The 72,089-nt window shown below is 34.2% G+C and overlaps 3 protein-coding genes across 4 annotated transcripts; 2 read left to right on the top strand and 1 right to left on the bottom strand.

Moving 5' to 3' along the window:
- Positions 1 to 43,516: 43,516 nt before the first annotated feature.
- On the top strand, positions 43,517 to 48,674 carry LOC139886515 (cellulose synthase-like protein D4). Its single transcript, XM_071870350.1, is given in 7 exon segments — positions 43,517 to 43,540; positions 43,702 to 43,748; positions 43,750 to 43,880; positions 44,200 to 44,650; positions 44,798 to 46,735; positions 47,253 to 47,805; positions 48,198 to 48,674. Coding segments are annotated over 7 exon segments (3,540 nt in total). The 5' UTR covers positions 43,517 to 43,531; the 3' UTR covers positions 48,609 to 48,674.
- Positions 48,675 to 50,279: 1,605 nt separating this feature from the next.
- Positions 50,280 to 51,120, top strand: LOC139866303 (NADPH-dependent aldehyde reductase-like protein, chloroplastic). Its single transcript, XM_071854503.1, has one exon. The coding sequence runs from the start codon at positions 50,291 to 50,293 to the stop codon at positions 51,089 to 51,091; it is 801 nt and encodes a 266-aa protein (XP_071710604.1). The 5' UTR covers positions 50,280 to 50,290; the 3' UTR covers positions 51,092 to 51,120.
- Positions 51,121 to 51,410: 290 nt separating this feature from the next.
- On the bottom strand, positions 51,411 to 54,138 carry LOC139866293 (protein SRG1-like). Of its 2 annotated transcripts, XM_071854489.1 has the most exons (5): positions 54,120 to 54,138; positions 53,571 to 53,857; positions 52,391 to 52,638; positions 51,889 to 52,213; positions 51,411 to 51,723 (listed from the first exon to the last, which is right to left on the bottom strand). In XM_071854489.1, exons 2-5 carry the CDS (start codon positions 53,844 to 53,846, stop codon positions 51,451 to 51,453), a joined length of 1,122 nt encoding a protein of 373 aa, XP_071710590.1. In that variant the 5' UTR covers positions 53,847 to 53,857; positions 54,120 to 54,138; the 3' UTR covers positions 51,411 to 51,450. The 2 variants fall into 2 exon arrangements, with proteins under 2 accessions (XP_071710590.1, XP_071710586.1); XM_071854485.1 differs by lacking the exon at positions 54,120 to 54,138 and having other exon boundaries at positions 53,571 to 53,926.
- Between the last annotated feature and the right edge of the window lie 17,951 nt (positions 54,139 to 72,089).

Raw genomic sequence — 72,089 nt, 5'->3', positions numbered from 1 at the left:
GGGTGATATACCCAACTTCAAAAATATGTATATATATGTTTGTTGTTTATCTCATGTACAAAACAGGGTAAAACAGCGCACTTTCAAAGACTGGCATTAAGTTCAGCAAAAGCTATTAATTTTGACGACAAGACGAAAAACAATTGTGATATAACAACTGCAGGAATGAACAAATGATGTGCACCATTTATCATTCAAACAAACAACAATATGTTTGAAAACTTTGGTAAAATTTAATCATTTTTCTACGCTAATCACCCTCAATAATTTAAATTGTTACTGATTTCTTGTAAATGAGGGCATTGCAAGATCTTAAGTGTGGGAAGGGATTAAATTCTTTCGGTTTTAAACATTTAACTTATACACTTGGTTTAATAGCCACCGTTAAAATACAAGTAACGCAGTAGTTGTATTAGAATCTAGTGCTCTCTGATAATAAAGAACAACCCTAGTCTTATATACTGACTACCCACTTCTAGTAAAAATTTTAAATTTTTTTTCAACTAAATGAACTCGAAATCATGTTTATACATATTTATGAACGATAAAACTAGGTGTTAACATCGAAATTATTGTTACCTCAGAAAGGACATAAATTGAGAAACAACCCAAAACGCTTGAATTCATTTAAAATGGAATAGAAGAGAATAAAAAGGCAAAGAAAGAAAAATAAAAGCCAAGTGTGGGAAAAATTTACCAAGTTATTTAGAACATATATCACATATTTTTGTACAAATAATTGAAGATACTTTTGTTTTGGACGATATTAATCAGTTTTACCCAGTTTATTGTAATATAAATAGAATTTAAAAGGAAGTAAAGTCTTTCGAGAAAAAGACACGCGCTTATTGATTTAGGTCAGGAAGTTGTCGTCCAGACCAGTTGTAGAGTCTACGAAAAACCTTGAAAAGTTTTCTCGAAAATCAGCTGAAAATCCACGGACCTCAACATCAAACAGGGTCGCCAAGTGGTCAGACTTATCCTAACCATGAGAGGATCTGTCTCGTACAACGGAGGGGCACCGTGCAAATTAGCTTATAAGACTAATGAATCAGATCCTGAGAAAGGATAATCTCCTTAAAAGATCAAAAATCAGCTTTTAAGCCTGATATTACTCAATCCTTGAGATTGACCTTAAAGATTGAGAATTCAAACTCGTGGAATTCAATGATATCTAAACTCGAGCTTGAACGAGAAAATATTTTGATTAAATTACAAACCAATTTGTTTTCTGAAAACTCATTTTCAATGCGTTCATTACTATTGAACGTAAAATCTTAGGAATTCATCTGGAATTCATTAGGTCACCTGAACCAAATTGGGTGTCAACCGTAAGAATGGTGGTTGCATAGCATGGTCGAAGACAGGACCTTGTGCAAGACCGAAAAAATATAGGGTGATCTTTACTATTGCTCCTATAAAGGATAGTAATTGCATCCGACACGATATGGACCATAATCAAAAGCATGCCATTAGACATTGCCTTAACAGTTGCTTGTTCAACGCTTTCCTTTACAACCGGACAGTAGTTTACCGAAAGGTAATATACAGAGCAAGTATACTGGACGTGTTGCTTTCCTAATACAAGGTTAGCAAGTGGGTGACACAAAACCATAAGTTTTGAGCTAAAATTTTAAAAAAAGGAAACCCACAAAAACATTTTGCAAACACCGGTGAAGCGTTATTCCGGAAAACTTATCTAGGGTAAAAGCTAGAATGAATTTTTAAAAGATCAAATGTTTTCATAAAGATCCAATTTCCTAAAGGATCTAAATTTTTATAGTCATGTGGGACTGTAAACCACATCGTTACTACCATTGTTCATACCGCCGTATTAAAATTACTGATGTACAAAGTATGAAGAATAAAGAAGTGATTCTAGTAAAGTTTTATTCAAGTTCTATATTGCTTGAGGACAAGCAACGCTCAAGTGTGGGAATATTTGATAATGCTAAAAACGAACATATATTTCATAGCATTATCCTTCCAGAAAGACAAGCTTTTAGTTACAATTGTTCTATTTCCAAGTAATATTCGTTTAAATAATAAAAGGTGAAGATAAAAGACAGATGAAATGACTCGTCCATATTACTATAAACGCGGTACGTTATTCATTGGTCCCATAGCGAGGTATTTGACCTCTATATGATACATTTTAGAAAATATTGCATTCGTTTCATAAAAAGACACACCCTTATTATACATAATGCATGTTTTAAACAAGTGGGCGATTATTTAAGAAATAATTCCCATAATACATCGGTTTCCAAATACTACACACGTGACATAACAGTCGAATATAATACATAACAAAGGTTTTATTGAATGCAACACTTCATTTAAACAAAGGCATGAGACTCCATGCACAGCTTGCTCAGATAATGCAACAGCGGAAGACTTTCTTAAGGACCTGAGAATAAACATGCTTAAACAGTCAACACAAAGGTTGGTGAGATATATAGGTTTAAAGCTAGCATCGATATAAATATAGACCACAAGATTTCATAGTTATAAATATTTCAATAAAGATATTCTATAAGTTGTTGAGCGCTTCGGTAACCATACTTAACCATAAATACTAGAGCGACTAGCCCAGTTGGGGTTGTCAAACCCGATAGATCTATCAATAAGATTCGCGCTTGCATGTTCTTACAACATGTAAATATTAGTTACCAAGCTATTAGGGAAGATATGCAATGTGGTACAACTCAACGTAGAATATATTTTAAGTACTTGCGTCCATGGCGTAAAACATAAAATGCATGTATTCTCATCCCAAAATATTTTTAGAGTTTAAAAATGGAACTATATACTCACAGTAGTAAAAGTATATTAATAATAAGTTTTCAGCTTATTAAAAATATGGCCGTCGTCCTTGGATTCACGAACCTATAACAATAATAATGATTCAGATAATAATACGACATGTGAATAAAATAAAACAAGTTCATAGAATACTTATATATTAATTTTTAACAGTTTTATGTTAGTAGTCCTTTGTTTGTAGTCCGAAATAGTCCGAAATGTCCAACAGTCCAATAATCGGTATATATATAATCTTAGAATTACCCCACAACGTATTGTATACGTATTGTCTTTGCATCAACCCAGAGACGTATTGTATATGTATTGTCTTAGAATTTATCAAAACGTATTGTATACTTATTGTCTTAAGATTTATCAAAATGTATTGTATACTTATTGTCATGGAATGTACCAAGATTATTATATTTATATATATATATATATATATATACAATCTCGGAATTAAATAAGATTATAATATTTTGTTATACTAATGATAACATGTCCAAATATATATAGGAAAAGTTAGCAAGGATATGGTTAATATAGTTTTTACAATATAAATTTCGTCCATAAAACGTTAATTTTAACATATTTTGTTTTGCTCGCCAAATATTCATTACAACTCCGTTTAAAGTAAATCAAATTGCTATGGTTTCATAATGAACTTTAGTATTTAGAACTAAACTTAAAAAGCAGTGGTTTATAGTCGAATTTACAGGTTACAAGTCATATTTGAAAGAGGTAGTCATTTCCGTCGAAAAACGACATCTTGATGACCATTTTGAAAAACATACTTCCACTTTGAGTTTAACCATGATTTTTGAATATAGTTTCATGTTCATAAGAAATATTATTTTCTCAGAATAACAACTTTTAAATCAAAGTTTATCATAGTTTTTAATTATCCAACCCAAAACAGCCCCCGGTTTTACTACGACGGCGTATGTCCGGTTTTACGGTGTTCTTCGTGTTTACAGGTTTTAAATCATTAAGTTAGCATATCATATAGATACAAAACATGTGTTTAGTGGATTTTAAAAGTTATGTTAGAAGGATTAACTTTGTTTGCAAACAAGTTTAGAATTAACTAAACTATGTTCTAATGATTACAAGTTTAAATCTTCAAATAAGATAGTTATATATATATGAATCGAATGATGTTATGAACATCATTACTACCTCAAGTATAGTAGGTAAACCTACTAGAAATTATGAGAAAATAACTTGAGCTTCAAAGGATCTTTGATGGCTTGAAAGTTCTTGAAGCAGAATCATGACACGAAAACAAGTTCAAGTAAGATTACTACTTGATTTAAGGTAGTTATGTTTATAGGAATTAAACTAAAGCTTAGATATGATTATTACCTTGATTAAGAATGAAAAGTTACTGAGATTAGATGGAAGTTCTTGATCTTTGATGAGTTGTTGGATTGGATTAAAAAGATTGGAAGTAATCTTGCAACTTCTTGATTTTAGGTTGTTTTTATGATGATTAAAGCTTGTCATTGAAGCTAAATGATGGGGAAAATACTTGGAGATGATCAAGTATAAAGTTAGGAGTATTTTGAGAGAGAATTAGGAGTGTAAGTATGAGAAAATGGAATGAAGAAATGGTGTGTATGCATAAAAATGTTTTTAGTTTATAAAGAAAGAAAAGATTCCTAATTTTGTTTTCTTGCTAAATAATTCATACTACTTAACGGTTCCACATGTTCCTTAATCATTTAAGGCTGCTAAGGAGCATATTTTTATTGGTATATACCAATAGTAAATACATCTAGAAGCTGGGTATAATACGAGTGCAAATACCGAGCGAATACGAGTTGAACTCTTGATGAAAACAAATAGGAATACAATTGTGATTATTATTGTTAAGTAAGAGTGTTTTGATATATGTATTGAAGTCCTTCAAATGTGTATTAATACATCTTAATACAATATATATATATATATATATATATATATATATATATATATATATATATATATATATATATATATACATTTTAACTGAGTCGTTAAATCATCGTTAGTCGTTACATGTAAGTGTTGTTTCGAAACCTTTAAGTTAACGACCTTGTTAAATGTAATTAATCCCATCGTTATTATATCTAATGGGATGTTAAATTGTTATATTATCATGATAACATAGTGTGTTAATATATCTTAATACGATATATAAATATTAAGACGTTATTACAACGATAATCGTTACGTATATATATCGTTTCGAAATCCTTAAGTTAGTAGTCTCATTTTATGTATATAGTTCATTGTTAATATACTTAATGAGATACTTAATTATCATTTCATCATGTTAAATATCTATATAAGTTCATATATATATTATCATGTTATTTACAAGTTATAACGTTCGTGAATCATCGGACAAGTTGGGTGGTCACACGTTTACATAAAATTCGTTTCAATTAATCAAGTCTTAAAAAGTTTGATTGCTTAATATGTTGGAAACATTTAATCATGTAAATATTAATATTGTTCAATATATAATCATGGAAAAATCTGGGTCATGACAACAGATTCGACGATTTAAAGACGCAAACGACCAAAAAGCTAAAAAGTACAAAGTACAATCCAAGTGGTTCAATTTATTAATGAGAAATATAACAACCCTCATATTTCCATACTTGAATTGACTAATTTGCCTATAGGGTTGTTATCCATACGTAATATATAATTAAATTCGATGTTGATCAAATATTTATTTTTAGTCGACACTTTTTGTTAACTAAAGTTTACAATAATTATATAAAATAACTTTAGTTAATATTAATATTAATGCGTATTATATTTAAAACTATATGTAACATAATTATTAATTAAATGATAAGTTATTTTAATCATTATATATATATTTTTATCTTATAAAAAAAAGATTTTTTATAAATTAAATAATGAACCCATGAATTTTGACTAAATATTTTCAAAAACAAAAAAAACTTATTAAAAATATTTTTAACATGTTTTTATTTCTTATCAAAATTGGCACCTTTATTTTATTTATATTTTTTTCTTTTCACCAACTATTTTTTTTTCTCTATAAATACCCACTTCCATTTCATAAAAACTTGTATCGAATCTTTGAAAAAACTCTCTTACAAACTTGGGAAAGTACTTGAGGTATTTTCTATATTTTTTTATCGAATTGCTTTTATTTTTTGTATATTCTTTATAAATTCGAAATTAATACATATAAATTATATTTATATGTTATAATTAGTATTATAAGTATTATAATGTATAAAAATTATTTTTAGAATTTTTGGAATATTATTTATATTTAATTACGAATTACTTATTAATTAAACACAAAAATTATGAAAAATTCGTAATAAAATATTAAACAGTAATAAAAATAATTATAAATTTTTTTTGAGATTATTATACTTTTATAAACAAGAAAAAATTATAAAAATTAAATAAATGGGTAGATTAGTATTTAAATAGAATTTACTTTTGCATTATTCTAAACCGAGAGAAATAATAAAGAAAATACAAAATAAATACAAACGTGTATTAAATATTTTTATAAAATTTTTATATGATTAGTAGCATCACTAGATACTTTAAAAAAATATAAAAATTAATTTTAAATTGCTTTTCCTATTTATTTAATTATAGGCCGATTACAATGGTTAAATAATTAGAAAACATTAAATAAATAATATTTTGATATAAAATTTGATTTAATAATTTTATAACATTTTTACATAATATAGAACCTGTAAAAAAATATAAAACTATTTATTTAGGTCGATTTAATATTTATTACCTAATTAAATTTGATTAATATAAACTGAGTATATATATAAAGAAAAGTGGGAAATAAATACAAAAACTTGATAAAATTATTTTTATAAAATATTCTACTGAATTGTATAATTAAATAAATTTATAAAAATTATAAATATAATATTTAATGAATTAATATTCGAATTAACATATATTAGTATGATTTTCGATTAACATAAGTATATTACATATACTAAATTAATATTATTATTATAACTTACGGTTAATAACTAAGTATACTATATAATAAAGTATAATGCTTATAATGTAAGTTAATAACAATACGTTATTAATAAACACTTATTTTATAACTATACTAATTTAATAATAATAACTTGTAGTATATAATATAAGATAATCAAATTGTTAATACATTAATAAATATAATATAACATATATAATAACATATAAACCTAAAGTGAAGGTTAATCAAAGATAATGTACAATTTATGTGAACTTCATCGCTACTCACGGTCGTAAGTGAATGATGTCTAGGTTGCCATTTATGGGTGAGCTTGTGGATCTCGAATGCCATGACTTAGATTCTGGTCAAGAGTCCTGGGCCCCCGGTTACATCTGGTCATTCCTGACTTATTTGATAGCAACGAAGTTTGAGTAAAGTTATACAACGTTTTGCTAAAGATTAACCCGAACTTTTTAAAATTGGAAAATTACTATAAGTGAAAACTTTCCATAAATAGTAACCTTCCGAAAATGGAAATTCTTTAGTGAACCATTACTATCAATATAGTACTACATACTATTGTCTATTAGGCAATGTCTGATCATACGTTCTATCTCTAGGTTGAGATCTCGGTCACGTCCTTCCGTTCAATTCTTTCATGGAATACTCTTTTGTGCTACTAAGGTGATTTTCATAGCCCCACTTTTTACTGTTTCATAACTGTTTTACAACTTTTGGGGTGAGACACATGTTTGCTTTATAACTGTTTTACGCTTAGACACAAGTACTAAATTGTTAACTATGCTGTCATGCTTTGATTCATGCTAAATCCCTACCGTAATATCGTTAATTGCTACGTTTAAATGCAAACTTAATTATTGTGAGTAGGCCTATTGAGAGTAACGTCTCTAACCATTTGACCGCTGGTCTTTGGTTACATAATAATGATTCCACGACACTGACAGTACAAGGTGTCATAGGGTAAACTTGTTTAGTAGTGATATTACAAACTACAGCAACACTTTTAGATTGATAGTTCTATATCAATCAACTTTAAACTAAATCTTGTGGTCTAAAACTTTGGATATTATTTATAAACCTGTGAATTTCACTCAACCTTTTTGGTTGACACTTTAAGCATGTTTTGTCTCAGGTGATGATTGAGCTAGCTGTTTGCAACTTTGTGATGATAGATTTGATGCTTGCATGGAGTCCACATTGCATATTATATTTTAGTTCATAAACATTTATTTTACGTTTTAATAATAATGTAAACATTTATTACTGCTTCTGTTGTTTTATTAACAAAGGTTTTATTTAAAAAGTCTCATATAGAGTCGTTCTCGTTTATACAACTGTGTTATGATATGATTGGTCACAATTACCCCTGGTCCATTTTGGGGGTGTGACAGATTGGTATCAGAGCAGGTTGTTGTAGAGAACCAGAATTGTCATATGTTTTCTTCATATGCTGCTTGTTGGATTCTGGGAAGTCAAAATCCAAATATGAAATTGAATGAAAATGGTTATTCTGCGGTGAACGGATACGTATATCGGTGGTTGTAAGTATGATAGTAAATGACTATTGAATCAGCTTCGACGAATGTACAATGTAACTTATTAAGATGAAATCTAATTATTCCTCGGGTATTACCTACCCATTAAAAAAAAATTTCACCATTAATATTTTGTACAAAAGAACTTTTAATTACAATCTTTATGAAAACATATATACATATATATTTTCTTCAGATGAAATCATGAATTTAATGAGTTAATATGATATTAATCTCATTTTCTTTTCGGTTTGAGCTAGAATAAGAAATCTCTAAAACTTTTTGAAACCACATATTCTTCGCAGAATATCAATGATGTTATGGATCAATACTTCATCGTTCATTATTGTTGGTACTCCTTGGTATCTATGGTGCGTATGATGTTGATGTTTGTGGGACAGATTATGATGTCGAGAGGTGTGATGCGGATGTTGTTTGTTAGTGGTGATGATGGTATTGCTGATGTTAATGATGGTGGTGCTGATTATGCTGCTGGTGCTGCTGCTGGTGTTTGCAACCTTCGCACCATGTTCTCCAAAGCCGTCACGCGAGCGCGAAGTTCGTTAACTTCTGCTAGTACACCGGGATGATTGGCGGTTGGAGCGAGCGAATGAACAAGATTTGTAATATGGGATAGTATATAATCGTGACGAGATACTCTAGAAATGAGAGAGAAAATAGTGTTTCGAATAGGTTCGCCGGTAAGTGCTTCAGGTTCATCGCCAAGAGGGCAATTTGGTGGATGAAATGGATCACCTTCTTCTTGTCTCCAGTGATTTAGTATATTACGAACCCATCCCCAATTCATCCAGAATAGATGATGGGAAATTGGTTGATCCATTCCGGTGACGCTGCTTTCGGAGCCCGAATGGAAATCCATATCGGCATAACTGTCGGAATCTGAAGATTTCGAACTAGATGCGGAATCCATCTTGTATAATGGGGAAAATGTATTTTTGGTATGGAATAGATTATAGGAGTTAGATTTGGTACTCTTCAATACATAATTAACATATGTATATATAATACCAAAATCCCGTAAATTACGGAGAATCTTTGAAAAGATATCAGTCAAAGTTCGCAATAACAGATATGCTAAGATAAGAATTCGTCTATACACTATCAATGCAGTAAATGCAGTAAAACGTGTCTAGACTTATGAATGATAAGCAGGTAATTTCCTAAGGATGATAAGCAGATGATTTCCGACTTGAAATGATAAGCAAAACTTTTGACATGTAGACACGGTCGAAGTCCAGACTCATTAACGCATCTAACAACTACTAGTTAGACACACTAATGCAAGACCTGGTTCGCTACGACCACCGCTCTGATACCAACTGAAAGGACCCGTCCTAATCCACCTGGACGAAGTCATCAACATTTGGTCCCATTGCGATGATCGGCTCCAAGTAATGTCCTTAAATTGAGCAAATGCAAAGCGGAAGACTTAATTCGTACCTGAGAATAAACATGCTTTAAAGTGTCAACCAAAAGGTTGGTGAGTTCATAGGTTTATCATAACAATCATTTCAATATGTTAATAGACCACAAGATTTCATAATCATAAACATAATACACTCGCAAGTGTATGTAAAGCATTCTAAGTGGTTGAGTACTTGGTAACCATACTTAACATTTAATCAACGTCGCATATTCCCTTTATTATGAAATCTCACTACACCGTACCAAGTGTAGTCACCAAAACGAAGTACTTTGCAACCGTTGAATACTGGTCGTCCAGTCCGGTTGGGGTTATCAGGCCCGATAGATCTATCAACAGAATTCGCGTTTACAATACCCATGTAAATAGTAGTTACCAAGCTACAGGGAAATATGCCAGTGGTACAACTCAACGTAGAATATATTTTTAAGTACTTGTGTCTATTTTGTAAACATTTATAAAAGCAGCGCATGTATTCTCAGCCCAAAAATATATATTGCAAAAGCAATTAAAAAGGGAGCAAATGAAACTCACCTTTGCCTTGAAGGTATTTAATTTGACTTGGTCTCCGATAGATATCACGAACCTAACCATATATACAATATATCAACATATTTTCTTTTTAAGTAATCTTTACATATATATATACTTTTAATATTTTCTTAGTCCGTAGTTAGCAGTCCGATGTTAGTGGTCCACAATTAGTTGCTTAAATAAAATAAATAAAGACCCCATCGTATTCGTATTGATCAGAATTAATCTCGACCCATGGTACCATGTTGTCAAATGACGTGTTGCGTACATAAAGTACCGTGTTGTCAAATGACGTGTTGCGTACAATCATGAGGTCTTATGATTAATCTTCTCGTGTTGTTTACGGGTGGTCCTGAAATATATAAAATCAAATCATAAGTAATTATATATAAAATATCATATTAATTAGAAAAGATATGATTAATTTACTTTTTCTCCAAATATTTTCGTAGCTAAACTAGCTTCGGATACCCAATCTTGTTTTAGTCGTAGTTTCTTCATTACAACTCCGTTTTTGTTGGTTCAACTTGCCACTTCCTTGGATCGAGTCAAATTTTAAGAATATGAATTGAAAATACCTTAGTTTGTATTCGAAATCATAGGTTATAGGTCAAACTTTGGTAAAACTTATGAAAGTGATCATTTTCCATCATAAAAACAACATTTAATGATCATTTTTCTAAAAATACTTACACTTTGAGTTAAACCATGAAATTTTTATGTGTTAACATATTCATAAGAAATATCATTTTTCCAGAACATGAACTTCCAATTCAAAGTTCAAGATGGTTTTTAATTATCCAACCCAAAACAGCCCTCGGTTGCACTCCGACGACGTAGATTCAGTTTTTAAGATGTTCTTTGTAAAACCAAGTTATATCTTGTTAGGTTAGCATATCATTATGATATATTACAGGTCTTGAAGTGTTTTAAAAGTCAAGTTATGTAACATCCCAACCCGTTAACCAACCAATTACGCGGAATAAAAAAAATTTCTTTGTGCATCACATGGCGCGGCGCGCCATGACCCCGCGTGGCGCGCCAAAGGGCCTGGACAGGCTGCTGTCCCAAAAAGTCCCAAATGCGAAAATGTTTGACCACTTCCCAACACATTTAGACTAAACGGTTTTCACAACATATTATAATAGATAAAACTAACACATTCCATTAATAAAATTAGTTTTACGAAGTCCGGGCCCACATCGGCCGTTTTACGACTTTCGTACGAAAATACAAGTTTTCAACCACATGATTTGTAATACAAAATAAAGGCCAAGCATGGCGATTGGGGATACGCTACCCAATCTTAATCAATCCAAGAGCAAGCCTTCTAAAGCAACTATGCAAGTCCACTAGTCCCCGCTTACCCGAGCCACCGCATCCAAGCAATCTATAAAAAAATGTCAACAACGAGAGGGTAAGCTAACGCTTAGTGAGTGAGAATATACTACATACATATATATGCATAAAATGGACACACCACACAATATCAAATAACACATACCGGATCATCCGAGCATATAGCAAGCAAAACTAAGCTTACTGTACAATTGCGATACCACTAGCTACAACATCAATGTAAGTTCACTCACAACGTTATGAACAACACTACCAAGCTACACCCGAAGGACTAGCTACAACACATCAATATCAAAACATAAGATAAAATAATATCCCCGAACCTACAACCCAAGGCTAAACACTTAACCTTAACAATAAGGTGACCGTATAACCGAGTCACCATGAATCCGCTCTAACCGAAATTCACAACTTATGAGAAGATGACCGTATAAGCTGAGTCATCATGAATCCACACTAACCGAGGTTCATTTTCCTAAACAGTAAGATGACCGCCAAAACGAGCCATCAAGAACCTATATGTGAAGTGATCTCTATAACCGAGAACCGCTTCACCTAACCCGCACCCATCCTACACATACATATGCACATAGGATATTAACACTCACCTTGTCGTCTTGAATAATGCCACCGAAATAAACCGCAATCGCCGATGGAATGTACCTATTCCATTTATCACATAACAAGTAACACAATTAGGGTGGATATACAAATCAACCCAAATTGACTACTAGTGCAATTTTGACCCAAAAGCACTTCCAAGCACAAAACGCGCCCAAACTAACCAATAATCACTAACACAAGTGAGAATGGTCCTAATATGCCAAACAAACCCAATCATAGGTGTTAAACACCTATCTTGCCCAAAATGACACTTAAACCCTACTTTTGACCCAAAGGAGTCAACATCGCGTCATTAGCAAGTTTTGACACCAAAACATATTTAACTCGGTTTTATACTTCAACTTAATCCATTTTAAGTTTATAAACCTTACTAAATCAACAATTGGGTCATAACCGTCACCAAACCCTAATTTTGACCCATAGTCAAAATTAGTCAACCAAATAACTCTAAATGGGTTCCAATACTTCCATAATCACTAAACCTAGTGATTAAACCCAAATTCAAGTTCTAAACATAACCAATTTGTTCACCAACCCAAAATCCACCAACACTAACAATAAACCCGATTACTAGCATCACTAAACTCACTTCATGAGTTTAAATGGGTTTCTTAACAATTTAAGTTCAAACCCTAACTTTGAATATCAAATCAAACAATGAAATTCGGAGTTAGAACTTACCACAACAACCAAAACGTAGCTAGGAATGAGGTGAACAACTTTAAAACCCGAGACTTCGATCATTTCAAGCTCCTTCTTCTCCAATTCAAGCTCTCTCACTCTAGAACTCTTCCTCTCTCTCTAAATGTGGATGAGAGTGTTTGTGTGGGTGAGAAATGAGCTCCAATGGAGTTCTAGATCAGCTTTGATGACCCCAAACCGACCCTAAGTGAAAAGACCAAAGTACCCTTCATTTAAGCCTTTAAAAAAAGCTGAAAATTGCATCAGACGGGTTCGGAGCGCCGCGCCGAAAGTTGGAGCGCCGCTCCAACCTACAGGTCAGTTTTCAGAAACTTGTTTTGGCCATAACTTTTTGACCGTAGCTCCGTTTTCGATGAATCAAATATCGTTGGAAACGTAATAAGATTTCCTTTCCAATGGTAAGGCTTTGAAACATCAACACAAACTTTATTTGGGGTTGAAAAGATACGTACACACCTTGTCACTTTAGACAACGTCCAGTTTCCTTCGGCGTTCGAGCAAGCAACACGTACACTTCATACACGCATCGTACACCATAAATACGTTATGTACAATAAATATTTGGGTCTTAAAACTCTCCCCTACTTAAACTCGATCACGTCCTCATGATCTTTTCCACTTAACCAATCCGGAACTGCTCAACGGCCCTCAATCCTAAGTTCCAATCCGAACTTTCTTAGACAATTCTTCCCAATGAATCACCTTTAACAACTAAAATCGTCAACCGTGATTTATCAAAACCACTATCCGAGCACTAAAACCTGCTCTTTTCCCCATATCGGGAAAAACTCAACCAATCTCGTACCGAGATATCAATTCCTTAGCGTACCTTTACCAAGGACAACGCTAAATCTGACCAAGTCTCAACCTAAAGTCAACGATCCGAACGTTGAAGATCGAACCACATGAATCCTTACGGATTACACTTACAACTAAACATCCTTTGTAGTGCACAATACAACCAATACGCCACTATCCTAACATCATAAGCAACGGCTAAAACCAAAAGCGCCCAAAACAACTATGGCAACGCTAAACCTAAGGTGCACAAAATCGACTATTGTCACATCCATAACAACATGTGAGCGAAACACGGCTATCGCCCTACTAATCCCACGACATGGTCCTCACGACCCCACTCTCGGCGTATAATACTACCAATAGACCACACATCCAACAATCATGAAGGCTGGCCGAAAACTACACATGAGCCACTTCCCAAATCTTAACACCGGATGAAGTCAGCGGACCCCGTCAACGGTCATGCTTCACCCATATAACACTACACCTATGATGAAGTCAGCGGACCTCGAAGGTCATGCTTCACCAATCAACGATCTCATGATGAAGTCAGCGGACCCCGAAGGTCATGCTCCACCAATCCACGATCCCATGATGAAGTCAGCGGACCCTAAAGGTCATGCTTCACCAATCAATGATCTCATGATGAAGTCAGTAGACCCCGAAGGTCATGCTCCACCAATCCACGATCCCATGATGAAGTCAGCGGACCCCAAAGGTCATGCTTCACCAATCAACGAACTCATGATGAAGTCAGCGGACCCCAAAGGTCATGCTCCACCAATCCACGATCCCATGATGAAGTCAGCGGACCCCAAAGGTCATGCTTCACCAATCAACGATCTCATGATGAAGTCAGCGGACCCCGAAGGTCATGCTCCACCAGTCAACGATCCCATGATGAAGTCAGCAGACCCCAAAGGTCATGCTTCACCAATCAACGATCTCATGATGAAGTCAGCGGACCCCAAAGGTCATGCTCCACCAATCCACGATCCCATGATGAAGTCAGCGGACCCCAAAGGTCATGCTTCACCAATCAACGATCTCATGATGAAGTCAGCGGACCCCGAAGGTCATGCTCCACCAATCCACGATCCCATGATGAAGTCAGCGGACCCCAAAGGTCATGCTTCACCAATCAACGATCTCATGATGAAGTCAGCGGACCCCGAAGGTCATGCTCCACCAGTCCACGATCCCATGATGAAGTCAGCGGACCCCAAAGGTCATGCTTCACCAATCAACGATCTCATGATGAAGTCAGTGGACCCCGAAGGTCATGCTTCATCAATCAATAACCATGATGAAGTCAGCGGACTCCGAAAGTCATGCTTCATCAATCGCATACGCACTTTTAGCCTCGAACAACGAGTAATGCAACATCGCGCTCTGCTACACTATAGTGAACCCTAACGGATACCACTAACCATCCACACAATCGAGCAAGAACAACCTATATCGAACATAGGCACAAAACAATAATTTTCTAGAAGAGAACCCAACACACCCACATCCCTTAACCGAGGGACTTCACCTTGCTCGCCAACCACGTCCATTATCTCTCAACGAGATTTACCACATTACCACCTCGGTGGTAATGCAAATCCAAAATCATAAGTACAATTTATCCGAAATTGTACTCTACCACAAATCAACCAAAACTAGGTCTCGACAACATTTTCCGGATCTACCAAAAGCATCATCTGAAATCTTACACTAAAACTTCCTCGTGCGGGAGTGTAACTCCCCCACTTAGAACCACGTTCCAATATCACAACTCGTACAATCGTACAATGCTACCAAAGGTAGACTTTACCAACAATTGGGCTCACACGACCCATCACCACATCTTGCTCCAACCTTGAGCACAAGAAGGATTTCAAGCAATCCTTAAACACTTCGAACGAAAAGTGTACCACAAATTACACAAACTATACCCTCGCAATTATCCAATTGCTTTAGTTTGTCAGATTTCAACCTAGTCACTCATGCACCTAAAAATTTCACTTCGGTACCCTAAGTACAATGTAACCGCAACACAATCGGAGTCAAACACCACGCTAGTAAGTATAAAAAGGCACCTAATGTCGCGTCACGTAGACTCCTTTACCAAAATACATCGAGATCAACACTCGATTTCAAGAATTTCAATCCACCCGACGAACCTCATGGTTCATCCACTCCAACGCGAAAGCGAACACGCGCTTAACGACCGAACACCAAAACCCATTTCCATGGTTTGGTAGAAACATTTCCCAAATACTAAGGGATGCTCGGTTGCACCAAGTCTTACGCCCTTCGCCCGACAATCCAACGTCACTATAGGGTACTTCCATTAGGAACGTCGCCCATATCAATAACATGCACAACACAATTGAGACCTTAAGGGTCTCACTCGAACGAGCTTAACGACCCGATACCAACCAAAATGCTTAAGCACCCAAGGATTCGCACCATAGGATCAAGGCACAACACACCACTTATACACTCTGCTGAGAGCAAACCGGAACCATAAACGTAAACCACCCGCTTGCTACGAATTATCTCCAACGGAGAATAAAGTTTAGCTAAGACTTACGCGCATACCTCATGTTATTACGAACGAACAACATATAATTTCGTACTAAAGGTACCTGATGTAGCGCTGTTGGGCTTCCGTGCTCCACTAACCATCATGTATTCGCGCTCTAACCTCCTAACCCGATCGTCATGCGATTCGGAACACTCTGACTTCCGGTGTCCCTCCATCCGGCAAATGAAACACCTGATTAAGCCTAAAGGTACCACCGTACAATCTTGTGCCAAATGACCCCATTCCCCACACTTAAAGCACGTAAGCTTGTAACCCTTCTTACTCTTCTTCTTCACATTCTCGACGCCTTCAGGCGTACTTCGTGCCCTCTTACCATGAGCACCATGTAATCCTAACCTTGCAAGTATATCTTCATCATCACTACCTCGAGGTTTGGGAAACCTCTTTTCAAACTCTTCCTTTACAACTTTAGTCACTTGGTCTCGAACCATTTCCGTCATTTGTCCTTCGACCAACTCCTTGGTTACTTCCCTAACCTTGCCGGTGAAAACCGAGGCATATTGTTCAAACACGACCTCAATCTTTAACGTTACTCATCCTTCCCTTCGTGAATAGGCTAACTCGTTCCGCATCCATCTTCCGTTTTCATTCTAAGGAATGCACACGATTAGATCACGAACGTATAAACCACACGCACAACACTGCCCCATCTTGCTAAACACTCATCGTACATCACTTGTTAGATACGATTTGCACCCGTAATAAGGTTTGCAAGTCCTTATTACGCATGCACGCCGTATCGATTCGTTAGTACAACGACCGCTTCGCTCGATGATATAAACAAACACAAACAAAATTCTACGCGATATAAACACACGCGAGAATTATTATTACATCACAATAGCATATTAATAATATCCGCATTACTAATACAACGTTAGTCAACCTATAAACAAGGCACTAGCTAGAACCCATTCTGACCCGTAATCCTACAAGTCCCGCAACAAATTAAGCACACACAAAAGTCTAAGTCTAGGTACCTATCTCAAGTCACCTAAATCCCTTAGACCATGCTCTGAAACCACTTGTAACATCCCAACCCGTTAACCAACCAATTACGCGGAATAAAAAAAAATTTCTTTGTGCATCACATGGCGCGGCGCGCCATGACCCCGCGTGGCGCGCCAAAGGGCCTGGACAGGCTGTTGTCCCAAAAAGTCCCAAATGCGAAAATGTTTGACCACTTCCCAACACATTTACACTAAACGGTTTTCACAACATATTATAATAGATAAAACTAACACATTCCATTAATAAAATTAGTTTTACGAAGACCGGGCCCACATCGGCCGTTTTACGACTTTCGTACGAAAATACAAGTTTTCAACCACATGATTTGTAATACAAAATAAAGGCCGAGCATGGCGATTGGGGATACGCTACCCAATCTTAATCAATCCAAGAGCAAGCCTTCTAAAGCAACTATGCAAGTCCACTAGTCCCCGCTTACCCGAGCCACCGCATTCAAGCAATCTATAAAAAAATGTCAACAACGAGAGGGTAAGCTAACGCTTAGTGAGTGAGAATATACTACATACATATATATGCATAAAATGGACACACCACACAATATCAAATAACACATACCGGATCATCCGAGCATATAGCAAGCAAAACTAAGCTTACCGTACAATTGCGATACCACTAGCTACAACATCAATGTAAGTTCACTCACAACGTTATGAACAACACTACCAAGCTACACCCGAAGGACTAGCTACAACACATCAATATCAAAACATAAGATAAAATAATATCCCTGAACCTACAACCCAAGGCTAAACACTTAACCTTAACAATAAGGTGACCGTATAACCGAGTCACCATGAATCCGCTCTAACCGAAATTCACAACTTATGAGAAGATGACCGTATAAGCTGAGTCATCATGAATCCACACTAACCGAGGTTCATTTTCCTAAACAATAAGATGACCGCCAAAACGAGCCATCAAGAACCTATATGTGAAGTGATCTCTATAACCGAGAACCGCTTCACCCAACCCGCACCCATCCTACACATACATATGCACATAGGATATTAACACTCACCTTGTCGTCTTGAATAATGCCACCGAAATAAATCGCAATCGCCGATGGAATGTACCTATTCCATTTATCACATAACAAGTAACACAATTAGGGTGGATATACAAATCAACCCAAATTGACTACTAGTGCAATTTTGACCCAAAAGCACTTCCAAGCACAAAACGCGCCCAAACTAACCAATAATCACTAACACTAGTGAGAATGGTCCTAATATGCCAAACAAACCCAATCATAGGTTTTAAACACCTATCTTGCCCAAAATGACACTTAAACCTTACTTTTGACCCAAAGGAGTCAACATCGCGCCATTAGCAAGTTTTGACACCAAAACATATTTAACTCGGTTTTATACTTCAACTTAATCCATTTTAAGTTTATAAACCTTACTAAATCAACAATTGGGTCATAACCGTCACCAAACCCTAATTTTGACCCATAGTCAAAATTAGTCAACCAAATAACTCTAAATGGGTTCCAATACTTCCATAATCACTAAACCTAGTGATTAAACCCAAATTCAAGTTCTAAACATAACCAATTTGTTCACCAACCCAAAATCCACCAACTCTAACAATAAACCCGATTACTAGCATCACTAAACTCACTTCATGAGTTTAAATGGGTTTCTTAACAATTTAAGTTCAAACCCTAACTTTGAATATCAAATCAAACAATGAAATTCGGAGTTAGAACTTACCACAACAACCAAAACGTAGCTAGGAATGAGGTGAACAACTTTAAAACCCGAGACTTTGATCATTTCAAGCTCCTTCTTCTCCAATTCAAGCTCTCTCACTCTAGAACTCTTCCTCTCTCTCTAAATGTGGATGAGAGTGTTTGTGTGGGTGAGAAATGAGCTCCAATGGAGTTCTAGATCAGCTTTGATGACCCCAAACCGACCCTAAGTGAAAAGACCAAAGTACCCTTCATTTAAGCCTTTAAAAAAAGCTGAAAATTGCATCAGACGGGTTCGGAGCGCCGCGCCGAAAGTTGGAGCGCCGCTCCAACCTACAGGTCAGTTTTCAGAAACTTGTTTTGGCCATAACTTTTTGACCGTAGATCCGTTTTCGATGAATCAAATATCGTTGGAAACGTAATAAGATTTCCTTTCCAATGGTAAGGCTTTGAAACATCAACACAAACTTTATTTGGGGTTGAAAAGATACGTACACACCTTGTCACTACAGACAACGTCCAGTTTCCTTCGGCGTTCGAGCAAGCAACACGTACACTTCATACACGCATCGTACACCATAAATACATTATGTACAATAAATATTTGGGTCTTACAAGTTAGAAGGATCTATTTAGTTTGCGAACAAGTTTGAAATCATTCAAACTATGTTCTTGTTGTTAAAATTTTATACCACAAAATAAGATAGCTATATGAATATGAATTGAATAAGATTATGAACATGGTTACTACCTCAAGTTACTTGGACAAAGTTACTTCAAAGGATAAGAAATAATCTTGGAATCAAAGAGTGGTGGAGTTAGATCAAAAGGTTGGAAGTAAACTTCTTCAAATGGGTGGTTATTTTGATATGTTCTTGAAAGAGTTTTCTTATGGTGTTTAAGGCTTGTAATTGAAGCTAAATGATGGGGAAAATGCTTGAAGATGATCAAGTATGAAGTTAGGAGTATTTTGAGAGAGAAATGAGGGTGTAGGTATGAGAAAATGGAGTGAAGAAATGGTGTTCATTTATAAAAACGTTTTTAGTTTATAAAGAAAAAAAAGGATTCCTAATTTTGTTTTCTTACTAATAATTCATACTACTTGACAAATCCTAGTTACCTAATATCTAGGGCAGTAATAATTTTGATTAGGATGTTGATTTTATGTGTATATACCAATAATAAATACGTATAGAAGCTGGGTATGATAGGGGTACATATACCCTAGATATACGTATAGAAATCTTGAGGAAACGGAACGAGAATTCAAATATAGCTATCTTTTGTGAATATACTTATATTGTTTTATGTATTTAAGTCCTTAAAAAGTGATTAAATACATTATATATACGATACATGTATAAGCATTATAGATTATAAGTATATATATCAAAGAATGTTACGTATAGTTATCGTTTTGAAAACTTAAGTTAGTAGTTTCAAAATATACTTATAACTCATTGTCATTAGTACACAATGAGATGTTAAACCATCCTTAGATCATGTTAAATATATATAAATACATATATATACACAAACGTATAATTATCGTATATTATATAGTTCGTGATATCATCGGTCATATTGGACGGTCAAACGTTGTGTAAAACTCTTTTCAAAAACACAAGTCTCAACAATTTGGATTGCTTATCATGTTGGTATGGTTTAATTTATGTAAATATTAATCTCATAAGTATAATTTGGTCGGAAAATTCCGGGTCATTACAGTACCTACCCGTTAAAGAAATTTCGTCTCCGAAATTTGATAGAGGTTGTTATGGATAACAATAAGAAGGTTTTCATGAAAAATATAAGGTGATAATGGAGTTTTATCATCATTGAGTAATGTAGATAAAACGATTCGATTATGCGAAGAATATAAATGAGACTATCGTAAAAGAGTGAGATGAGTAAAATATATTCGTCTTAACCGATGACGTAGTTATGATTGATTTCCGGGATTTAAGGGATTTAAAGAGAATCTTACGTAATAAGATTTGGTTCTTTGGTGATTAAGGAAATCAGGATCTTCTTTGATTATATGCAATAATCTGTTTTGATTGCTTTGTCGGATATTTCACTATAAATTCACCCCTTCGTTTCCTTATTTTCCACGACTCACACCTTCTATTCTTTCTCCCTTGATTCTTACTTTAAAGCATTCATCAATATGCTCCATCCAGTCCTGATTCTTGATATACTCCTAACTTTTATATCTGTCATTCTTCTTTTTCATCTACCACCAGAAGAATCTATTTACTTCTACTATACTCTTGTGTTTATAGTGTTTCTAATTCTCCCGTGTCTCTATATTGCTATCTGCATCGATATACACAGTTTGTAATTTCGGGGTTATTATCGGAGTTTATATTCTTCATTATTTTTCGGAGCTTCATGCTTTCGTTTTCTCTTCCCGACTTCGAGTCAAGCGAGTAATGGTCCGGAATTCGTAGATATGAAATTCAGAATGAACATAGCTAATGCTCTAAGAAGAAAATGGTAATAGAACGATTTTGATTTGTTAAATTACCAGAATACCCTGGAGAAGACCGAGTCATCCAGAAAAATATTCTCTTGATATGTTTAGAGATTAGATAGAATGTAAGAGTCGTGTAAATGGCACATGATGACGGTACTGTGAATCATCATGCTTCATTAGAAACTCAGCATGAATTACTATAACATAATCACGTTGATCAAGTGTCATTATATTATACTAACTCATGCATCAATTCCCAACATTACTTCAATAACATTCATATTTTAAGCTCGAAAGTTTACAGAATATAGAATCTAACAGTTTCTATATGATGTAACACCGATAGCATGAAGAGATTAATGAGTTCAGATTAGAATAGTTATGAAAATATTTTCAGAAATATGGAGGATATTTATAATGAAAGATACGATGATATCTTGGAATTTCTAATATCGAAGGATGGTGAAGAAAATTTGTCCTCAAGAGTTTGGAGTCAGAAGCAAGGTATTCGCTAAAGATTTTATCAGGCTTTGAATTATTTGGATTCTTTGAAGTCAAACTTATTCTTTGTGATTTGTCCACGGCTTCCTTCATAGTTTCGCATAATCCGCTTTTCGGTACTAAATTTTCTATTAAGTGTTTCTAACTTTCCATTCTTTATCATCAAACTCTTGGCCATTAAGATCATCTACAACATGCTGCTTCGTCAGCATTTTTAAAGTTAACTGATCTGGGTCATCGGTTATCAAACCGAGGTAGTTTAGGAGAATTGTATTTTTTTAGAATGATTAATCGCTGATGGTAATATTGTGGAATATAAAAGGTTCCCCAGTAACAATAAAGAGTACGCATATATATCGCGGTTATAATAAAGTTGTTTCGGATGAAAAGTCAGAGTTGACTTGCTGGAGCTGTGACAAAATTAGCTACTTTGGAAAGGGATTGCAAAACGATCTTCGGTAATAACAATGTCAAAGGAACTAGAACAGATACGTGTCAAACGTTTACTCAGTTTTCGAGGGTTTTTCAGGTGCATAACTATATGCATCAATCTTTTCTTCCGTAGATGAAGTGCGGTTGGTTTATCCTCTCGATTGAGGTGTTTTTAAGAATCATGATAGATTTGAACGCTGATTGTAATCGTCGAGATACAATGAGGTTTAAGATGAAATCAAGTGGCAATCTTGAAGAAATGTTTAGTTTCATATGTTATAATCAATATTTTAATTCATTTTAATTGTCCAATGTCATTAGTCCACAGTCGATAGTCCACAGTAACAGTCCAATAATTCATATATAGTTTAATATATAATATACGAATTTATACGTGTCGTGACCCGTATACGTCTCAGACTCGATCACAACTCAAACTATATATATTATTGTAGAATCAACCTCAACCCTGTATAGAGAACTCGATCATTACTGCATATAGAGTGTCTATGGTGATTCCAAATAATATATATAGATGCGTCGATATGATATGTCAAAACATTGTATACGTGTCCCGATATTTAAAGTGCGTAAAATAATTACAGAAATTAAATGACGATAAATAAAAGTGCGATAATTAAATTGCGATAAATAAACTGCGATAAATAAAATGTAATCAGTTAGCTAGGAACAGTTAGCTGGAACAGTTAGCGTGGATTCTAAACAAAATTTTTCATAGTTAATTTGTTTGTTTCTAACAGATTTTATTTTGTCATATGTTTTCTTCATATGCCGCTTGTTGGATTCTGGAAAGTCAAAATCCAAATATGAAATTGAATGAAAATGGTTATTCTGCGGTGAACGGATACGTATATCGGTGGTTGTAAGTAGGATAGTAAATGACTGTTGAATCAGCTTCGACGAATGTACAATGTAACTTATTAAGATGAAATCTAATTATTCCTCGGGTATTACCTACCCATTAAAAAAAAATTTCACCATTAATATTTTGTACAAAAGAACTTTTAATTACAATCTTTATGAAAACATATATACATATATATTTTCTTCAGATGAAATCATGAATTTAATGAGTTAATATGATATTAATCTCATTTGCTTTTCGGTTTGAGCTAGAATAAGAAATCTCTAAAACTTTTTGAAACCACATATTCTTCGCAGAATATCAATGATGTTATGGATCAATACTTCATCGTTCATTATTGTTGGTACTCCTTGGTATCTATGGTGCGTATGATGTTGATGTTTGTGGGACAGATTATGATGTCGAGAGGTGTGATGCGGATGTTGTTTGTTAGTGGTGATGATGGTATTGTTGATGTTATTGATGGTGGTGCTGATTATGCTGCTGGTGCTGCTGCTGGTGTTTGCAACCTTCGCACCATGTTCTCCAAAGCCGTCACGCGAGCGCGAAGTTCGTTAACTTCTGCTAGTACACCGGGATGATTGGCGGTTGGAGCGAGCGAATGAATAAGATTTGTAATATGGGATAGTATATAATCGTGACGAGATTCTCTAGAAATGAGAGAGAAAATGGTGTTTCGAATAGGTTCGCCGGTAAGTGCTTCAGGTTCATCGCCAAGAGGGCAATTTGGTGGATGAAATGGATCACCTTCTTCTTGTCTCCAGTGATTTAGTATATTACGAACCCATCCCCAATTCATCCAGAATAGATGATGGGAAATTGGTTGATCCATTCCGGTGACGCTGCTTTCGGAGCCCGAATGGAAATCCATATCGGCATAACTGTCAGAATCTGAAGAATTCGAACTAGATGCGGAATCCATCTTGTATAATGGGGAAAATGTATTTTTGGTATGGAATAGATTATAGGAGTTAGATTTGGTACTCTTCAATACATAATTTACATATGTATATATAATACCAAAATCCCGTAAATTACGGAGAATCTTTGAAAAGATATCAGTCAAAGTTCGCAATAACATATATGCTAAGATAAGAATTCGTCTATACACTATCAATGCAGTAAATGCAGTAAAACGTGTCTAGACTTATGAATGATAAGCAGGTAATTTCCTAAGGATGATAAGCAGATGATTTCCGACTTGAAATGATAAGCAAAACTTTTGACATGTAGACACGGTCGAAGTCCAGACTCATTAACGCATCCTAACAACTACTAGTTAGACACACTAATGCAAGACCTGGTTCGCTACGACCACCGCTCTGATACCAACTGAAAGGACCCGTCCTAATCCACCTGGACGAAGTCATCAACATTTGGTCCCATTGCGATGATCGGCTCCAAGTAATGTCCTTAAATTGAGCAAATGCAAAGCGGAAGACTTAATTCGTACCTGAGAATAAACATGCTTTAAAGTGTCAACCAAAAGGTTGGTGAGTTCATAGGTTTATCATAACAATCATTTCATTATGTTAATAGACCACAAGATTTCATAATCATAAACATAATACACTCGCAAGTGTATGTAAAGCATTCTAAGTGGTTGAGCACTTGGTAACCATACTTAACATTTAATCAACGTCGCATATTCCCTTTATTATGAAATCTCACTACACCGTACCAAGTGTAGTCACCAAAACGAAGTACTGTGCAACCGTTGAATACTGGTCGTCCAGTCCGGTTGGGGTTGTCAGGCCCGATAGATCTATCAACAGGATTCGCGTTTACAATACCCATGTAAATAGTAGTTTACAAGCTACAGGGAAATATGCCAGTGGTACAACTCAACGTAGAATATATTTTTAAGTACTTGTGTCTATTTTGTAAACATTTATAAAAGCAGTGCATGTATTCTCAGCCCAAAAATATATATTGCAAAAGCAATTAAAAAGGGAGCAAATGAAACTCACCTTTGCCTTGAAGGTATTTAATTCGACTTGGTCTCCGATAGATATCACGAACCTAACCATATATATAATATATCAACAAATTTTCTTTTTAAGTAATCGTTACATATATATATATATATATATATATATATATATATATATATATATATATATATATATATATATATATATACTTTTAATACTTTTAATATTTTCTTAGTCCGTAGTTAGCAGTCCGATGTTAGTGGTCCACAATTAGTTGCTTAAATAAAATAAATAAAGACCCCATCATATTCGTATTGATCAGAATTAATCTCGACCCATGGTACCATGTTGTCAAATGACGTGTTGCGTACATAAAGTACCGTGTTGTCAAATGACGTGTTGCGTACAATCATGAGGTCTTATGATTAATCTTCTCATGTTGTTTACGGGTGGTCCTGAAATATATAAAATCAAATCATAAGTAATTATATATAAAATATCATATTAATTAGAAAAGATATGATTAATTTACTTTTTCTCCAAATATTTTCGTAGCTAAACTAGCTTCGGATACCCAATATTGTTTTAGTCGTAGTTTCTTCATTACAACTCCGTTTTTGTTGGTTCAACTTGCCACTTCCTTGGATCGAGTCAAATTCTAAGAATATGAACTGAAAATACCTTAGTTTGTATTCGAAATCATAGGTTATAGGTCAAACTTTGGTGAAACTTATGAAAGTGATCATTTTCCATCATAAAAACAACATTTAATGATCATTTTTCTAAAAATACTTACACTTTGAGTTAAACCATGAAATTTTTATGTGTTAACATATTCATAAGAAATATTATTTTTCCAGAACATGAACTTCCAATTCAAAGTTCAAGATGGTTTTTAATTATTCAACCCAAAACAGCCCTCGGTTGCACTCCGACGACGTAGATTCAGTTTTTAAGATGTTCTTTTTAAAACCAAGTTATATCTTGTTAGGTTAGCATATCATTATCATATATTACAGGTCTTGAAGTGTTTTAAAAGTCAAGTTAGAAGGATCTTTTTAGTTTGCGAACAAGTTTGAAATCATTCAAACTATGTTCTTGTTGTTAAAATTTTATACCACAAAATAAGATAGCTATATGAATATGAATTGAATAAGATTATGAACATGGTTACTACCTCAAGTTACTTGGACAAAGTTACTTCAAAAGATAAGAAATAATCTTGGAATCAAAGAGTGGTGGAGTTAGATCAAAAGGTTGGAAGTAAACTTCTTCAAATGGGTGGTTATTTTGATATATTCTTGAAAGAGTTTTCTTATGGTGTTTAAGGCTTGTAATTGAAGCTAAATGATGGGGAAAATGCTTGAAGATGATCAAGTATGAAGTTAGGAGTATTTTGAGAGAGAAATGAGGGTGTAGGTATGAGAAAATGGAGTGAAGAAATGGTGTTCATTTATAAATACGTTTTTAGTTTATAAAGAAAGAAAAGGATTCCTAATTTTGTTTTCTTAGTAATAATTTATACTACTTGACAAATCCTAGTTACCTCATATCTAGGGCAGTAATAATGTTGATTAAGATGTTGATTTGATGTGTATATACCAATAGTAAATACGTATAGAAGCTGGGTATGATAGGGGTACATATACCCTAGATATACGTATAGAAATCTTGAGGAAACGGAACGAGAATTCAAATATAGCTATCTTTTGTGAATATACTTATATTGTTTTATGTATTTAAGTCCTTAAAAAGTGATTAAATACATTATATATACGATACATGTATAAGCATTATAGATTATAAGTATATATATCAAAGAATGTTACGTATAGTTATCGTTTTGAAAACTTAAGTTAGTAGTTTCAAAATATACTTATAACTCATTGTCATTAGTACACAATGAGATGTTAAACCATCCTTAGATCATGTTAAATATATATAAATACACATATATACACAAACGTATAATTATCGTATGTTATATAGTTCGTGATATCATCGGTCATATTGGACGGTCAAACGTTGTGTAAAACTCTTTTCAAAAATACAAGTCTCAACAATTTGGATTGCTTATCATGTTGGTATGCTTTAATTTATGTAAATATTAATCTCATAAGTATAATTTAGTCAGAAAATTCCGGGTCATTACAGTACCTACCCGTTAAAGAAATTTCGTCCCCGAAATTTGATAGAGGTTGTTATGGATAACAATAAGAAGGTTTTCATGAAAAATATAAGGTGATAATGGAGTTTTATCATCATTGAGTAATGTAGATAAAACGATTCGATTATGCGAAGAATATAAATGAGACTATCGTAAAAGAGTGAGATGATTAAAATATATTCGTCTTAACCGATGACGTAGTTATGATTGATTTCCGGGATTTAAGGGATTTAAAGAGAATCTTACGTAATAAGATTTGGTTCTTTGGTGATTAAGGAAATCGGGATCTTCTTTGATTATATGCAATAATCTGTTTCGATTGCTCTGTCGGATATTTCACTATAAATTCACCCCTTCGTTTCCTTATTTTCCACGACTCACACCTTCTATTCTTTCTCCCTTGATTCTTACTTTAAAGCATTCATCAATATGCTCCATCCAGTCCTGATTCTTGATATACTCCTAACTTTTATATCTATCATTCTTCTTTTTCATCTACCACCAGAAGAATCTATTTACTTCTACTATACTCTTGTGTTTATAGTGTTTCTAATTCTCCCGTGTCTCTATATTGCTATATGCATCGATATACACGGTTTGTAATTTCGGGGTTATTATCGGAGTTTATATTCTTCATTATTTTTCGGAGCTTCATGCTTTCGTTTTCTCTTCCTGACTTCGAGTCAAGCGAGTAATGGTCCGGAATTCGTAGATATGAAATTCAGAATGAACATAGCTAATGCTCTAAGAAGAAAATGGTAATAGAATGATTTTGATTTGTTAAATTACCAGAATACCCTGGAGAAGACCGAGTCATCCAGAAAAATATTCTCTTGATATGTTTAGAGATTAGATAGAATGTAAGAGTCGTGTAAATGGCACATGATGACGGTACTGTGAATCATCATGCTTCATTAGAAACTCAGCATGAATTACTGTAACATAATCACGTTGATCAAGTGTCATTATATTATACTAACTCATGCATCAATTCCCAACATTACTTCAATAACATTCATATTTTAAGCTCGAAAGTTTACAGAATATAGAATCTAACAGTTTCTATATGATGTAACACCGATAGCATGAAGAGATTAATGAGTTCAGATTAGAATAGTTATGAAAATATTTTCAGAAATATGGAGGATATTTATAATGAAAGATACGATGATATCTTGGAATTTCTAATATCGAAGGATGGTGAAGAAAATTTGTCCTCAAGAGTTTGGAGTCAGAAGCAAGGTATTCGCTAAAGATTTCATCAGGCTTTGAATTATTTGGATTCTTTGAAGTCAAACTTATTCTTTGTGATTTGTCCACGGCTTCCTTCATAGTTTCGCATAATCCGCTTTTCGGTACTAAATTTTCTATTAAGTGTTTCTAACTTTCCATTCTTTATCATCAAACTCTTGGCCATTAAGATTATCTACAACATGCTGCTTCGTCAGCATTTTCAAAGTTAACTGATCTGGGTCATCGGTTATCAAACCGAGGTAGTTTTAGGAGAATTGTGTTTTTTTAGAATGATTAATCGCTGATGGTAATATTGTGGAATATAAAAGGTTCCCCAGTAACAATAAAGAGTACGCATATATATCGCGGTTATAATAAAGTTGTTTCGGATGAAAATTCGGAGTTGACTTGCTGGAGCTGTGACTAAATTAGCTACTTTGGAAAGGGATTGCAAAACGATCTTCGGTAATAACAATGTCAAAGGAACTAGAACAGATACGTGTCAAACGTTTACTCAGTTTTCGAGGGTTTTTCAGGTGCATAACTATATGCATCAATCTTTTCTTCCGTAGATGAAGTGCGGTTGGTTTATCCTCTCGATTGAGGTGTTTTTAAGAATCATGATAGATTTGAACGCTGATTGTAATCGTCGAGATACAATGAGGTTTAAGATGAAATCAAGTGGCAATCTTGAAGAAATATTTAGTTTCATATGTTATAATCAATATTTTAATTCATTTTAATTGTCCAATGTCATTAGTCCACAGTCGATAGTCCACAGTAACAGTCCAATAATTCATATATAGTTTAATATATAATATACGAATTTATACGTGTCGTGACCCGTATACGTCTCAGACTCGATCACAACTCAAACTATATATATTATTGTAGAATCAATCTCAACCCTGTATAGAGAACTCGATCATTACTGCATATAGAGTGTCTATGGTGATTCCAAATAATATATATAGATGCGTCGATATGATATGTCAAAACATTGTATACGTGTCCCAATATTTAAAGTGCGTAAAATAATTACAGAAATTAAATGATGATAAATAAAAGTGCGATAATTAAATTGCGATAAATAAACTGCAATAAATAAAATGTAATCAGTTAGCTAGGAACAGTTAGCTGGAACAGTTAGCGTGGATTCTAAATAAAATTTTTCATAGTTAATTTGTTTGTTTCTAACAGATTTTATTTTGTCATATGTTTTCTTCATATGCCGCTTGTTGGATTCTGGGAAGTCAAAATCCAAATATGAAATTGAATGAAAATGGTTATTCTGCGGTGAACGGATACGTATATCGGTGGTTGTAAGTAGGATAGTAAATGACTGTTGAATCAGCTTCGACGAATGTACAATGTAACTTATTAAGATGAAATCTAATTATTCCTCGGGTATTACCTACCCATTAAAAAAAAATTTCACCATTAATATTTTGTACAAAAGAACTTTTAATTACAATCTTTATGAAAACATATATACATATATATTTTCTTCAGATGAAATCATGAATTTAATGAGTTAATATGATATTAATCTCATTTGCTTTTCGGTTTGAGCTAGAATAAGAAATCTCTAAAACTTTTTGAAACCACATATTCTTCGCAGAATATCAATGATGTTATGGATCAATACTTCATCGTTCATTATTGTTGTTGTTGTTTTTGAAATCATTCAAACTATGTTCTTGTTGTTAAAATTTTATACCACAAAATAAGATATATATATGAATATGAATTGAATAAGATTATGAACATGGTTACTACCTCAAGTTACTTGGACAAAGTTACTTCAAAAGATAAGAAATAATCTTGGAATCAAAGAGTGGTGGAGTTAGATCAAAAGGTTGGAAGTAAACTTCTTCAAATGGGTGGTTATTTTGATATGTTCTTGAAAGAGTTTTCTTATGGTGTTTAAGGCTTGTAATTGAAGCTAAATGATGGGGAAAATGCTTGAAGATGATCAAGTATGAAGTTAGGTGTATTTTGAGAGAGAAATGAGGGTGTAGGTATGAGAAAATGGAGTGAAAAAATGGTGTTCATTTATAAAAACGTTTTTAGTTTATAAAGAAAGAAAAGGATTCCTAATTTTGTTTTCTTACTAATAATTCATACTACTTGACAAATTCTAGTTACCTCATATCTAGGGCAGTAATAATGTTGATTAGGATGTTGATTTGATGTGTATATACCAATAGTAAATACATATAGAAGCTGGGTATGATAGGGGTACATATACCCTAGATATACGTATAGAAATCTTGAGGAAACGGAACGAGAATTCAAATATAGCTATCTTTTGTGAATATACTTATATTGTTTTATGTATTTAAGTCCTTAAAAAGTGATTAAATACATTATATATACGATACATGTATAAGCATTATAGATTATAAGTATATATATCAAAGAATGTTATGTATAGTTATCGTTTTGAAAACTTAAGTTAGTAGTTTCAAAATATACTTATAACTCATTGTCATTAGTACACAATGAGATGTTAAACCATCCTTAGATCATGTTAAATATATATAAATACATATATATACACAAACGTATAATTATCGTATGTTATATAGTTCGTGATATCATCGGTCATATTGGACGGTCAAACGTTGTGTAAAACTCTTTTCAAAAACACAAGTCTCAACAATTTGGATTGCTTATCATGTTGGTATGGTTTAATTTATGTAAATATTAATCTCATAAGTATAATTTGGTCGGAAAATTCCGGGTCATTACAAAGGTGATCCCTTCCACCAATCGAATTCACCTCTTGGTGAAGAACCTGAAGCACTTACCGGCGAACCCGTTCGGAACACTATTTTCACCCTCATTTCTAGGATATCCAGTCACGAATATATAATATCTAAAATTCTAGATCTTATTCATTCACTTGTCCGAACCGCCAATCACCCCAGAATAATAGAAGAAGTCAATGAGCTTCGCGCTCGAGTGGTGGCTCTGGAGAATATGGTGCGAAACCTACGAGCACCAGCAGCAGCATAACCAGCATCACCACCAGGACCAACAGCATCACCACCAACAGCATCAGCTTCACCAACAACAAACACCCTAATCTGTACCTCGGATATCAACATCATACGCCCCATAGATACCAAGGAATATTAGTAATAATGAGTTAAGATGTATTGACTCATTCTTCTTGAAAATTATATATGTATACTTTATATATATATATGGTTTGGAAAAATAATAAATCTTTTCGTATTAAGCTATTACGTGTGAATCTTAACTAGTATGTACTACTTGGTTAATTCATATCACTAATATGCTATGATGTACATCCCTCGTTAATGACTTAATAATCGTTAATCACTGCTTCATCACAATAAACTCCATTTCATAATAAACTAAGTGTATTATTCAAATACATGTTTGGTTTTACACTTTCATTTTTGATGTACTCAAAACTCTTTAGAAAACATAATTCGTGCCTTGTGAATTTCACAAGAATTTCACGAGCATCAACATCATATACCGAGGTATATCAATAAAAATGAACGATGGAGTATTGATTCATAACTTCATTAAAGAAAGATTATGCGATGATTATGTAATCTCTCAAGTTTTGAAGATTATTTATTCTCGCTTCAACCGCAAATCAAATGAGTTTAATAGTATATTAACTCATTAAATCTATATTATACGTGAAGAATACATATATGAACGTATATCTTCATAAAGATTGTAATTAAAAATCCTTTTGTACAAACTGTTAATTATGAAAATATTTTAACGGGTAGGTAAAACCCGAGAAATATTTATATCTCACATTAATATCTTACATTGTACATTCTTCAAATTCTGATTCAATAATTAGTAACTATACTACTTACATCCACATATGTATCCGTTCACTAAAGAACAACCATTTTCATAAAAATTTAATTACCTATTCTGATTTGGACATATCGGAATCCAAGTAAAGCTTTAGCAAGTGTAATCTTCCTAAAGATCACTACATTCATGAATTATATTCATTCGTATTCTATGATGAATTATCACATCAAACCACCGAAATTATCGTTCATTACTTTTGAAATCAACAACGCCTATTCATCAACCATTAGATCCGTTGACGATTACAATCAGCGTTTAATCATCTAAAAACGAAATTTCTTGAAACAATCTCGGATTGATAACCGATGAATCAAATATGGCTGCATTAAATGCAGAGGAAACAGCAAAATTGTAGATGGTCTCAATGGCCAAAAGTTTGATAATAAAGAATGGTACGTTGGAAAAGCTCAAAAGAAAATTTGGAACTGAAAAACGGATTGAGCTAACCATGGAGGAGACCAAGGACAAATACAAGGACCAAACCCTATATTCAAAGAATCCAGGTAATTCTGAATCCGATGAAATCTTTAGAGAATATCTTGCTCCGAAGTTATGTTAAAAGCTTGCGGAAAATTTTTCTTCATCAACCTTCGAACTTAGAAATTACAAAATGTCGTTATAAATATCCTCTATATTTCTGAAGATATTTTCATAACGATTCTTGTCCACAATTAAGTATCTCTTTGCGATATCTTTATAAAGGAAACTATTTTAGTTTCTATATTCAGTAAAATTCAAGTTTAAATTATAAATGTTTTGAAGAAATGTTGGAAATTGAAGCATGAGTTAGTATAATATAATGACGTCAGGCCAACGTGATTATATTACAGTAAGTCATGCTAAATTTTTAATGGAAGATGATGATTCATAGACTTTATAATCATCATTTGCCATGTTACACGACTCTTACATTCTACTTAATCTCTGAACATATCAAGAACATATATTCTTGATAGTTCTATCCTCAGTAATTCTGGTAATTTACCAAATCAAATCGTGATATTACGCTTAGAACATTAGGTTCATTCGAAACTTCATACCTACAAATTCTGGACCATTACTCGCTTAACTTAGAGTCGAGAGCAGAATAAAAAGGTAAAGAGCTCTGACATATAAGGGAAAATATAAAGCCCGATAACAACACGGAAATTACAAATCATGTATATCATTGCGTATAGCAACATATAGACACGGGAGAATTAAAAACACTATAACCCCAAGAGCATAGTAGAAGTAAACAGATTCCTCTGGTGGTAAAAGAAAAAGAAGCATGACTGCATATATGGTCAATATAATAACAAGTATCAATACGGGATTGAGCATATTAACAAATATTTTGGAAGTATGAATCTAGGAAGAAAGTATAGAAGTGGTGAAGATAATGAAACGGAAGAAGCTAATTTATAGCAAAATTTCCAAACACATCAATCGAGGCAATTCACCACATTTAATCAAAGAAATCCCAAAATTCTGTAAATACCGGAGAATCAAATCTTATAGATTACGAAGATTTCCTTTAATCCCTTGAATTCCGGAAATCAATCGTGACTACTTCAAAAGTTAAGGCGAACATTTAATTTACCCATTCACTCTTTTACGATAGCTTCGTTTATACTCTTCCTATAATCGAATCGTTTTATCCATATTATTCAATAGTGATAAAACTTTATTCTTCAACTTATATTCATCATTACAATATTCTTGTTGTAAACAATGATGATCTCTATCAAACTTCATGACTATAATTTTCATGAACTACTCTCTGTTTTGTCTACCCTAATATTGTGGCATAACCACTCAAGGTTTTAAATGAGCTCGATATTATTCATAACACATTTTATATATCCAATTTACTGAAATGACTTGTATAACATCATCATTTTGAATGATCTCCGCATTAATAATAAAATGCACTTCGTAGAAGAACTTGTAGAAATTATGGTTTGTATGATTTTAATTCTTGAAACAGAACAATATTCTATCCGTTGGAATTCACGCAAGGCCCCGAGCATACCTGGGAATGTGAAAACCAAATAAAACGTAGATATCCTCGTCTATGTACGAACAACGCCGATTGATGGCAACAACTAAATTTCGGGACGAAATTTCTTTTAACGGGTAGGTACTATAACAACCCTCATATTTCCATACTTGAATTGACTAATTTGCCTATATGGTTGTTATCCATACGTAATATATAATTAAATTCGACGTTGATCAAATATTTATTTTTAGTCGACACTTTTTGTTAACTAAAGTTTACACTAATTATATAAAATAACTTTAGTTAATATTAATATTAATGCATATTATATTTAAAACTATATGTAACATAATTATTAATTAAATGATAAGTTATTTTAATCATTATATATATATTTTTAGCTTATAAAAAAAGATTTTTTATAAATTAAATAATGAACCCATGAATTTTGAATAAATATTTTCAAAAACAAAAAAACTTATTAAAAACATTTTTAACATGTTTTTATTTTTTGTCAAAATTGGCACCTTTATTTTATTTATATTTTTTTCTTTTCACCAACCATTTTTTTCCTATAAATACCCACTTCCATTTCATTAAAACTTGTATCAAATCTTTGGAAAAACTCTCTCACAAACTTGGGAAAGTACTTGAGGTATTTTCTATATTTTTTATCGAATTGCTTTTATTTTTTGTATATTCTTTATAAATTTGAAATTAATACATATAAATTATGTTTATATATTATAATTAGTATTATAAGTATTATAATGTATAAAAATAATTTTAGAATTTTTAGAATATTATTTATATTTAATTACTAATTACTTATTAACTAAACACAAAAATTATGAAAAATTCGTAATAAAATATTAAACAGTAATAAAAATAATTATAATTTTTTTGAGATTATTATACTTTTATAAACAAGTGAAAATTATAAAAATTAAATAAATGGGTTGATTAGTATTTAAATAGAATTTACTTTTGCATTATTCTAAACCGAGAGAAATAATAAAGAAAATACAAAATAAATACAAACGTGTATTAAATATTTTTATAAAATTTTTATATGATTAGTAGCATCACTAGATACTTTAAAAAAAATATAAAAATTAATTTTAAATTATTTTTCCTATTTATTTAATTATAGGCTGATTATAATGGTTAAATAATTAGAAAACATTAAATAAATAATATTTTGATATAAAATTTGATTTAATAATTTTATAACATTTTTACATAATATAGAACCTGTAAAAAATATAAAATTATTTATTTAGGTCGATTTAATATTTATTACCTAATTAAATTTGATTAATATAAACCGAGTACATATATAAAGAAAAGTGGGAAATAAATACAAAAACTTGATAAAATTATTTTTATAAAATATCCTAATGAATTGTATAATTAAATAAATTTATAAAAATTATAAATATAATATTTAATGAATTAATATTCGAATTAACATATATTAGTATGATTTTCGATTAACATAAGTATATTACATATACTAAATTAATATTATTATTATAACTTACGGTTAATAACTAAGTATACTATATAATAAAGTATAATGCTTATAATGTAAGTTAATAACAATACATTATTAATAAACACTTATTTTATAACTATACTAATTTAATAATAATAACTTATAGTATATAATATAAGATAATCAAATTGTTAATACATTAATAAATATAATATAACATATATAATAACATATAAATCTAAAGTGAAGGTTAATCAAAGATAATGTACAATTCATGTGAACTTCATCGCTACTCACGGTCGTAAGTGAATGATGTCTAGGTTGCCATTTATGGGTAAGCTTGTGGATCTCGAATGCCATGACTTAGATTCTGGTCAAGAGTCCTGGGCCCCCGGTTACATCTGGTCATCCCTGACTTATTTGATAGCAACGAAGTTTGAGTAAAGTTATACAACGTCTTGCTAAAGATTAACCCGAACTTTCTAAAATTGGAAAATTACTATAAGTGGAAACTATCCATAAATAGTAACCTTCTGAAAATGGAAATTCTTTAGTGAACCATTACTATCAATATAGTACTATATACTATTGTCTGTTAGGCAATGTCTGATCATACGTTCTATCTCTAGGTTGAGATCTCGGTCACGTCCTTCCGTTCAATTCTTTCGTGGAATACTCTTTTGTGCTACTAAGGTGATTTTCATAGCCCCACTTTTTACTGTTTCATAACTGTTTTACAACTTTTGGGGTGAGACACATGTTTGTTTTATAACTGTTTTACGCTTAGACACAAGTACTAAATTGTTAACTATGCTGTCATGCTTTGATTCATGCTAAATCCCTACCGTAATATCGTTAATTGCTACGTTTAAATGCAAACTTAATTATTGTGAGTAGGCCTATTGAGAGTAACGTCTCTAACCATTTGACCGCTGGTCTTTGGTTACATAATAATGATTCCACGACACTGACAGTACAAGGTGTCATAGGGTAAACTTGTTTAGTAGCGATATTACAAACTGCAACAACACTTTTAGATTGATAATTCTATATCAATCAACTTTAAACTAAATCTTGTGGTCTAAAACTTTGGATATTATTTATAAACCTGTGAATTTCACTCAACCTTTTTGGTTGACACTTTAAGCATGTTTTGTCTCAGGTAATGATTGAGCTAGCTGTTTGCAACTTTGTGATGATAGATTTGATGCTTGCATGGAGTCCACATCGCATATTATATTTTAGTTCATAAACATTTATTTTACGTTTTAATAATAATGTAAACATTTATTACTGCTTCCATTGTTTTATTAACAAAGGTTTTATTTAAAAAGTCTCATATAGAGTCGTTCTCGTTTATACAACTGTGTTATGATATGATTGGTCACAATTACCCCTGGTCCATTTTGGGGGTGTGACAAGAAATGTCTCAAAATCACAAGAGTACAAGCCGCAAAAAGCAAAGTACAAGATATTAAATTATACAAAAAGGCGTTCGAAAATCTGGAACAGAGACATGAACCAACTATCAACGTGCGACTCAACGGAGCTGAAATTACAAGTCAACTATGCACAAGAATATAATATAATATATAATTAATTATATATATATATATATTATATTATAAAATAATCAGCAGCCCACGTTTTAAATCATCAAATGAGCTGGAATCCAAAGCTCCGCGACTGCGGAGCTGTGAAGAAGAAAAGTACCGCACTCGTGGAGCTGCACAGTGCAAAATGGGCCTATAAAAGCCAACGCATTCGGACGATCTCCTCATCCCTTTTTCTTTCTTTCTATCTACGTAATATATATATATATATATATATATATATATATATATATATATATATATATATATATATATATATAATTTTAATTTTAATTTTAATTTAAGTTTAATAATATTTACGTTATAATGGCGAATGTTTTAAGTTTGTAAGTCGAAATTCTGTCCGTGTAACACTACGCGATTAATACTCATTGTAAGTTATGTTCAACCTTTTTAAATTAATGTCTCGTAGCTAAATTATTATTATGTTTATTTAAGCCGAAGTAATCGTGATGTTGGACTAAATATTAAGACGGGGTTATTGGGCTTTGGACCATAATTAGGGTTTGGACAAAAGACCGACACTTGTGGAAATTGGACTATGAGCTATTAATGGGCTTTATATTTGTTTAACTGAATGATAGTTCGTTAATTTAATATTGAGATTTACAATTTGAGGTAATTATAAATAACCACATACACTCGATCGGACACGATGGGCGGGATATTTATAAATACTAATAATCGTTCATTTAACCGGACACGGGAATAGATTAATAGTCAATGGACTCATTAAAACAGAGGTGGATTATATACAAGGACACTTGGTGTAATTGTTAATAAAATATTAAAACCTTGGATTGCACACAGTCGATAACCTGGTGTAATCATTAACAATGTGTTAAAACCTTATTACAGTTTAAGTCCCCAATTAGTTGGAATATTTGACTTCGGGTATAAGGGTAATTTGATGAGGACACTCGCACTTTATATTTATGACCGATGGACTGTTATGGACAAAAACCAGATGGACATATCGAAAAATCCAGGACAAAGGACAATTAACCCATGGTAATAAATTAAAATCAACACGTCGAACATCATGATTATGGAAGTTTAAATAAGCATAATTCCTTTATTTTATATCTCATCGCACTTTTATTTATCGTCATTTTAATTATCGCATTTTTAATTATCGCACTTTTTTTTATCGTCATTTACTTTATGCTTTAAATTAAGTTGTATTTATATTTAATATTTTACATTAGGTTTTAATTGTGACTTAAGACATAAAATCGACAAACCGGTCACTAAACGGTAAAAACCCCCTTTTATAATAATAATAATAATAATAATACTTATATATATATATATATATATATATATATATATATATATATATATATATATATATATATATATATATATATATATTTATACAAATATAGTTTAAAATATATATAGCGTTAAACTTAGCCAGCTCCCTGTGGAACGAACCGGACTTACTAAAAACTACACTACTCTACGATTAGGTACACTGCCTATAAGTGTTGTAGCAAGGTTTAGGAATATCCATTCTATAAATAAATAAATAACTTGTGTAAATTGTATCGTATTTAATAGTATTTCGTAGTAAAATATAATCTATTTCGTACTACACTTCGCATACATCAGATATCATCTCAAAGTAATCCAAAAAGTCAAATATAGTAAATAATGTTGGATTACTGCCTCAGATTTTGTCTCTACACTCCTTTATTTGATCCATATCTCTCGGTGCCTTTTGCGCACCTTTCTCGTTGACGTTTACTTTTCCAGCAACTTTATCATTGTGTTGTAGCTCTCCCGTCTTGTAACTACGTCTTTCTTTGGCCTCAATCGCGATTTCCATATTTTGTTTACCTAGTGGATACTCGACGGTCAAGGATGGTTTTACGACATCCATTTAGTTAGTTGACTTCCCTCGCAGTGACATTCATTTACCGACCGGGTTTACCCTTTAGTTGTTTACTTTTTGTGTTTAGATAGGACTGCGGATGAGTTTATACGTAGTTAGGGTAATTTGGGTGATTCTTTTGATTGAGTCAGGTGTGGTTCACATTGATTTAAGGTTTTTGGTTTAATTTGTGTTTGGGTTGATCGAGGGACTTTGATAGCTTGGTCATCGGTACTGTTTGCATATTTTTTAAGTTAACATGTTGTAATTTTCATCATTAACCTTACATTTATTCATCTTATTTCTTAAAAAATAAAAAGTTATTTTAAGTTCAACATCAATATATAAAAAAAACATTTTTCTTTCTTAGAGAAAAAACTCTATAACATTGCTCTTGTCTAGAAATCTCGCAAATGACGAAAGTGGAGGTAGGTGAAGTTAAAAAGTTACGAAAAGAACATTAGCGGTTAGAAGGATATCATACTCATATTGAATATAATCGGTTGATACCAACTCTACAATATCATAGAGTGCGTTTGATTACCTCTTAACTGAATGGTTCAGCGTTGAATGCTGAACCATTTAACATTCAGCGCGTTTGTTTCTGACTTCTGAATGACATATGATGCTGAATAGTCCAACATTCAGTGTTGAACCATTCAGAGTTGAAACGCTCTCTTAACCATTAAGAACATAAATTTTTTGTAATATCCCCCTCAAATCATAATCTGAACACTTAACAAATAAGTATATTGAAAATTTTATTCATGTAACACGTTAATAAGATAATTTTACCTATTTTATATCGTTCATTCAAAATGATTATCAAACAGCTTATTTTCATTCAGAACGAAGTTCATTCAGAGACTCTGAATTACTCAGATTATGAACCATTCAATGCTAAATTATTCACTTTTATCAAACTCACATTTTATCTACTTTCTAGGTGTGTTTGGCGACACAGCTTCTAGGAGCTTATGAGACCTTAAGCTTATTTTTTTCATAAGCTCCAGCTTCTAGCATAGTCTGGTATACAAATATTCCAGAACTTATGAAAAAAATAAGCGTTGAAAAAATAAGCTAGTTGAATTAACTTATGAAAATAAGTTAGGAAGCTTATGGAAGCAAAATTACTTTATGAGTCTCTAAATCATTATTTATCATTTATTTTTTATCCTTTTATGTCATTTTACATACATAAGCTTCAGCTATTTTACCAAACACTTAGAGTGTGTTTGGCGCACAACTTATTGGACCTTATGAGAGCGAGCTTGAGTTTATGATTTTAATAAGCACCAAGTCATACGCTTTGTTTAGTAGACATAAAAAGCGGAGCTTATGAAAATCATAAACTCTTACAAAAATAAGCTACTTCTAGTAGCTTATGAAAAAAAAAAATAGAGTTTATGAACTGAATAATAAGCTCCAGCTATTATACCAAACACTTGCAAAAAATAATAAACTCCATCTACGAGCTTTAAAAATAAGCTCAAACTCCAGCTCCAGCTATAAGCTCTAGCTACAACTAATTTCATCCAAACACACCCTTATGAAACATAAAGCTTCTAGCTTAAAAATAAGCTCAAGCTATCACGACACACCTGTATCTACTACTTTCTCTACTTTCTATCTACTTCTACTTTCTAATCTAATCTAATCTAATCTAATTTTCCATTAAAAGAAAATAAATATAAAAATGGCTATGGTTTGTAGTTGAATTTTTTTCATGAAACTGAATCCATCTTCTCCGACATACAACAAGCCCCAACCCAATCACCTAACACTCCTATTCCTTCCCTTCAAACCCAACCAAAACCCTCACGCCTCATCACTTTCATACTCAACACCAAACACTCCCACTTACCAAAACTCATTTCCATACCCAAACCCAAACCCAAACCCAAAAACCACCCAATCAACATCAATTACCCCCAAACAGATTTTAGTAGTCATGTGGTATTAATTACATCTTTGGGTGAAAGCCGTGTTGTTAGAATGTGTGTAAACAATGAAAGTGCAGCCACTCTCATGTTGCCAAGTGGACTGCTGACGTCACTGAAGGTGCCTATGTGGTATGGAGGAAGTCTGATCCTGATGACTCTATTATGGTGATTGAATGCATTGTATTTTTATACAGTAAAACTCTATTGATTATTAGTATCTCGATCAGTAAAGTAGCATCATTTTGTTGCATATATGATTGAGGAAAATTTGAGAATATGTGATATATTGAGGGTTAAAATTGGTATGTATGAACGAATTTGCCCCAAATTAGTGACAAAATTTCATAGCCCTAACCTTAAGTAGAAGTTTCACTGCATAAAATAGGAACATTTATGTGCATGTTTGGTCAAATTTGATATTTTTAAAAGTAATTGGTTATTCGTTTGAACGACCTTTTTATTGTCTTTTATATATTAACCTAGTTCTGTGACGCGCTTTGCCAGACTAATCACATTGCGACCACTCGGCTCGGCTTTGCAGGTATCTCGGAGTCCAGTTTTGCAGGTAGCCCAGAGTCGTCGCAGGTGTAACTTCGTGGCCACAAAGTTTGAACAACTTTTAGCTAGAGGTTTTTGGGTTGAAATGAGTTAAAATCAGGTTCGGGTTGCAACGAATTACTTTTTGGTATGGGTTGGGCCGGTTGGGTGTACCCATATTTTGATATACTATTTAATTTTTATAAATAATAATGTGTGTCTTAATGGTCTAAATCACTTAATACTGGATATAATGAACTAAGGGATTTGCATGTATCAATAATGGCTATAAGTGACTTGCAGTCCGTTTGATGTATTCAACCTGTACACTTTTAACTAAACCTTCTGATTTCATACCGTGTGACTTAAAACGCAATCTAAATTGTTTGTAAATTGGTTAAAGTACTTTAGCGGTTAGCCTAACAGTAGACTTTTTTGTGCCGTCCATCCATTATACACTAAAAAGCTAACAGCGTTCCTCCATTTTTTTTTTTTTTTTTGCTAAGAGCATCATTCCATTATCCCATTTAAACATACCGATACTGAGTCCCTCCGCCAACTTTCCGTTAAAAAAATCCGCTAACCCTTGACATGTGCATTTCATGTGAGGACGAATTTACCCTCACATGCAATGCACGTCAAGGGTTAACGGATTTTTTTAACGGAAAGTTGACAGAGGTACTCGGTATGTTTGAATGGGATAATTGAAGGATGTTGTTAGCCAAAAAAAACTGGAGGGACGCTGTTAGCTTTTTGGTGTATAATGGAGGGACCAACGGCACAAAAAAGTCCCTTACAGTATCAAGATGTGTGTGAGGTTGAATGTTTAATGTGTCACTTGTAGCAAATGTTTAGAATTTAGTGTGTGCTGTTTTTTTTTTTTTTTTTTAAATGATGATAACATATTAAATTGGGTTAAAATTTGACATATTTGCATGTAAATTTATTAAAATTCACCACTACCATATGTTAAATTACTGATCAGCACCAATTCAGAAGACAGAATCGAAGTCAAACACATTGTTACTCTACAACAAGATGTCATAATTTCAGAGATTGTGATCAACAATCTGTGATCTTCATCACTACGACTAATGGGCTCAATTCACTTAGCCGTAGCGCCCCGGACGCAACAAATACTGTTGGGCTCAAGAACTCTAATTACTTTGTTAAGCCTCCAATCTTCTCAAACTTCGGTGTTGTTCCTCCCGAGTTCCAACAACAATACAGGTTGAAGTAACTTATGGGGTCAAATGGGCTTCAAGCAATTGTTATCGGGCTGGGGTCTCGGATGCCCAAATTGAGGGTTCCAATGATTAAACTGTAAAAAAAATGGCAAGCAAATGAAGAGCTTGAATGTGAAGAAGAGGATAACTACAAACATTTAAAAGAGAAGATGAGCATGATTTACAGGAATTTCACCATTATGGATCAGGTACTTTGCTTAAAGCACACCAGATTTTGTCAAATTAACTATGCTTTGTGACTAGTACATCTTCCCTACACAGTTGTACTTACCTAAGTTGGATACAACCATTATGGAAAGTACAACTCTCAAACAACATAACCAGTACTTATATGATTTATGTTTAACAGGTTAAACGAAACTCGGTTGTAGTGGGTAGAGAAGACTTTAACGAGTTGCGTGTCGAGTCCTAAACTATGCAGCAAGTACTGTTATTTAGGCATTGGTCAAGCAGCATTACTCAAACCATTAACCATACAGCCTGAATCTGAATGGAGAAGTGTACAACACATGCACAACCCGAATCTTTGTAAGTGTATGTACATTTTTATTCATAATATCAGATAGTTCATTGCTAATTGTCTGACTTGTGTCTGTTTTTAACCTTGCATTTTAGCTCCTAAAAAATTTCTATCTAGTTTGATTGGGTAAAACTCTTGTCATGAAAGTTACTATAAATAGAAAGCAACAACCAACTGTTTTCTCCTATTATTTCGATTTCTTGAATCCTTTCTGTTCGTCTTTGAGTAGCAATTATCCAATTCATTTACCATTTTTACAAAACCAGAGAAAAAAAATATATCTAGAATTTATGCATCATCTAAAAAGATGAAATGCCATCGAATTAGGTGATGATGGAATGGCAAGTTCTCAACCATCTAAAAAGGCATTGAAAAGCCCCGGTGGAAACAATACTGCATCATCGGGTCAAAACGTAAAATTTGCACGACGAACGTCAAGTGGTCGTTACGTTAGTTTATCAAAAGATGACGTTGATACGTCCCGTGAGCAATCGGGAGATTATACGAATTACACGGTTCATATCCCTACGAATGCTGACAATCAACCAACGGAGACATCAGTTGCTACAAAAGCTGAAGAACAATATGTATCCAATTCCCTTTTTACCGGTGGTTTTAATAGCGTTACGCGGGCCCATCTCATGGATAAGGTGATCGATTCGGAGGTGACCCATCCACAAATGGCCGGGTCAAAAGGCTCTTCGTGTGCCATGCCAGCTTGTGATGGCAAGGTCATGAAAGATGAACGAGGCGTTGATATTGATCCTTGTGAATGCAGGTTCGTTTACGATTTGTGGCTCGCATAATCAAAATGGCTCAGTCTCTGAAAATGTATTAAACTTTTCAAGTTTGAAACTTTCTTCAGTGTGTATCAATTTTCAGTTATATTTATATAAGATGTTATTGTTTTGTTGCTTTTATACAGGTTTAAAATTTGTAGAGATTGTTTTTTAGATGCGCAAAACGATAAAGGTTTGTGTCCGGGATGTAAAGAACCGTATAAGAGTGATGGTGATGATGATTTACCCATGGGAACATTGTCGTTATCGGGCCCTGATGGTAGACGTGCGTCGTCGTTAATGAAGAGGAACCAAAACGGGGAGTTCGATCATAACAAATGGTTGTTTAACGAGACATCGGGTACTTATGGAGTTGGAAACGCGTATTGGCCACCCGATGGCGGTGATGGTAAGTCGAGTGGTGTCGGTTTTGGAGATCCGGCTGATAAACCATGGCGGCCGCTCACTCGAAGACTACCGATTGCAACAAGTATCATTAGTCCCTATAGATTATTGATAGCGGTTCGGTTTATTGTTCAGGGTTTCTTTTTGACGTGGAGAGTTACGCACCCGAATAATGATGCAATATGGTTATGGTTCATGTCTATCGTATGCGAGATTTGGTTTGCGTTTTCTTGGATTCTTGATCAGATCCCAAAACTTTGTCCGATTAATCGGTCGGTTGATCTCCAACTTCTTCATGATAAGTTTGAGACGGTTGATAAAATCGAAAACCCCGAGGGTCGGTCTGACCTCCCGGGTCTTGATTTTTTTGTTTCGACTGCGGATCCTGATAAAGAACCGCCACTTACGACCGCTAATACCATCCTCTCGATCCTAGCTGTTGAATACCCGGTTGAGAAAATTGCTTGTTACATTTCTGACGACGGTGGTGCACTTTTAACTTTCGAGGCAATGGCGGAGGCTTGTAGTTTTGCTGATCTCTGGGTCCCATTTTGTCGAAAACATGACATTGAACCGCGAAACCCGGACACATATTTCTCTTTAAAAGGTGATCCAACGAAAAACAAAAAACGAACCGATTTCGTGAAAGACCGGAGGCGGGTGAAACGAGAGTACGACGAGTTCAAAGTAAGGATAAATAACTTGCCCGATTCGATAAGGAGAAGATCGGATGCATTTAACGCTAGGGAGGAGATGAAGGTGATAAAGAATATTCGAGAAAGTGGTATTGACCCAACCGAGCCAATAAAAGTCAAACGGGCTACATGGATGGCCGATGGCACTCACTGGCCCGGAACTTGGGCTAACCCAAGCGCTGATCACGCAAAAGGTGATCACGCGGGCATCTTACAAGTTATGTTGAAACCGCCTTCCCCTGACCCCTTACGAGGGTCAGGGGACGATGGTCTTGTTGACTATTCAGACGTCGATATAAGATTACCCATGTTCGTCTACATGTCACGAGAGAAGAGACCGGGTTATGACCATAACAAAAAAGCCGGGGCCATGAACGCGCTTGTACGTTCATCCGCGGTTTTATCAAACGGGCCGTTCATATTGAACTTAGATTGTGATCATTATATATACAATTGTATGGCGGTTCGAGAAGGGATTTGTTTCATGATGGACCGCGGTGGTGAAGATATATGTTACATCCAATTTCCACAACGGTTTGAAGGAATTGACCCTTCGGACCGTTATGCAAATCATAACACCGTTTTCTTTGACGGGAACATGCGTGCACTTGACGGGATACAAGGCCCGTTTTATGTGGGCACCGGATGTATGTTTAGACGTTTTGCGTTGTACGGGTTTGATCCACCAAAGCTTGACATGATCATGACGGAAAAAAAGGGAGCCGATGGTAATGTATCGGCTGCAGAGATACAAGCATTGAAAGCTACCGATTTTGACCCTGATCTTGACGTTAATGAACTACCAAAACGGTTTGGGAACTCGACACTTTTGGCAAATTCGATACCTGTAGCCGAGTTTCAAGGTCGCCCTATTGCTGACCACCCGGCTGTTAAGTATGGTCGACCTCCTGGTGTACTTCGGGCTGCCCGTGAACCGCTTGATGCTACCACAGTTGCTGAAGCAGTTTCTGTTATTTCATGTTGGTAATGATACTTTCTTAGTTGTTCATATAAAATATGGTCACTGGGTCAACATCAATTAACCAAGTGACCCATGGGCCCATAAGCCATAGCATTGAAATGTCAAATATAATTTTCAACTCAACAAAAAAAAGCCCTGAATTGATAATTTCAGGTGTTGTGTTGGGCCTGTTAAGTAACTAAATACTAAATAGTGTTGACATTAACACAAAAAATAAAATAAAAATGGTTTTCATTACAACAAGACTAAACTTCAAGGATAGTCCTTGTGGTTTGTCGATAACATCAAGTTTCGTCTTTAAGCTTCTTTTTAATCATTTATAGTCCTGTGGTTTGTACTTCGGTCACGGATAGTCCCTTAATCAAACAGCCGTTAACTTTTTCCGATAAATTTTGTCATGTGCCAGGCATGTGAGGGTATTTTCGTCTTTTTTGTTCATACTTGGTTTTTTGTTATTTTTATCTGTTTACATGTTATCAGTAAACTACAACTCATATAGACTTGATGATATAATCATAGGTACGAGGATAAAACGGAGTGGGGTGATCGGGTGGGTTGGATATACGGGTCAGTGACAGAAGATGTGGTAACGGGTTACCGAATGCACAACCGCGGGTGGAGATCAATATACTGCCTCACGAAACGAGATGCTTTTCGTGGGTCCGCACCAATCAATCTAACCGATAGACTTCATCAAGTGCTCCGATGGGCCACAGGATCAGTAGAGATTTTCTTCTCGAGAAACAACGCTTTTTTAGCATCGAAAAAACTTAAATGGCTACAACGTTTAGCCTACCTTAACGTCGGCATTTACCCTTTTACATCTCTTTTTCTCGTCGTTTATTGTTTCCTCCCTGCACTCTCACTATTATCCGGTCACTTCATCGTTAAAAATGTTAATGCCACGTTCTTGATCTACCTTTTATTGATGACGTTATCGTTAATCGGACTTGCGGTTTTGGAAGTTCGGTGGTCTGAGGTGTCGTTAGAAGATTGGTGGCGAAACGAGCAGTTTTGGTTAATTTCTGGTACGAGTTCGCATTTAGCTGCCGTGCTTCAAGGGCTCTTGAAGGTGATGTTGCTAATATAAACTAATATAATTTGACTAGGCCCGTTTGTTCTTTTTCGTCATCTTGTCTGAATGAATACGTATGGGTATTGAGTAATGAATAAATAATTATTGTTTATTTTACGGGGTGAATAACAGCCCGAATAGATGAAATTACCAAATTAATCATGTATGTGGGTAGTTAAAAGGGTAGTTATTATAAAGTCATGACTTAAATGGAAAATTCACACTTATTTGAATTTTTTCCATTAAGGCGTCTTATTTACCAAGTCAAAAACAGCATTCTATTCTAATGACTCTCCATATTAAGTTCCTTATTATTAAGTCCATTAAGTCAAAATAATTTTTCTGCGAATCTTTATCTGTTGCTAATGATGACTTTACATCCGTTACAGGTTCTTGCTGGAATCGAGATTTCATTCACGTTAACATCAAAAGCGGCTGAAGATGGTGATGATATGTACGCGGAATTATATCTAGTTAAATGGACATCGCTAATGATTCCTCCGATTGTGATAGCGATGCTTAACGTTCTTGCTATGGTGATTGCATTTTCAAGGACGATTTATAGTATAACGCCACAATGGGGGAAGTTCGTCGGGGGTGCGTTTTTCAGTTTTTGGGTTTTGGCTCATTTATATCCGTTTTTTAAAGGATTGATGGGGAGAAGAGGAAAAACTCCAACGATTGTGTTTGTGTGGTCGGGGCTCATTGCGATCACACTTTCGTTGTTGTGGGTTGCCGTTAATCCTAGCTCCGGGCCCGCGGATGCGGGTGCTGGAGTTTCTAATTTTAAGTTTCCGTGAAAGAATAAGTTGTTTGTTTGTATAATTAAGACATCACCAGTAGAGGTATTTGAGTGTTGTGTTAGATTGTTTAGCTTTGGTTACATAGTAGGTTGTGAAATTTTGGTAAAGTTTAATTTATTCTTCAAAAGATTAGTTAAGTTAATGTTTGGGTTCTTCTGATTTTTACTTGTATGTTTGCCACAAAATTGATCTTAAAACCATCCGTTCCAATTGAGGATATGCTATGATTTTCGGGTTAGAGTCGGTGTAGGTTGTTGATACTTTATTACTCCGTATACAGTAAGTATTGTGGTAACATAAGAGTAATTTCGATATGTATCAACTGTAGTAAGAGTACCATGTAGTAGTTGGGTTTAAAGATGTTAAACGATAGAAAAATGAAATAGTTGCTGAAGCTGTTGATCTCGCGGATCACGAGAGATAGCTCGCGAAACTTGAGCTTGTGGTTCGAAATCCCTGTCACAATTTTCGCGTTTGGAGGCAAGATCTCGAGTTTGGTTGGGTCTCGTGAAATGCGAGGTGTAGCTTTCGAAACGCGACATAGTTTGTAGTCTGCAAGTTATTCGATTTTGAAAAGGATTCGTTTTTGCCCTATAAATTGTAACACTATTCTTATTGCATCAGTAACACTTATGAAAAATTAATAAGAAAACTTTCTTTGTTTGACTATGGATTAAACTAATTATTAGATTAAATGATTAGACATAACCACGTTAAAATTCAATGTTCTTTACGTTTTTTGCACTTATCTTAATTATTATCTTTACGTATTGTTCATATTCAGTTTGTTGATCGGTTATCTTAATTATTATCTTTGCGTATTGTTGATATTCAATTTGTTGATCGGTGAGTGATAATTAGAGTTATCAAGATTTTGTTTAGGGTTCGCTAAATTCCTAACAATAGACAATAATGCAACTTATACACCTTTATTAAAAGAAAGGGAAATTGATCAAAATACACTTTTTTTAAGGCTTCAAACAAAATACACTTTTTAAAAAAAAAATTTGTCTTTTTACACCATTCGGTAGACGGGATTTCCGTCTACCACCTTTATCTGTCGTCTACTACCTTTTTTACAAAGTAGTCGACGGTGAGATAAAGGTGGTAGACGAATTCCCGTCTACTGGCAGGGTTAGTAGACAGCGAGAACAAAGCAGTAGACAGACATTTACAAAGTAGTCGACTGTCTACTGCCTTGTTGTTACTGTCTACTGCCTTGTTGTTGCTGTCTACTGCCTTGTTAGTGTCTACAAGGCAGTAGACAGCAACAACAAGGCAGTAGACGATCGACTACTTTGTAAATTCTATCTACCACCTTTATCTCACCGTCGACTACTTTGTAAAAATGGTAGTAGACGACAGATAAAGGTGGTAGACGAAAATCCCGTCTACCGAATGGTGTAAAAAGACAATTTTTTTTTAAAAATGTGTATTTTATTTGAAGCCTTAAAAAAAAAAGTGTATTTTTAACAATTTCGCTAAAAGAAATGACTATCTGGAATCTATTTGGCCCATGTGTACTATGATTATCCATAAATTAGAAATGCTTCTTGATAGAGAGATTATCGTCACTGCTTACATCACATTCCGAAACATCAAAAACGAACAAATTCATTCATTAATTTTACATTTCCATTTTCGTTTTGAACAACATATCACAAATCAAAACCACACCTATGGCCGCCGTAACACCACCGCAAACCGTCGAATCTCCGCCCCTCCCACTCCACGGCCGCGTCGCAATCGTCACCGGCGGATCCCGCGGCATCGGCAAAGCAATCGCCCTCCACCTAGCTTCCCTCGGCGCAAAACTCGTTATCAATTACAATTTCAATTCAACTCTCGCCGATCGAGTCGTCTCCGAAATCAATTCCAATTCAAACGAATTACGCGCAGTATCCATAAAAGCCGACGTGTCTAACGAAATTCAAGTCAAATCCTTATTCGACGCAACTGAATCTGCCTTCAATTCACCGTTATACGTCGTCGTTAACGCAGCTGGAGTTCTAGATTCTTCATACTCAACCACAATGAACTCTTCAACCGAACAATTCAATAAAACAATTAACGTAAATACACGCGGCGCGTATTTAATTTGTAAGGAAGCTGCGAAGAGAGTAAAAAGAGATGGAGGAGGGAGGATTATATGTCTGACGTCATCGATGGTGGTGGCATTGAGACCGGGGTACGGTGCGTATGCTGCGTCGAAAGCTGCTGTTGAAGCGATGGTGAAAATTTTAGCCAAGGAGTTGAAGGGAACTAGGATTACGGCTAATTGTGTTGCGCCTGGGCCGGTTGCTAGTGATATGTTTTTTGAAGGGAAGAGTGAGGAAATGGTGAATAGGGCGATTGTTGAGAATCCGTTTGGGCGGTTGGGTGTGCCCGAAGATGTGGCGCCTTTGGTTGGGTTTTTGGCAGGTGATTCGGGTGAATGGGTTAATGGTCAAGTTGTTCGGGTCAATGGCGGATATGTGTAAAACAAAGTTGTTTCGGGTCGAGGGATTGACCTTTTGCACTTGGAATATTGCTTATTGTTTTTATTGATATGTAAAGTTGTGTTGGATTAGATTGTTGTTTAATGATAATGATATTGCAATAGTTCTAAATGATGAACAATGAATGATTTATTATACTTATGGATTACATTGTGAAATGTTTATAAATGACAACAATGATCAGCAGCCTGCTAATCCAAATTATTTTCGACGAAATTTTTATGTTCTTGAACAAGAGAGCAAATAATTTTTTTTTTTTGGAACAACACACACTCGCACTCTTTTATTCACGACAGGACTCGAACTCACAACTTCAAGGTTAATTAGTTTCACTGACACAGCTAGATTTGTGAAGTGTCTCCCTTTGACTCCCCTAGTTTCATATAATCTAAGTACGACTTACCATCAAGTTTTTTAGCAAAATATCCTTTAAGGTATTCCTCAAGGGGCACTGCCCGAAAGTTTGCTACCTTATGTTGTACCACAAGGCTTTTTGCAGGGCCTACTTCCGTACCTGCACTGTTGTTGTAGAATGTTGCCACTGACAATCTCTCATTGTCTACATTGACCATTCCTCGATGCAAAACGCTCTTATACACACCATTACTTACAATCTGCAAACCACATAAAAAACATTTTACTTATCATTGGCCTCAATCAACTCAAACTTCTTAGCCTAACGCGACTAAATTTTTTTTATTATATACTGTAAATCAATCGTCGGACCCATCTATAAAGGGATCAATAATTTAGGTAAGACATTGACTTTTAGTCATTACCTCCATTATGTCACCAACGTTGACTACCAAAGCATTTGGTAGAGGTTTAACGGTGACCCATTTTCCATCTTTTCGAATTTGGAGGCCGTCTGTTTGGGTTAGTTGATAGAGGATGGTTAAAGCATCTGCATCTGAATGTGGTGAGATTCCGACAACCAGTTCAGGCTCGGGACATGGAGGATAGTAATTCATTCTCATTGATTGAAACCCATCTTCAAACAGTTCACTCATCTCCCGTGTCTCCATTCCTAGAGCTTTACCCATATGATCCAAGATTGTCACCGCTAACTTTTTCGCTTCTGCACAGTAAGCTTCCAACTTTTCCCTACAGTTAATATCAACGTGCATAAAATATAGTAATATAATACATTGTCCAAAGTCGGGAAATGCATAAACTGGGAAAATGGATGGGTTGATTCAAATTGGGTAACGGGTCAAAATTGGTCTGCTTCAAACGCAAGAGGTATTTCATTTGCAGACAATAAATATAAAAAAAGAGAACCTGAGGCTAAGTGGTAACTTTTGAAACACTTGAGATTTCTTGAGATTATTTGGATGAGTTGCTATGTAAAACATATCAGACCAATCAAGCTTTTGATCATTTGATACAACAAACAGTTGACCGAAACCTTCAGGGTTGTCTTCATCTTGCCATAGTTTTTTTTTCTCCTCCATTGAAAGACTGAATAATTTAAAGACTTCCCTCTTGAAATCTTCCAATAAGGACTCACTTATCCCATGGTTGATAACCTGTTTTCATCAATTTATTATGAGCTATATATATATATATATATAAATGGGTAAACCCATAACGGATTCTTTACTTGCTACCTCAAGATATATTTCTTGGTGAGATTAAATTTGAGACCAATATATCCCTATCCGTATAATATATACAAATAAAGGAACATATGCACTCAATAAACAAAAAACATATGCAACGCTTGCTTCCCATTACACTAGCTTGTCTCTTATAATTATTTCAGATTTACGCAATGTCGATAAGTGTTTAATTTCTTACGTCAATATTTTTTATTTTTAACCATCACAAGATAACATAGTAGTTGAAGCTCCAAGATCATTGCAAAAAGTTTCAGTTTCAAGAAAGGGTTTGAAAACGGTCACGAAATCATCCAGTTAACCCACGTATATCCGATAAAAGCAGTAGTCCTCCCGGATAACCCCTACACTAAAAACCTCATAGAAAAAAAAAATTGACACTCGTGAAACTTTTTATTATGTATAGTCAGATAACGTTTTTTCATGTTCAAGTTACCGAGAAAAGAGTATTATCTTCTACTGTAATGTACGCAACCCAATCAGGTTATCCCGTGATCGTTTCTAACTCTTTCCCTTGACCACCACAGCGAGATATATGTTGTTAGTGAAGTTTGAATTTGTGATCTTATATGAAGAAATCATGACGTTAATCACTAGCTATCTTGAGATGGTTACTTTGTACAAACAATTTTTTTTTTTTTTTTTTTTTTTTTTTTTTTTTTTTTTTTTTTTTGTAGCGAGGAAACCCTCCTATTAACGAGCACATTGGCTCCCCCATAGAAGGTAAAACCTCGGGGGATAAAAATTCAGAGGTTACATTAAGATTAATATTCAGAGGTTCATTATATTATAGTCCACAAAAATATGGATAAAAATGTAGTTTACTAACCGAAAAAACTGACCTGGAAGAATCCCCATTCTTTAGAAGCCATATGAAGCTTATTGAGCTCAGATGAGTATGTTGATGTGTTTGCAGTCAAGTTGTGAAGATCAATAACCGGCACGGATGGAATTGTTAACGGATTATCAGATGATACGACTGAGGAATCATGATGATCAAGCTTTTGCACATATCGATCTGGGATCTTGGTTATAGATTGCTGATTAGCAAGCTGTTGAACACTAGGTACAATCAGTGATCTCCTAAAGTTAACCTTCTCTTCTTTTTGGTTTTCCATTGGTATCAAATCTGTAATTGAAGTTGAAGATTATATATTATTGCAGTGGTATATTTTTCTATTGAATTACTTATAAAATATAAATATGGCGTTTATTATTCTTATGTATTACGTAGTAAATCTTATTGTTTTACCAAGTTGCGACGACTTTTTTAGTACTCCGTATTTGATTTTTGGTGTTTAGAAAAGGTGAGATTGTAGATGTTGAGAAAAGTCTTCTTTAGATAACGTACTTTGTATAAGGTCCAATTACGACTAATTGTTGATACAAACCTGGCGGCTATAAAAACTATATTTTTTTTTGAAAGGCAAGAATTTATTTCATTTCAATAAACAGAGAAGCCGAGCAGAATGCCCAGCTCAAACAACGCGAAGAGGGTTAGCCCCTATTAGAAACACTGAAGCACGAAGGTTGCAGAGGATGCAATTATACAAATACAGATTAATCTAGACAAAACACAAGAGGGTTAGCAAGCCACTCGAACCATTTGATTTTTTTTTTTTTTGCTTTTGATACGCCTCGAAATCCATTCAAACGATTTGAGTTGAACCTCCATTAACGCGGTCAGACCATTCCAACACTTGTTTGAGAATACCTTGAGATTACGATTCCTCCAAATAAAATATGTACACGTCCATTCTACGGCTTGTCATATAAAAACTCATCATATAAGAAAAAGGATATTGGATTGAAATGTGAAGATTCATTAGGTTCATTCACGTAATCCATCTATCTATACTATCTTTACACTATTATAAATGGCAATAATAATGGGAAGCATGATTGTAACACCGAACTATTCGGATTGTTCTCTCCAACTTGGGAACACGAAGTTAGAATCACTAGTAATAGCGAATCATCATGTCACAATGAATATGTACCTGGCCATATACACACCGCCCGTCACACCCTAGATATACGTTATTGGTCACCCTGTTGGAATTAAAATAACAAACTTTGACTTGAACTCTTACAAAATCACAAATAATAACAAGAGGATTACGTAACACAATGGAACTAGCTACGATTCAAATCAATATTAAATAAATAAAAGTGGGCTTGAACTTTGCAAGGAACAGAAGCAAATCTATACGATATACATATTAATTGAATTCATAATATCACTCTCTTTTTATTCTTCCAATCATATGCTTATATAGCAAATTACAAAACTAATATTAGAAGCTATATCATACTTATGAACTCAATGATCTTTTCTTTCTCATCAAATTTTGATCATATGAGCTTTCTAGAAACTTCCTTATTATTAACTAATATTTAGTAAATGTTTTCTTAAAATGTAAAACCCGATTAACCCAACAATCATAACATCTTAACCCGCTCTTGTCACCTTGACCTGATATAACAACCCTCAAATTTTCATACTTGAAATGACTATTTTACCCCTAGGGTTTCTGCTGAAGCGACCCGTCCTAATCCATCTGGACGAATACATTACATTTGGTTACATCGCGAGGTACTTGACTGTGATGACCCGAAAATTTCTGACCAATTTTAAACTTTATCTTTAAATGATTTAATGTTTTCAACACGATAAGCAAAGTCTGTAATGTTGAGTCTCAAAGTTTTGGAACTATATTCATGTAATCAATTATTCTTTGACTGTTCTCGAAGATTCACGAACAATATATATATATATATATATATATATATATATATATATATATATATATATATATATATATATATATATATATATATATATATATATATATATATATATATATGATTTCAAGTTATTTAGTAAACGATATTAACATTCTATTATTGATTCGATTAATATTTAGATAAGTTAACTAAAACGTTTAAGATGAATCAGTAAAACACTAATTTGCTACAGTATTTTCGAATTGCTACAGTACCCGAAAAGCTACAGTGTTTTCGAAAATCACTATTTGCTACAGTAAAAAAACTTTGCTACAGTAACTTTGCTACAGTAAAACACTATTTTAAAATGAAAATGTATATATTATATATTAACAAATAGCGAGACGATGATTTATAGAAGCAAATGACCAAAACACTCGAAAGTTTAAGATATACTTTGAGTGGTATAGTTTATGGATAACTTAAGGCTATATTTTGGCAAAGGTACGATTCGCGAAACGAAAAGTATTAGTTTTCTAAGCGTACGAAAATGCGTTCGAGAAACCGGAAGCGGGACATAAGTCGAGCGTAAACGTACGAGTCATCGGAACGAAAAGTTCAAGTCAACTATGCACGTGAATTAAATATAATATATAGTTAATTATATAAATTAAATATATTATATATATAATATATAAAAATATGTCGACGAAGAAGAAGTTAAACGAACCTGAGCTGGAAGAAGGGGCCATGCGATCGCATGGCCATTGCGCCTCAGACCCATGCGATCGCATGGAGGCTGGATTCAGGAATTGTCTATAAATGAAATCGAGTTCTGGTTCCAGAGGCACACACATACATATCTCTCTATATATTATTATTAATATTATTATTATTATTATTATTATTATTATTATTATTATTATTATTATTATTATTATTATTATTATTATTATTATTATTATTATTATTATTATTATTATTATTATTATTATTATTAATCTTAGTATTATTATTAAGTTGCAACATTATTATTATTAGTATTATTATTACATAAAATATTACGACGAGGTCATGAGCGTGTCACTTTCAAAATGAGTTTTCGAGCAGGATAGAGCTAAGGAAATTATGGGTTATTGCAAAGGAGGTTATGGGTAATGTTCGGGGGTATATTTGTGAATCAAACCTAGTGTTTATCATCTCCGTTACGTCTACGTACTTTTCTGAAATATTGAATCACAATATTGATAAGTAAGCATTTATATTTTATCTTTTATAAATTAATAGTGTATACATGTCTAGTGCTCGAGTATATATATTTATACATGTTTGTATGCTAAATTTCGTCGTTAAACAGTTTATAATGAATCACGAATTAAATATATATATATTACTGGTAAAAGGTATATGATATACATGTTTTCGGAAAGCTGGCGAAAAATCAATAACTTTTCATTTAGATATCGAATAGTTTCGATGAACGGATTAAAAGATATGATCAGCTGAATTATGATTGACGTTAATTGAAATTGCTTTTGAATCTGCAATTAAGATTTAAATAAATGGTTTACGGGATTGATAAAATGGATTTTTAAATATTACTAGCCGAGTAAATGAATTCTTAAATAAGGCATGTCTCGTTTGTTGAACAATTGTCAAAATTGACTATTCTATCATGTTTTTAAAAGCTTCATAAAAACTATAGTTTAATTTTACAAGAATTGGCAAACTATAGGAAATGTTAAAATGGTTCGATTGCTATGATCATTCAACTATTGTATTGAATCAGATTAACTTTTTGAAACAACTTTTGATAACTATTGAATGTCGATCTCGAGCATTAGGATTGTGATACACTATGACCTGACCTATCTTGATAGACAATTATTGACCAACATATGTTCTCTAGGTTGAGATCTACGGTTATTTGGTATTCCAAGTTTCGGTCACATTTCGGTGAACGACTTTATGCACTGCTAAGGTGAGTTTCATTGCTCCCTTTTTAATTGCTTTTGCAATATATATTTTTGGGCTGAGAATACATGCAATTTATTTTAAACGCAATGGATACAAGTACATACTTAATTCTACACTGAGTTTGAACCGAAAATCCCTTAGCTTTGGTAACTAGTAGCTGCCAGTACATAGGATATGGACTGGTGGGCGCGAATAACAGTATATGGATCCATAGGGCTTGACATCCCCGTCCGAGCTAGAGCGCTAGTCTTTTAACGGACGTGTGTTATTTGAGTTTAGGACACATTGGTTTGCGTGTATTAAAACGAATGGGGTATTTATCATTATAATATTAAAGCTTAGTTACCAGGGTGCTCTGTTATATAGAATCTATTGACAAACTTTTGATAAACATTTCTGGATGAAACAACTGAAATCTTGTGATCCACTTTTATATACAGATTATGCGAAACACTAAAACTATGAACTCACCAACCTTTGTGTTGACTCTTGTTAGCATGCTTATTCTCAGGTTCCCTAGAAGTCTTCCGCTGTTTGCTTATATGTTATACAAGCTATGTGCATGGTGTCTTACATGGCATATTTTTCGAGGAAACGTTGCATTCACCAAATCATCACCATGTATCATATTTTGACTGCATTGTCAACAGAAGTACTATTGTAAACTATTATTACGGTGATTTTCTATATGTAGAAATCATCAGATGTCAAAAACCTTTGATTTAAATATACATTTATGGTGTGCCTTTTCAAAAAAATGCAATGTTTACAAAACGTATCATATAGAGGTCAAATACCTCGCAATGAAATCGATGAATGACGTATTGTCCATATAGATTTGGAGCGATCGTCACAGTTGGTATCATAGCGCTGGTCCTAGTGAACCAGGTCTTGCATGAGTGTGTCTAACTGATAGTTGTTAAGATGCATTAATAAGTCTGGACTTCGACTGTGTCTGCATGTCAAAAGTTTTGCTTATCATTTCTTATCAGAAATTACCTGTCTATCATCTTAAGTCTAAACGTGTCTTATTGCATTGATTGCATAGATAGTGTATAGACCAAATTTCATATCTTAGCGTATCTGTTACTGTAAATTTTTCCTGACATCTTCCGAAAATTTCTCCGTGATTTATGGAATTTGGTATTATATATACATATGTAAATTATGTATTGAAGAATACCAAACTAAATTCTATAATCTAATTCATATAAAAAATCATCTCCCTAATTATACAAGATGGATCCCGTATCCAGTTCAAATTCCTTAAACTCCGACAGCTATTCCGATATGGATATTCACCTGAATTCCGAAGACAGTGTAACCGGAATGGATCAACCAATCAGCCATCACCTATTCTAGATGAATTGGGGATGGGTTCGTAGCCTGCTTAATTATTGGAGACAAGAAGAAGGCGATCCCTTCCATCCACCACATTGCCCTCTTGGCGAAGAACCTGAAGCACTTACCGGCGAACCTGTTCGTAATACCATTTTCTCTCTCATCTCCAGAATATCTTGTCATGATCATATACTCTCTCAAATTCTGGATCTTATTCATCCGCTAGTCCGAACCACCAATCATCCCGGTGTAGTAGAAGAAGTCAACGAGCTTCGCGCTCGGGTAGTGGCTTTGGAGAATACGGTGCAAAGGTTACAAGCACCAGCAGCATCACCGGCATCAACAGTACCACCGACAACAACACCAATAGTACCATTACCACCACCAACAACATCCGTATTGCAAACCTCAACTTCACAATCTGTCCCACGAGCATCAAGGTCATACGCACCGTAGTTACCAAGAAAATACCAGCAACAATAACCGATGAAGTATTAACTCATTTCCCCTGAAGAAATTTTACGTATATTTAATATATATGAATTTTGAAATCAAAATAAATCTTTTCGTACTAAGCTATTACGTGTGAATCTTAACTGGTAGGTACTACTCGGTTAGTTCATATTACTAATATGCAATGATGTACATCCTTCCTTAACAACTTAACCAATGTTAACTACAATCTCTGTTTCAACTTAATGAATTCCATTTCATAATAAACCAAGTGTATTATTCAATTACATAATTGATTTTACATTTTCATTTTCGATGTACTCGAAACTTTTCAGAACACATCATCTGTGCCTTGTAAGGTTCACAAGAATTCCACGAGCAACAACATCCTTCACCAAGGAATATCAATAAGAATAAATAATGAAGTATTGATTTCATTAGCGAAATACTCCGCAAAGATTATGTAATCTTTAATATTTTAAAGATTAATCCTTTCTAAGTCAAGCCGAAAATCAAATGAGCTTAATATAATATTAACTCATTAAATCTGTATTACATCTGAAGAAAATATACATACATATATTTTCATAAAGACGGTAATAAAAATTCTTTTGTACAAAGTATTAATTGTGAAATCTTTAACGGGTAGGTAATACTCAGGAAATATATAAGTTCACAATTAATATGTTACACTGTACATTCTTCAACTTTGATTCAAAAATTATTAACTATGCTCACAACGATATACAATCGTTTTCATACAAATTCAATTACATATTCTGATATTGACGGATCAGAATCCAAGTCATAACTCTGAACCGGTGACATCACTCTTAGATCTCTACATCTTTCAAAGCTATACTTTGACTTCAAAAATGTGCAAGATCCTTTAGCGTTGTTTTTCCCGAAAATAATCCTGCAATCTTTTTCAAAGTATCCAATTTTACTATACTTCCAACCAGTCAACTTCGAATTTTCAGATTAGCCTTATTATAACCTTGACATATACATTCTTGTTACTGGGGAACCTTTCATGTTCCACCACATTAGCAGTAAATTTACCAACAACTTTATTAATCCTTGACCTTTCGAAAAATTCTTATACTCATTGAAACCCTATCATGTACTCATCCACATCTTGTAACAATAATTGCCATACCAACCACCGGGAATTAGCAATCAGTATTTTGAATCTCGCAGCATTTTCTACGACAACAGTTATATATAGATAACATCTATCTTCTAGACTTACATACTTTGAATATGAAGTTTCTGAAAAACACCCCAAACTATGAAACTAGTTCTCCGAATTTTGGAAAAATGCTGAAGAAGCAGCAAAAAACTGTAAACGACCTTAACAGTCAAAAGTTTGATGATAAAGAATAGTATGGTGGTAAAGCCGAGAAAAAGAGAAGGTTTGAAACTGAAAAACTGATTGAGCAAACTATGAAGGAGGCTGTGGACAAATCACAAAGATTAAAACTGCCTTCAAAGAATCCAAATGATTCAGTGTCTGCTGAAATCATTAGCGAATACCTTGATCCTTACTCTAAAACATTTGCGGACAATATTCTTCATCATCATCTTATCTTAAATATTCTAAGATATCATCGTATCTCTCATTATAAATATTCTTCATATTTCTGAAGATATTTTCATAACCATTATTATCTGAAATCATTCATCTCCGCGCTATCTGTGTTACATCATAAAAGAAACTATTTTAGTTTCTAAAATCTGAAAAATTCGAAAAATGGATGTTTTGAAGTAATGTTGGGAATTGAAGCATGAGTTATTATAATATAATGACACTTAATCAACGTGATTATATTACAGTAAGTCATGCTGAGTTTCTAATGGAACGTGATAAAGGTTCACAGATCCCACCCTCATCATGAACCATGTTACATAACTCTTTCATTCTATATAATCTCTAAATATATCAAGAAAATATATTTCTTGATGATTCGATCTTTTCCGAATATTCTGGTAATTTGACAAAATCAAATCGTGCTATTACCTTTCCTCTCTGCTTTGTATGTTATGAACATTCGAAACTCCATACCTACAAATTCTGGACCATTATTCGCTTGACTAGAAGTCAGGAAGGAAAAACGAAAGCATGAAGCTCCGAGATATAACGGAGAATATAAAGCCCGATAAAAACACATAAATTACAAACCATGAATATCAATAAGTATTGCAACGTAAAGACAGGGGAGAACTAAAAACACTATAAAGCCAAGAGTATAGTAAAAGTGAATAGATTCCTCCGGCGGCAGATGAAAAAGAAGAATGATAGATATGAAAGTTAGGAGTATATCAAGAATCAGAACTGGATGAAGTATTTTCACAATCTATTAAGAAGTATTAAATAATGAACAAGATTATAGGTGAAATGTCCCGTTCTTATTGATTAAAAACGTTCCATATTAATTGATTTCGTTGCGAGGTTTTGACCTCTATATGAGACGTTTTTCAAAGACTGCATTCATTTTTAAAACAAACCATAACCTTTATTTCATAAATAAAGGTTTAAAAGCTTTACGTAGATTATCAAATAATGATAATCTAAAATATCCTGTTTACACACGACCATTACATAATGGTTTACAATACAAATATGTTACATCGAAATCAGTTTCTTGAATGCAGTTTTTACACAATATCATACAAACATGGACTCCAAATCTTGTCCTTATTTTAGTATGCAACAGCGGAAGCTCTTAGTATTCACCTGAGAATAAACATGCTTTAAACGTCAACAAAAATGTTGGTGAGTTATAGGTTTAACCTATATGTATCAAATCGTAACAATAGACCACAAGATTTCATATTTCAATACACATCCCATACATAGAGATAAAAATCATTCATATGGTGAACACCTGGTAACCGACATTAACAAGATGCATATATATAAGAATATCCCCATCATTCCGGGACACCCTTCGGATATGATATAAATTTCGAAGTACTAAAGTATCCGGTACTTTGGATGGGGTTTGTTAGGCCCAATAGATCTATCTTTAGGATTTGCGTCAATTAGGGTGTCTGTTCCCTAATTCTTAGATTACCAGACTTAATAAAAAGGGGCATATTCGATTTCGATAATTCAACCATAGAATGTAGTTTCACGTACTTGTGTCTATTTTGTAAATCATTTATAAAACCTGCATGTATTCTCATCCCAAAAATATTAGATTTTAAAAGTGGGACTATAACTCACTTTCACAGATTTTTACTTCGTCGGGAAGTAAGACTTGGCCACTGGTTGATTCACGAACCTATAACAATATATACATATATATCAAAGTATGTTTAAAATATATTTACAACACTTTTAATATATTTTGATGTTTTAAGTTTATTAAGTCAGATGTCCTCGTTAGTAACCTACAACTAGTTGTCCACAGTTAGATGTACAGAAATAAATCGATAAATATTATCTTGAATCAATCCACGACCCAGTGTATACGTATCTCAGTATTGATCACAACTCAAACTATATATATTTTGGAATCAACCTCAACCCTGTATAGCTAACTCCAACATTCACATATAGAGTGTCTATGGTTGTTCCGAAATATATATAAATGTGTCGAAATGATAGGTCGAAACATTGTATACGTGTCTATGGTATCTCAAGATTACATAATATACAATACAAGTTGATTAAGTTATGGTTGGAATAGATTTGTTACCAATTTTCACGTAGCTAAAATGAGAAAAATTATCCAATCTTGTTTTACCCATAACTTCTTCATTTTAAATCCGTTTTGAGTGAATCAAATTGCTATGGTTTCATATTGAACTCTATTTTATGAATCTAAACAGAAAAGTATAGGTTTATAGTCAGAAAAATAAGTTACAAGTCGTTTTTGTAAAGGTAGTCATTTCAGTCGAAAGAACGACGTCTAGATGACCATTTTAGAAAACATACTTCCACTTTGAGTTTAACCATAATTTTTGGATATAGTTTCATGTTCATAATAAAAATAATTTTCTCAGAATAACAACTTTTAAATCAAAGTTTATCATAGTTTTTAATTAACTAACCCAAAACAGCCCGCGGTGTTACTACGACGGCGTAAATCCGGTTTTACGGTGTTTTCGTGTTTCCAGGTTTTAAATCATTAAGTTAGCATATCATATAGATATAGAACATGTGTGTAGTTAATTTTAAAAGTCAAGTTAGAAGGATTAACTTTTGTTTGCGAACAAGTTTAGAATTAACTAAACTATGTTCTAGTGATTACGAGTTTAAACCTTCGAATAAGATAGTTTTATATATATGAATCGAATGATGTTATGAACATCATTACTACCTCAAGTTTAGTAGGTAAACCTACTGGAAGTGACAAGAAATGATCTAGCTTCAAAGGATCTTGGATGGCTTGAAAGTTCTTGAAGTAGGATCATGACACAAAAACAAGTTCAAGTAAGATTTTTACTCGAATTAAGATAGTTTATAGTTATAGAAATTGAATCAAAGTTTGAATATGAATATTACCTTGAATAAGAAAGATAACCTACTGTATATCACAAAGGTTTCTTGATCTTAGATGATTACTTGGAATGGATTAGAAAGCTTGGAAGTAAATTAGTAACTTGAAGGGATTTTTGAAGTGTTCTTGAAGTGTTCTTCCTATGATGATTATAGCTTGATTCTTGAAGTGATTTTTGATGAAGATGATGATTAACTACTGGAAAAATACGTTCATAATAGTGTGTGTGTGTGTGTTGAGAGAGAATTAGAAAGAGAATTGGAAGTGAAATGGAGTGAATGATGAGTGGTAATTGGTGAGTGGTGAGTGGGGTTAAAAGGAGTTCTAGTTAGTTGACTAGCTCATGGTAGAAGTTAAAATTGATTAGTCATACATGACATAATCAAGAGTGGAATCTCATGCTAGTTCCTATTAGTATATACTTATAGTAAGTACGTTTTGAAGCTGTGTATAATACGGGTAAGAATATGACTAGAATTCTTGATGAAAGAAAAGAATGGAAAAGTAACTGTAACCATTTTCGTTAAGTATGAGTGTTTTGATATATATCTTGAAGTCTTCCAAAAGTATTTTAATACATCTAAATACACTACATGTATATACATTTTAACTGAGTCGTTAAGTCATCGTTAGTCGTTACATGTAAGTGTTATTTTGAAACCTTTAAGTTAACTATCTCAATTAATGTTGTTAACCCATTGTTTATTATATCTAATGAGATGTTAAATTATTATATTATCATGATATTATGATATATTAATATATCTTAATATGATATATATACATTTAAATGTCGTTACAACGATAATCGCTACATATATGTCTCGTTTCGAAATCCTTAAGTTAGTAGTCTTGTTTATATGTATATAACTCATTATTAATATACTTATGGAGATACTTACTTATCATAATCTCATGTTAACCATATGTATACCCATATATATATCGTCATGTCATTTTTACAAGTTTTAACGTTCGTGAATCGCCGGTCAACTTGGGTGGTCAATTGTCTATATGAAACATATTTCAATTAATCAAGTCTTAACAAGTTTGATTGTTTAACATGTTGGAAACATTTAATCATGTAAATATCAATCTCAATTAATATATATAAACATGGAAAAGTTCGGGTCACTACAGTACCTACCCGTTAAATAAATTTCGTCCCAAAATTTTAAGCTGTTGAAGGTGTTGACGAATCTTCTGGAAATAGATGCGGGTATTTCTTCTTCATCTAATCTTCACGCTCCCAGGTGAACTCGGGTCCTCTACGAGCATTCCATCGAACCTTAACAATTGGTATCTTGTTTTGCTTAAGTCTTTTAACCTCACGATCCATTATTTCGACGGGTTCTTCGATGAATTGGAGTTTTTCGTTGATTTGGATTTCATCTAACGGAATAGTGAGATCTTCTTTAGTAAAAAATTTCTTCAAATTCGAGACGTGGAAAGTGTTATGTACAGCCGCGAGTTGTTGAGGTAACTCAAGTCGGTAAGCTACTGGTCCGACACGATCAATAATCTTGAATGGTCCAATATACCTTGGATTTAATTTCCCTCGTTTACCAAATCGAACAACGCCTTTCCAAGGTGCAACTTTAAGCATGACCATCTCTCCAATTTCAAATTCTATATCTTTTCTTTTAATGTCAGCGTAGCTCTTTTGTCGACTTTGAGCGGTTTTCAACCGTTGTTGAATTTGGATGATCTTCTCGGTAGTTTTTTGTATAATCTCCGAACCCGTAATCTGTCTATCCCCCACTTCACTCCAACAAATCAGAGACCTGCACTTTCTACCATAAAGTGCTTCAAACGGCGTCATCTCAATGCTTGAATGGTAGCTGTTGTTGTAGGAAAATTCTGCTAATGGTAGATGTCGATCCCAACTGTTTCAAGCGTTTAATGGTAGATGTCAATAACACATGCTCGTAGCATGTCTTCAAGCGTTTATATCGTCCTTTCGCTCTGCCTATCAGTTTGTGGATGATAGGCAGTACTCATGTCTAGACGAGTTCCCAATGCTTGCTGTAATGTCTGCCATAATCTTGAAATAAATCTGCCATCCCTATCAGAGATAATAGAGATTGGTATTCCATGTCTGGAGATGACTTCCTTCAAATACAGTCGTGCTAACTTCTCCATCTTGTCATCTTCTCTTATTGGAAGGAAATGTGCTGATTTGGTGAGACGATCAACTATTACCCAAATAGTATCAAAACCACTTGCAGTCCTTGGCAATTTAGTGATGAAATCCATGGTAATGTTTTCCCATTTCCATTCCGGGATTTTGGGTTGTTGAAGTAGACCTGATGGTTTCTGATGCTCAGCTTTGACCTTAGAACACGTCAAACATTCTCCTACGTATTTAGCAACATCGGCTTTCATACCCGGCCACCAAAAATGTTTCTTGAGATCCTTGTACATCTTCCCCGTTCCAGGATGTATTGAGTATCTGGTTTTATGAGCTTCTCTAAGTATCATTTCTCTCATATCTCCAAATTTTGGTACCCAAATCCTTTCAGCCCTATACCGGGTTCCGTTTTCCCGAATATTAAGATGTTTCTCCGATCCTTTGGGTATTTCATCCTTTAAATTTCCCTCTTTTAAAACTCCTTGTTGCGCCTCCTTTATTTGAGTAGTAAGGTTATTATGAATCATTATATTCATAGATTTTACTCGAATGGGTTCTCTGTCCTTCCTGCTCAAGGCATCGGCTACCACATTTGCCTTCCCCGGGTGGTAACGAATCTCAAAGTCGTAATCATTCAATAATTCAATCCACCTACGCTGCCTCATATTCAGTTGTTTCTGATTAAATATGTGTTGAAGACTTTTGTGGTCGGTATATATAATACTTTTGACCCCATATAAGTAGTGCCTCCAAGTCTTTAATGCAAAAACAACCGCGCCTAATTCCAAATCATGCGTCGTATAATTTTGTTCGTGAATCTTCAATTGTCTAGACGCATAAGCAATCACCTTCGTTCGTTGCATTAATACACAACCGAGACCTTGCTTTGATGCGTCACAATAAATCAAAAAATCATCATTCCCTTCAGGCAATGACAATATAGGTGCCGTAGTTAGCTTTTTCTTCAATAACTGAAACGCTTTCTCTTGTTCATCATTCCATTCAAATTTCTTCCCTTTATGCGTTAATGCAGTCAAGGGTTTTGCTATTCTGGAAAAGTCTTGGATGAACCTTCTGTAGTAACCAGCTAGTCCTAAAAACTGGCGTATGTGTTTCGGAGTTTTCGGGGTTTCCCACTTTTCAACAGTTTCAATCTTTGCCGGATCCACCTTAATACCTTTTTTGTTCACTATGTGACCGAGGAATTGAACTTCTTCCAACCAAAATGCACACTTTGAAAATTTAGCGTACAATTCTTCCTTCCTCAATACTTCTAACACCTTTCTCAAATGTTCATCGTGTTCTTGGTCATTCTTTGAGTAAATAAGTATGTCATCAATGAAAACAATGACAAACTTGTCAAGGTATGGTCCACACACTCGGTTCATCAGGTCCATAAACACAGCTGGTGCATTAGTTAAACCAAACGGCATGACCATAAACTCGTAATGACCGTAACGTGTTCTGAAAGCAGTCTTTGGAATATCATCTTCTTTCACCCGCATTTGATGATACCCGGAACGTAAGTCAATCTTTGAATAAACAGATGAGCCTTGTAGTTGATCAAATAAGTCGTCAATTCTCGGTAGTGGGTAGCGGTTCTTGATGGTAAGTTTGTTCAACTCTCGGTAGTCGATACACAACCTGAATGTACCATCTTTCTTCTTGACAAACAAAACAGGAGCTCCCCACGGTGATGTGCTTGGTCGAATGAAACCACGCTCTAAAAGTTCTTGTAATTGGCTTTGCAGTTCTTTCATCTCGCTGGGTGCGAGTCTGTAAGGAGCACGAGCTATTGGTGCGGCTCCTGGTACAAGATCTATTTGAAATTCAACGGATCGCTGTGGGGGTAATCCCGGTAATTCTTTCGGAAATACATCGGGAAATTCTTTTGCAATGGGAACATCATTGATGCTCTTTTCTTCAGTTTGTACTTTCTCGACGTGTGTTAGAACAGCATAGCAACCTTTTCTTATTAGTTTTTGTGCCTTCAAATTACTAATAATATGTAGCTTCGTGTTGCCCTTTTCTCCGTACACCATTAAGGGTTTTCCTTTTTCTCGTATAATGCGAATTGCATTTTTGTACAAACGATCTCTGCTTTCACTTCTTTCAACCAGTCCATACCGATTATCACATCAAAACTCCCTAACTCATATAGCACAACTCATATATCACATCAAAACTTAATTTAGCACAACTTAATTTCAACCAGTCAATGGACAACTTAATTTAGCACAAAAATCTCTACTCATATAGCTTCTATCCGCATCCGAATCAAATAAAACGTAAGCAGATTTATTGTCAATAAGAAACGTACCCGTAACAAGCTCCGGGTCTTCCTGTGCCTCTGCCGCATTAATATTGAAAACTCTTCCGCGGCCTTGTCCATTCGTGTTCTCCTGGTTCGGGCAATTTCTAATAATGTGGCCCGGTTTTCCACATTTATAACAAACTACATTGGCATAACTTGCTCCGACACTACTTGCTCCGCCATTACTCGTTCCGACACCATTTGTTCCTTTTGTTCTATTAACCCCTGGTCCGTAGACCTCACACTTCGCCGCGCTATGACCATTTCTTTTACACTTGTTGCAAAATTTGGTGCAGAACCCCGAGTGATACTTTTCACACCTTTGGCATAGCTGCTTCTGATTGTTGTTGTTGTTGCGGTTATTATTGTTGTTGGGATGATTTGTAGCGACCCCGACAAATCGTCAAGTGACGGCGTCGGCTACGTGGGTCCCATTACCTGATTATAAGTCTTTAAGATAACGTTTGACCAAAATATGTCGCCTTCATTTCAAAATAAAGATTGTTTCAAGTTTACAAGAATTGTTCAACCAAAAGTTAAGTTACAACGTTATAGATACGATTGAAATCTAGGCGACACGGTTTAAAGTAAAGTCAAAAGACGCTCCATGAAATGCATGTATACTCGACATCGGATGCAAGTATCAAATAGTAAGCGGAAGCATGTTTCACATATCGTGCAAGACCTGAGGAAAACATAGAAATCTGTCAACGAAAACGTTGGTGAAATCATAGGTTTAAGTAAGTAAGTACAAGTGAACCACAAGATTTGCATCAATGAAATAATAGTAATACATTCCAAAAGTTTGTTTCACGAGCACCCAATTATCAAAGCTTAACATTCCTTCCATTGTATACCCCATCACTTAGTGCTAGAACAAACACTGATTCTCGAAAATATATTTCATCCGTAGACGGTAGCGAACCGTCAAAGATGAGGGTTGTCAACCCATATGGCCATATAACATAAGTTCTCGCTTACACCCGGCAAGTGTAACTAATGATAATCGAATTGAGGATTTTTGTTCTAAACTCGTATGTAGAATGTTTGTTTTCCCGTTCTTGTGTTCACTTAGTTCAAAAGAATCGTTTATGTTTTCTCATCCCAATATAAGTTCAAAAAGAGTAAAAGTGGTACTATGATCTCACCTTGAGTGCAAGAGTTAATAAAGTACTTCAACAAGTAGACGCGTGCAAAGACAAAGCTAGTCTTGACCTAATCATATAGGTTGTATCAATAACGGTAAACACAAACGGTCAAAGATGTTCAATTAGTCCTATGGCTCGTTACGACTCGATTATGTAGCATGTGAATCAATTAGTCAAGTTTCATGCACGATACAAGTAACTAAGCATGTTAGAACGATCGTATAATTGTTTGGTTAAGTTTGACTAAAAGTCAAACTTGGTCAAAGTCAAAGTCAACGGGGTCGGATCGGGTGTCCGACAATTTTCTCATGATGAGAAATCATTTATGAGCAGAATGGCCAAGTTTCATGTTAATCGGAGTTACGGTTAAGCGGGAAACATTTTGTGAAAGGAAAAATAAAAACTAAAATGAGCTGGGCATATGCGCGGCGCGCAAAGGGTTGCGCGGCGCGCACCCAAGTGTAAATCCTGGTCAGAACTTAACCACGAAGGCAAACATCTGGGATTTCTAATTTTGCGCGGCGCGCGGGTATATGCGCGGCGCGCAATACCTGGGAAACATGCAGTTTGCAGAAAAAGACCAAGTCACGAACCAAAACTCAAATTAACCTATTTTATGAACCGAAAACATCTAAAATGCATACTATATATCGTCGGAAAGGTAATTTGACAAGGAAAACAACTAAACACGTTTCATCAAACAAAAACATCAATTTCAATAACCGATTTCCCGTCAAGTGATCATTAAGAATCCATTTTCAAAGTTTCAAGTTCATCAAATGCATTTTAAGTTTCGGGAATCCAATTCACACATGTGATATGCCGTTTCGAAGGTAATTAAGCATACATTACAACTAATCACTAACAATTAATATTCCATGGCATTCAAGCATCAAAAGTTCATGTCAAGAACTATCAAACCCTAGTCAAACATCTCAAAATCAATAATCATGTTTTTGAAGTTTTCTTAATCAACCTACACATCAAAACGAAGCTAATGATACTAGTAACACTTTTAAAACATGCACTTTAACAATCTAACAACATTTGATTATCCAAAATCAAGGATTTAGCAAGCAATTTTCATATTGAACTAGTTACACCAAAAACAACGAATCGAGCATACAAATTACATACACGACATCACAATGAGCCATAGACACTAATTAACAACTTTATAACTCAAAAATCTCAAGAACACATAAAATTAGGGATTTTAGAAAGTTACCCAAATGAGATGAAGTTGGTATCAAATTGAAGAGGATGAAGAGAGGATTCCAAATATGTATTTTGTTTCGATGTTTGCTTCTCCAATCGGATTTAGATGATGATTTTATGTTTGAGGGTTTTGAGTTCAAAAATGGGAAGTAGAGAGAAAGAGGAGGATGAAGGTGGGAGGTGGAGATGAAATGAATGGATGTGGTAAGGGGGTTGACTAGTTGACCTAGTCAACTAGTTTGCCCATTTGGCAATCTCGGTCCCTCGAGTTTCAAAGCGGGTGCGGGAATTAACCCAACGAATATTTTAAAAACGTTCGAGTAACGGATGACTTTATAATTAGATAACGAGAATATTATGAACGTTAGTTAACGAAAGGTACAAATTTGAATAACGAAAGATATTATATAAAAAAAAAGACGGTGTTAAAATAAATTTAACGGAAAAACGCGGGATGTTACATTATCCACACCTCAAAAGAAATTTCGTCCCGAAATTTAGTTGGAAGTAATAATCGATACCTCTCACTCGAGACCGGAGATGTCAATGCTATGAATAAGTGAAGGTACGTCCTTGAGTGTTCTCATGAATTTGGATTTTTACGATCCCCGGTTTCAACTGGTTTTCCTATGAAGAGAAGTTTGTCTTCAATAGTTGGTGCATTTAGAAGAATTGCACGTTCCTGTTCCGTAGGACACGTTTCTATGTTTGTTACACGAAATGTAAGGTAAACGGAAACTTAATTGAGTCGGAAGTTCTAAACGGTAGGAAGCGGTTCCAATACGCCCCAAGGTTTCAAAAGGTTCAATATTGCGGCTATAGCCTTTCTCGATTTCCCAAAATGGATTACACCTTTCCAAGGTGCGGTTTCTCAATATTACGCGGTTACACACTGGGATTTGTGAGGTTTTCATCTAAGTTTGGTATAACTCTTTTGGCGACTACGGATCGTCTCGAGCCCTCCTCAGATTTGAATGATTTCAATTGTTGTTTCTTGATGGAGTTCAGATTTCGGTGGTTGATGCTTTGGTTAAATGAACAGGGGTATGACATTAGCGGTCATATAGGGTTTCGGAAAGTGCGTGTGAACACACGAGTGGTAACTACTGTTGTAAGAGGGATCTACTAAAAGCGACCATGCAAGTTTGAAACATGTCTTTCGAAGACGTAAATCGTTCGTTTGTTCGGTTCGTCTGTTTGTGGGTGGTACGCGGTACTCATGTCTAAGCGGGTCTCCAAGGTTTCTTGTAAAACTAGAAGTGAAACGAGTATTTCGATACGGAATAATTGACAAAGATACACCGTGTTGGAATAGAATCTATTAAGATACGTTTGAACAAGTCAGTTAGGGTTCGAAAAATGTTCGTTAGGACTATTCACCCTCGTGGCGAATACTAATGTAATATGATGAATTTCTCTATCCATGGAGAAATGTTACAAGGAGTTCCCTTAAACGGAAGTGCGAGCGATAAAGATAGGAGTGAAACGAGGACTTAGAATAGGATGAGCTTACATCTCGAGGTTGCCATAACGTGCCTCTAGTT

Source organism: Rutidosis leptorrhynchoides, chromosome 1 (genome assembly GCF_046630445.1).
Source record: "Rutidosis leptorrhynchoides isolate AG116_Rl617_1_P2 chromosome 1, CSIRO_AGI_Rlap_v1, whole genome shotgun sequence".
NCBI lineage: Eukaryota > Viridiplantae > Streptophyta > Magnoliopsida > Asterales > Asteraceae > Rutidosis > Rutidosis leptorrhynchoides.
Note: the sequence above shows the minus strand (reverse complement) of the source record. Positions and strands in the feature narration are given on the sequence as shown.

Excerpts from the sequence above, each read along its gene's own strand:
- LOC139866303 (XM_071854503.1), top strand. The coding sequence starts at position 50,291 with ATGGCCGCCGTAACACCACCGCAAACCGTCGAATCTCCGCCCCTCCCA.
- LOC139866293 (XM_071854489.1), bottom strand. The coding sequence starts at position 53,846 with ATGGAAAACCAAAAAGAAGAGAAGGTTAACTTTAGGAGATCACTGATT. Across the intron at positions 52,639-53,570 it reads AAGAATGGGGATTCTTCCAG|GTTATCAACCATGGGATAAG; the intron begins GTCAGTTTTTTC and ends TGATGAAAACAG. Across the intron at positions 51,724-51,888 it reads ACGTTGGTGACATAATGGAG|ATTGTAAGTAATGGTGTGTA; the intron begins GTAATGACTAAA and ends TGTGGTTTGCAG.